The sequence below is a fragment of the Crocuta crocuta genome, unplaced genomic scaffold (assembly GCF_008692635.1).
Source record: "Crocuta crocuta isolate KB4526 unplaced genomic scaffold, BGI_CrCroc_1.0 scaffold84, whole genome shotgun sequence".
Classification (NCBI taxonomy): domain Eukaryota; kingdom Metazoa; phylum Chordata; class Mammalia; order Carnivora; family Hyaenidae; genus Crocuta; species Crocuta crocuta.
Window position 1 is genome coordinate 1214047 of NW_027530213.1, and position 72089 is coordinate 1286135.

The 72089-nt window shown below is 45.4% G+C and overlaps 1 protein-coding gene across 4 annotated transcripts; it reads right to left on the reverse strand.

Moving 5' to 3' along the window:
- Positions 1 to 3519: 3519 nt before the first annotated feature.
- Positions 3520 to 48543, reverse strand: IGSF5 (immunoglobulin superfamily member 5). Of its 4 annotated transcripts, XM_077765425.1 has the most exons (11): positions 48489 to 48543; positions 48075 to 48172; positions 44267 to 44344; positions 37747 to 38064; positions 32061 to 32360; positions 21476 to 21616; positions 18464 to 18488; positions 14542 to 14642; positions 13014 to 13087; positions 5637 to 5708; positions 3520 to 3784 (listed from the first exon to the last, which is right to left on the reverse strand). In XM_077765425.1, the coding sequence occupies exons 3-11, from the start codon at positions 44322 to 44324 to the stop codon at positions 3755 to 3757; spliced, it is 1119 nt and encodes a 372-aa protein (XP_077621551.1). In that variant the 5' UTR covers positions 44325 to 44344; positions 48075 to 48172; positions 48489 to 48543; the 3' UTR covers positions 3520 to 3754. The 4 variants fall into 4 exon arrangements, with proteins under 4 accessions (XP_077621551.1, XP_077621552.1, XP_077621554.1 ...); XM_077765426.1 differs by lacking the exons at positions 48075 to 48172; positions 48489 to 48543 and adding an exon at positions 44420 to 44574; XM_077765428.1 differs by lacking the exons at positions 21476 to 21616; positions 48489 to 48543 and having other exon boundaries at positions 48075 to 48197.
- Between the last annotated feature and the right edge of the window lie 23546 nt (positions 48544 to 72089).

Here is a 72089-nt window from a genome sequence, read left to right on the forward strand (position 1 = left end):
TAGACAGAGAACCAGCTTGGGAATCAGAAAGACCTAGGGTCAGAAGACAGGCATGTCATTCTGTGAGCCATACTGTGTGACCTCAGTTTGCTCGTCAGTACAATGGAGAGAAGAAGGACCAAGGCAGGATCCAGTAGGAGTCGAGTGAACTAACCCATGAAAGTGCCTGTGTGCATGAGACCACACTGTCTGCAGAGGGCCACATTACAGTCACTCCTGGCTTCACAGGCCACACGCTCTGTCGCCCTCAACTCTGCCTCCGTGGCCTGCACCCAGCCACAGACCATACATAAACATTGGTGCATTCCAATAAAACTGTCCTTGTGGATGCTGAAATTTATATTCCCTATAACTTGCACATGTAATGAAATAATATTCTTTTGATTTTTTCAAACACTTAAAAATGGAAAAAGCATTCTTAGTTTGTGGGCCATACAGACATAAGCAGCAAGTGAACTTGACACATGGGCTTCAGTCTGCTGATTCCTGTGCTTGGCACAAAACAAATGTTTCTCTCCTTTCCTTGCTCCTTACACACATACACATAGACCACACACACAGCACACAAGTGCATGCACACCTGTGCACATGTACACATGCACACACACATGCACACCACACAACTGGGAAGAGGCAGAAAGGACAGGCACATTCCTGTGTCACCTGCTACAAGCCTTCAGGCTAACTACATGTCACTTAATCCCATCTNCACACATGTACACACATACACATAGACCACACACACAGCACACAAATGCATGCACACCTGTGCACATGTACACATGCACACCACACAACTGGGAAGAGGCAGAAAGGACAGGCACATTCCTGTGTCACCTGCTACAAGCCTTCAGGCTAACTACATGTCACTTAATCCCATCTCATTTGCACTTTCTAAGGAAAAAATCTAGACCAACTATAATGTTTAAAATTAGTTTTTGATTTAGACAGTAATTTGCTATTATTATTTGAGCTACCTCAGAGGTTATTAGCCATGAATTTGAAGCATGAGATTATCAACTGCTCTCAAATTCAGTTACCCTATAAAATACCATACATTCGTAAGGTTACTGAGCAGAAATATAATCAAAACATTGTGCGCTGCATTTCCCCCCATAGACTTTACTGGAGTCGTTCATTTTCTGCTTTGTCAGCCCTGTGTGATTACACGCTGGTCATGATCCTCTCTATCTGAAGCCAGTGGCTGGATGGTAATCCTCAGGAACGTTCCCACTGGTCTGTGTGCTCCGGATCACATGGTATGCTTAGAAAGAATGTGTCTCATGCAACAAAGGAAAGGAGACAAATGTGGGACTGCTTTCAGCTCAGGCCCCCGCCTGCTGCCTGCAAGTCTGCATTTCATCCAGGTCCAGGGAGAGGCAGGGCGCCTGCTTCGGGAAGGTTGGAGTGAGACTCACCCGAGGCCACAGCTCGTGGCGTGATTTACAGGCTGAACGAGGTAAGAATTAAATATTTACCATCTCCCCCGGTACAGCTGGGACGGGGATGCCTGCATGTACTCAGATGGGACCAGCTCCAGTGTGACAGCTGGGCCGTGTCAGGTGAGGACGAGGCAGGTGTGCATGTGCGTGCATGTGTGTGTGTACATCTCTATAGAGATAAGTGTCAGAAACGACTTCAGGGGGCCACCATCCTGCCCCTTTGTTCTACTGACGTGTCACCGAAGCCATGATCTACTCAAGTTCAGTGCAGCCAAATTCCTTTTCCCCAAATGGTAAATGGATTCATCCTCAGGGAAAGGAAAAAGTGAAATGCTACCAGGCCAAACCCTTTCTCTGACTTTGCAAATATTGTTCATTCCTTGGTTTCTGCTTCCTCAATGTTGCCAGATCCTCTTGGCTGGGTATCTTCTGCCCGCCCTCCACATCCATTTTCTGCCTCTCTGTGTCCTGGCCCACATGGGTGGGCCCCACAAACCTCTGGGTCGGGTCGGGCTTGGTCAATGGGAGGCATGAGCAAGCAAGTGAGGGAACCTTGTCATCTCACTCCCCACTGCCTGGTTTCCAAGGGTTGACATCAACTGTCGGGGGCCCCCTCCATTCAAGTGTAGCCCTGTGGATGGTAACAGGTGCTCAGGCCCTGGGGTCCTGCCCCAGGGCTGCTAGAGCCCTGTCCGTCCCATTCTCCCCCACACCCCTTGCCCTTCCATACTGTCTTGCCTTTCCTCTACCTCCCTCATCTCTGCCTTAAGTTCTCAGGTGCTCGACAGGGAGGATCATGCACCCTCTTTACCCAGGATGGAGCACTCTTCCCCACAGCATCATGAGCACTTACATGGGAGGGATAAGTTGTTGACACAGCATCTCCTATATGATTGGCAACATCCATCCACCCTTTTGGGCATCAAACTCCCAGGGTCTGACAAGGCAACTTTAACATCTCTAGTAGTTTCCAAGGTCAGGGTCACACAAAGCAAAGGAAATGCTTCTATTCAAGGTCTCCAATTACCTTCAATGTGTTGACATTACCACTTACACCCTACTCTTAAGTAAACTGTGGGAAGGCCTTGAGTTCAGGGGGAAGGCTTGGAATCTGACAGAGGAACTAAGGTCAAAGACCCAGGGAAAGATGGACAGGTGTGGTCTCTCCAGCTACGATTTTATGACACATGCCTTTGACAGGTATTTGTTTAAGCAAATCTGTAGCCTCATGGCCATTCATTAGCAGTAGCCGTGTCTTTCTGAGGAACACCCTTGGCTATGACATTTCACCATGATTGACCCCTCTCACTGCATCCCCTTGAGTCTGCTTCAGCTCTCTGCATTGCAGAAGTAAGAGATGAATTTACCACATCAGCAAAATACCATTTTCAGTTGAAAGCTGCCTTGAGGTTTACAGGTTCCTAAATAGAAACTAGCAAGCACACAGACATAACACTGATAGAAAACACTGATTGAGTTTTTGTCTAAAAGAGTCCATTCTGGACACATCAAGGTCATTTCCAAATAGCGAGCTCTAGGTCAGAACTGTCCTAAAGAATTTTCTGCAGCAGTGAAAACTTCCATCTGCACTGTCCAGTACAGTAGCTACTAGCCACGTGTGGCTATTGAGCATGTGGCTAGTGGAACTTAGAAAATGGATCTTCTATTTTATTTAATTCCAAATAATCTAAATGTAAGTAGCCACTTGTGCTGTGGTATTGGACCATACAGCTATAGATAGTTCTGTTCAAATAACTATTCCCCTCCTGTGCTGTAAAAACTGGCTGGGGATCCCTTTGAGGAACTTCACTTCTCGAATAAGCTACAGTAAGAAAGTAGCTCGTTAGTGACACAGGGAGACTTCCCAAGGGTCTGATAAATATTTTGAGTCAACAGACACCAACGAAGTTGAAGACGTTTCCATGAAAATCGTTTGGTATTGTTCTCCAGAGTTCAAAACTTAAAGTTCAATTATATTCCGCATGCAACTCCCACTGATTCCTAAAACAACCACAGAAATACAATTCTTACAGCAGGCAGATGGCAAATATTCATTAGACTTCAATTTATTGTCTTTCTCAATATTGACCTGTTTGATCTCAGTCTTTGCTAATGCCTAAAGAACGCTAGCTCCTGTGGAGGTTACAAAAGGCGTAAAGGACAGGACATTTGAGACATTTGTCTCAGGATCTGGGTTCTGTGAAGGTTTCAGGAGAGCAGACCGCGAAGTGGGGAATGCAGAGTCCACTCTCTGAACAACTCTGTCCAAAGGGTCTGTGAACCTCTCGTCTTTCCCTTTGACTTGTACCCACTCAAGGACGATGATGGAAGATAGAAGCACCCTGGCAGAGAGTAAAGAAGTTATAATGAATAAGAGTCTCATTTTGAAACAAGTGAATTAGCAATTCTTTTCATAAAAAGTTATCTTAGCAAAGTGATCTAGCAATTGTCATGGGTTTTTGAAATTCTGCATTTTAGCTCTACTTTGAAGAAAAGAGGAAGCTGACCCCCTCACTCTAGGGACACAGTCCTAGAAGAGATGGCATTTTTTTCAGGACCCTCTAAGCAGTGGTGATACTCAAAGTATTGGACAACCAGTAAGGCATAAACACCAGCCAATCAGAGCAGATACTGTATGAGCACCAGTGAACCAGACATTTGTGCCAGCAGATAGCCCTGGAATTAGTTGTTGATTCACACAAAAGCCTTCAGGGAAGAGGCTGAGTGTGATTTTAGATCACAAAAATATTTTATAAATCAAGGTGGTATATAGGTTTGTCCACCATTGATTGGATTAGCAAGCAGCAGTGTTAAGTGATGAGAAAAGTCATCCCAATAAATTTACATTGTTTACTTAGTAACTCTAAGGAATCACTAAAATCTTAACCCATTTTAAAAGTCAAATTCCACTTTAGTAAGTTTATGGTTGGGCATGTCGTTAATTACTGAGCAGCTGCTAATTACTAACCATCACAGAAATTTGTGCCAATTGGTGGAGAATTCAGCCAAATAACCATCCTGCCTCCGTGGTAAATATGAAGAGACAGGCAGACAGTGAAATGTACTGACAATATCTACACAAAAAAGCAATATTTGGAAAAGGCAGAAATTTTATTCTTAATAACAACATTCATATTAACCTCTTTGTTTTAAGTGGACTTCATACCCAGTGCAGAGCCCAACATAGGGCTTGAACTCACGACCCTGAAATCAAGACCTGAGTTGAGATCAAGTCAGACACTTAACCAACTAGGCCACCTGGGAGCCCCTCGTATTAACTTTTATGAGGCAAATGTAAAGTAGTCAAAGACTAACATGAAAATGTGATTTGTTTTGTTTTGTTTTACAGACATCTCACGTTGCTTCTTAGAAATGTTTGATTCCTAAACATCATGGTTCCTTAAAGTACCACCTGAATAGTAAGCAATTAAGGAAGGCAGTACATGTGTTTTTGGGTTTTCCCTTTTATTTATTAAAGAACATATTACCCATTTCCAGTGTTTTCATGGCATTTGTGGTATATAAGGTACATCCCCTCACAGCAAAATCCACATCTAACTCATCGGAGTACATGAGAGTGGGCCTGATAAGGAGCAAATAAAAGTAAATGTCTTCATGGAAATATCCGATAATGGATATTTCACAATGTATACATCATCCTTGAATTCAATCTTATACTTAATCTGTGAGTTCTGATTTCCCAGGCAATTTTAGAATTCTGATTGATCCTAATGTGTATGCTCTTTTTTTCAAGGATAATATACAATAATGCCTCACATGTTAAACATACATAAATATTGTCTTCATATGATTACAATAACAAAAATATTTTAAAAGTCATGGTAGGATATAGGCTTATCTGCCATTTATTGGATTAGCAAGAGGAGTGTCGGTGACGAGTAAATCACTACGATGAATTCAAAGCTTTCAGTCAGTAACTTGGTGGAATTCACTAAAATTGTGAAATGTTTTGAAAACCAAATTCTGTGCTGGAAGGTGGAGAAACGGACCCCTTCTGTCACGATAAAGTATCCATTCCGATTACTCCAGCATCACTGCTTCCCGGTAACACTGGTGAAGAGGAATCCCAGCCTTGGGACAGAGAAGGACGACGTGGGTGTGATGTAGATCGTCAGCCACGTGCAGAATGGAGCTCAAGGGACGTCTTTGCTAGACCAAAGTTACGTTCCTCACCGTTCTAGGACTGGCCACGGAAAAAGAAACCTGCGGGCGACCTGCTGGGCCCCACCACCGGCGGTCAGGTCCCTGGTGACAAGGGAAGATGATGGATTTAATCAGTGGAGATCAACGGAAAAGGCACACTTAAGAAAGCTCCACTCATCAGATAAGAAGAAATGAAGACCCAGAGAGGAAGCAAAAATGTTAACGCACATCCTTCCTTTATGTCATTATTTCCACACACTTCCACAGTTTCCGAGCTCAGGGCTTCACGAGCTATACAGTTCAAAGATTCCAATCTTTGCTTCTGTGGAGGCAAATTACTGCAAAGACGTGCTGTTCTGGTTTGTTTTCTTTCTTTTCTTTTTTTTTCACTCTTCCTATGGAAATTCTCTCTTCCATATGAAAATCTAAAATATTGCTAACCCTTCTGGGGGACACCTGGGTGGCTCAGTCTGTTGAGCATTCGACTCTTGATTTCAGCGGAGGTCATGATCCCAGGGTTGTGGGTTCGAGCCCATGTCGGGCTCCACACTGACTGTGGAGCCTGCTTGGGATTCTATCTTTCTCTCTGCCCCTCCCCCACTCGTACTCTCTCTCAAAATAAACAGACATGAGATATATAACCTTCTTTAATAACACACACACACACATTCAGAATATATATGTATATATAAACACACATTCCGTCTACAGGAGAGGGGCACAGATTCCCCCCCTCTGTCTCCTTGGGCAGCTGGGCTGCTGCTTCCTCCCAGAAATGCCATCTTTGCTGTTCTGCTCTCCTTCAAAAATGTGATCCCCGGCAAGCCACACACTCCTCCAGAGGGGCCTGTGCCTGCCTGACTGTACTGCCCTATTAAAAAACACGCCGTATGTTTTCCTGCCAGTCCTGAGAGTGCCAGCTCAAGTTCCAGGGTACTGCAGCCACCCTGCACATCCTAAATAATGTAACTGGGCACCATGCATTATTGATGTTGCAATGGAACGTCAGTTAAGTCTGGAGGATAGAATCATTGGGCTCGCGGTCTTAACTCCATGACTCCCGGTCATGCAGGGAGAACAGGAGGCTGATGGAACCGCCTCAGCAATGTGCTCCAGGAAGTGGGTTTCTGTGGCGACTTGCCTATCATTTTTGCAGTTGTTGTTCGCCTTTTGTTTTCACGGCTGGGCTGCACAAATGCCTGGCTGTTTTCTAAATTTATCAAGAGTTTGTTTCTGCTGATCTCGGGAGGGTGGTGATTAGTGGGGAAGAGTCGATCCACATTTCAAATTGTTCATGCACTCACCCTTCAAAACTGACAGACTCAGGAGAGAAAGGAACAGAGTTGCCCAAAATAAACAGAAAAACTGACTGACAGTGAGTTGAGGCCCACAAAGAGGAGAGGAAATGGAGGGCTCTTGGTTTTAACTATTCATCAAGATGCAAAACATTTGCAAACCCCATGACTTCACATAAAAATAAAAGGTGCTTGCCCTTCCCAGTAGCTGTAATTTTTAATAAGAATTTCTCTTTTTTGGGGGGGGCGCCTGGGTGGCTCAGCCAGTTAAGCGTCGACTTCAGCTCAGGTCATGACTTCACAGTTCGTGGGTTCGAGCCCCGTGTCAGGCTCTGTGCTGACAGCTCAGAGCCTGGAGGCAGCTTTGGATTCTGTGTGTGTGTGTCTCTCTCTCTCTCTCTCCTAGAAATAAATAAAACATTAAAAAACAAAGAATTTCTCTTTTTTTTTAATTTTTGGGAGAGAAAGAGAAAGAGATGATGATCATGATCTCATGAGCGAGGGAGAGGCAGAGAGAGAGAGAGACACACACACACAGAATCCAAAGCTGGCTCCAGGCTCTGAGCTGTCAGCACAGAGCCTGACACGGGGCTCGAACCCACGAACTGTGAAGTCATGACCTGAGCTGAAGTCGACGCTTAACTGGCTGAGCCACCCAGGCGCCCCTCTAATTTTATTTATTAGTTTTGTCCTAATGTGTTTCATGGACAGTTATACCTGAGTTTATTGTACTTCACCAACATAAACTCCTTTCTAGAATATAAAGTCGGTATTATGTATCCTAAATGTGAATCCAGCCTGGATAAGAATCATCAGTGGAAAGAAGTATTACATTTTGGTGTATGTCACTTTTGAAACTCACTCTCTTGTTTTCCTTTCTGACCCTTTCTACAATTTAATACATGCTCTTGGGGTCTCTGCAGCCTCAAGTCCTGTTTTTCTTTCATCCAGAGTGAATGCAGTGTGCATTAGGACCCACTTAAAACACAAGAGGTTTAAAAAAAAGTTTTCCCCTGGGGTGTCTGGGTGGCTCAGTCAGTTAAGCGTCCCACTCAAGTCATGATCTCATGGTTTGTGAGATCGAGCCCCACATTGGAATCTGTATTCACAGCAAGGAGCCTGCTTGGGTTTTTCTCTCTCCATCTCTTTCTGCCCCTCCCCTGCTCTCTCTCTCTCTCTCTCAAAACAATAAACATTTTAAAAAAGTATACCCCAGCTACAGTGCAGCCTAGATTGCAAAGTACCTCAGTGTCCAGACCCTTCCAGCTAACACTCTCCACAGCACTGCACAGCACCCCAAATTCCTCTCTGTGCTTTGTGGCAAGTTTGTGGAGTAGAAGTCCTTCCCAGTGCACAGTTCTAAGAAAAACCCCAGCACTCAGTAGTGACTTGCCCTTAGAAACAGGCTGTTCATGTCTTACGTTTTCATGTTGGGCTACTAAAATACTGGCTTCAAAGCAGATCACCTGGAGAACATGGTAACAACACCCATTCTCTGGCCCCATCTCCCAGAGATTCTGATCCAGAAAGGCTGGAAGAAGCTCAAGACTTTGCATTTTAACAACTCCCTGAAGAGGATCTGGTATACCACTCCTCTGAGAGCTACTGCTGAACCAGCAAGGTACCAAGATACAGGAACTTACAGGTACTGGCTGCACCTCCATGCTCAGCAAGCATCCCTTGGGATCCTGGATACGGAAAACACATCTTCCCTTTCTGCCAGCTGGTGGTGGGAACAGGGACCACCCCCATCTCTCAGCCTCTGATCAAAAGTCCCGTGTTCAGAACAGACCTTATCAGGGGAGTGGGCTGAGAGGTGGGGGTGAGCCAGGGAGGGAGCTCTAGGGCAGCCAGCAGGCATCTTTTCCTGTGATTCCAGCGCAGCCTCACCAATGGACCCAACTCATGCCAACCTGTCCCTGAGCAGAGCCCTCACCCTTCCGAAGCTTTCTCAGGGCTGTCAGCCCTGAAAGCATCTGGACATAATGAGATACTGAAAACAGAGGTTCCCCGTGATATCTCAGGTTGATCTTCCCCAAGGCAGTGTGGGCCTCCTGCATTTTGGACCTCAATCAGGAGGATATCAATGGAGCAAGAGTTATCGGTGCTGAGGCAGCAGTAAACACAGTTTGCAGCCCCTCCTAAGTATTAAAACTTCTGTTTCCTGCTTTAGTAACTGTTGGGTGCAAGATGTAATTAAAATCATGGTTGGTGCTGCATGATGAAGACGCAGCACATGGAGGTTCACCACCATCTGGAGATCAGACACAGACGTGGACTCTGGGTGGGGCTGGAAGTTGTGTCCTTGAAGACAAGGATAAAAGTAGCCCAGAGACACTGCCTGCTCCTCAGGGCACTTCTCTGGTCCCTGAGCCAGGTGTGGGTGCACACATGGGGCTCAGGGGCTGGACCTTCCTCTACTTAAAGGAGATTCACATGACTCCAACAAGAGCACAAGCACCCTCCACCCCTGGGAAGGGTCCAGTGCAATGCACTATGTGGTGTATACAACACAGATATCGTGAATGTCCTGGGACGCTAGCAAACCATCATCACAAAGTAGGCAAGTTGGTCTTCAACAATGTTCCACTGTCCCTCCAACCAGCCCCTCATTTCCAGCTTGTTATAAGGTAGCCAATTACCCTTAGATCTCGCCACCTAGATAACTGCCCCGTCTTGTCCTAAAACTCAGACGCACTGAGGCTGCACCCCCAAGTCCCCTGAGCCAGGAGGTCCGCTGGTGGGACCAAGAATCTAGGCATCCTGAAGGCCACGTCCATGATTCCTACGTGCAGCCCCTGGCCTTATACTCTTCCCCCTCCTTGGATTGTGTTTGAACTGGATAATCTTGAAGGAAACCAAAGAGCCCAAGAGCAAAGTGGCGATCTGACATGGAATTATTTACCTTTCTTCAATGACCCAAAACACAGTATTTTTATGGTGCATCTTCATTTATACCAGTCTAACAACACATCTTGGGATGACCAGGTTGTGATTATCTGCAAAGGGACCAGGTCTACAAGCACACACATTCCTTGTATCACCCTGCTTGTGATAGCATAAGGCTAAGCACTGAAGACATTCTCCATGTCAACGCATGACTTTTTAATGAGCGCACAGTAACGCTGTGCTAGACTGTGCGTAGGCCAGAGACACCAGCTAAGATCTGAAAACGCTGAGCGAAAATAAGACCAGCAGGTTGAGCAGACGAGAAAGCCAGCACGAAGAGAGAACAAGGGCACGTACTCAACAGTTGCTGAGCTGTTGGCAAAACCAAGATCACCCCACCGTGAGATTTTATTAATACAAAACAGGAGCCTCAACTGCTGTTGCCCACGCTGTGCCTCCATGGATAGTATGTGCATCTGCCCCAACAAGCTCCATGGAGAGGAATACTGGGAAGAGCTTTTGTGCAGGCTGACTCCCAGCTGAAAATCTCTCAGCTGAAGCTATGGGCTTTTGAGAACCGAGGCTAGTGCAGATTTTCTGCATAATCTTGTAGTCTGTAGTCAACAACCCTAAACTCCAACAAGCCAGATTTACAGGCAGGAGTCCCAGCAGGGCCCCTGAGCATGGAAACACCCAACAGCAGCTCGGGCAGCTCTGTCACAGCCTGGAGTCACACTGAGGTCTCTGGAGAGGAGGCTGGGAGGAAAGACAAATAAAAGGGCTCTGAATAGCTCTCAGCTGCCTCTCCTGAGTCTTTAGGGGTCAAGGATCACTACAGAATGGAGAGAGCCTATGAGAAAAGAAAGTACAGACTGCACTGTCCTTGCAATGGGGCCTAATGAGCGCTGAGGAAAGTCCTCCTCAGCCTATACAGCAAGAACATGGCCGCACAGACAAGGCAGGGCTACAGGCCCGGCCTGGGGAAGTTCTAAAAGGAACGTCTGTGCTGCAGGTCACCTTGACCTGTTTCTAGAAGCAATGGCTTGGCCACATGGCAGCTCTCAAGTGGTCAGTTGACCACATGCAAGACTATGTCTTCTTTGGGCCGAGGGCTCCTAGGCTCAGCCACTTCTTCCACCATCCATCTTGTTCCCTCCCTTCCCAAAGTGCTCACGGAAAGTGTAGCCCACAGTACATCTCGTGTCTGGGTTTTCCAAATGGACAACCTGTAGACAGTGCCTGGGCCCGCACCTGCAGAGGCATCCTTTGGTTAATGATCAAAGATGGACTCCTCAAAACTGTAATTGCCGTGAAGTTCCCCAACTCAAAGTAGAAGAATCCACTATTTAAATAGCCCCTTGCCAGCTTCTAGCACAGGCAAAAACAGCTCATCTTTCTTGTGTTCTGTTGGTTTCTTAAGGACACTGATGCTCTGGGCCAAGATGCGCCTTCCCTTAGAAGCCTGACAGACACTTCAAGAAACACAAGTGTCTGTGACCATCCCCCAGGGCCCAGCACCTCCAGGCCACTGTTCTTTTTCCACCAATAGATTATTTAGCTGGTTACATGTTTAAGTAGCAGAAACTTCTCAAGTTTCTTTCCCTGCATATTTTCAAAACACTTCAAGCGCAAGAAGCATCCACTCTGAGCTCTAAAACATCACTCTCCATTCCTGTATCCAAATACATCTAGAGTTCTCCCTTGTCCTCATTTCTGCTTCAGGGGGAGGATCATCTGACATGACTTCTTCTGACTCCCCTCCCCACCTACCCCATCCCCCCCCAACCCCAGACGTAAGCACTTTGGCTTGTCCAGGGGAAAGACACCTGATGGTAAAAGGTAACCACAGAAAAGCTACAGAAATAAGGGCTGGAGTAAATGTGTTCTTGGGCGACCATTCTTGGTTCTGTGTGAAGAGAACCCCTCTTCACACCCCATGGCCCCCACTCAGATCCAGTCTTAGAAGGCTGACAGGCTCCTTCACAGCCTGGTGATTACTCTCTTGGGTCAGCCCCCCACTTAGTCAAGAGATGGCCTCTCAAAAGGGAACCTGTTACATCTCTACAAGTCACCTCTCCCAGGGCCAGATTAAATGCACCAGAAGATCTATGTGCCAAAGAGAGCAGCCTTGATGGGAAGAAATTTACATCTCCATTTTCCTGACACCCACCCTAAGGAAATAGCCTGAACTTGTACCAGGAACTCAACTATTTGTCATGTAAGCCCATGTTCTTTTGTGCCACAGACTCCATATGTCTTCCCACCTGGCTACCACTCTTTTGGCACTAATGGCATCATTTAGGTCTTCTGATACAAGACTGAGCATCAATCAAAGCTCACCTCCCCCTGCCCACCCCAAAGGCTGGGGAGAATCACATCACTGGTAAGATGTATGGACTGAGCTGAATCCCAGGCCTGGAGCTGCCCAGAAGCCCTCCAAGTCACTGTCTACACATACAATGAATGGTGGGACTAGGAAGGCACTCCCAGTAGACATCTCAGTTTCTGATAGAGACTCATAGTCAGAACACAGCCAAGACCTCAGATCCTGAGTGCTGTCAGTCTCAATCTGCCAGTGGGCCTTTTCCAAAAGCCAAAAGGGAGAACATTCATACATATCAGGGACAACCTTGCAGAATCACATCAAAGTGCTTCTGATTTGAAGGTGCCTTTGTGCAGGTCAATAAATGGTCAGAAAATACATATTTTACCTAATATGACTGTAGATATAAAAAAATGTATCTTTTGTGCATACACTCTAACTCACTCATCTATGACAACCAACACTGACTCTGTGTCAGAAAAGTAACATACTGGGTCATCACAGTTCCTGGGTGACTGTGTTCTTTATTGCTTTGGAAGGATGGAGCCCATTAGAGTTTGCCTACCAACCAACAAGATCTACCACTTGTGTTCCCCCTGGAGCTCCATACTTGTACATACACTTGCACTCTCATGTAAGAGATACTCCAAGATCTATAAGCCCCAACCTACACTTCTGATCTTTCCCCCCAAAACCCACTCCAAAGGCCAAGAGATACTACATGCCCTGGCCCATTCCTTCCGTGTTAACAGGTTGACCAGTGATCAAAGGCCATGTTCTTCTGCCATAAGCATAAAACAGGCACCATTTTATAATCAGCTACCACCAGGCAAGGGTTGTTAAATGGCAAAAAAAAAAAAAAAAAAAAAATCTCAAAATCGGGAAAATGGTCTGAATCACCTGATAAGGTTGTCTGTTGCTGTGTTGTTCCCGAACGCTGGATTCAGAGGACACTGGAGCAAAAGAAGCAAGATCTGTAACAGAGAATGATTTTTAGAGTGATAAACGACAAAACCCAAATAACATAGTCTAACAATTCTGATTTAGAAGGAAATACATTTGCTTTTATACAGCAACCCTGGCATAAAGTAATCCTTAACCATAAACATACTGTTTTTAGAATTAACCCTGAGGTTACATACTTTTCAAGTCTTATCTTTCTAATGAAATAAAAATATGGCAAACTCACAATCAAGTTCTTCCTTGACTCATTAGTCTTATCCAGAGACAAGGTGAATCCATAGCTGTAATGCTGATCAAGAAAAATAAACACAGGGCAAAAAAGGAAAAATAAAAAGATAGGTTTGGTTTGGACTCTGATTTTGGTCAAGCTACATGATTAATTACTCAAAACACTAAGAAATAAATATTCGCCCACAGGAAATTTTGTAAGCTGTGATCATATTATGAAATGAAACAGTCAAGGAGCGCCTGGGTGGCTCAGTCAGTTAAGTGACCAACTCTTGATTTCAGCTCAGGTTGTGATCTCATGGTTCATAAGATCAAGCCCTGAGTCAGGCTTCGCACTGACAGCATGGTATTCTCTCTCCCCTCTCTCTCTGAGCCTCCCCTGCTGGTGCTCTCTCTCTCTCAAAATAAACAACCTTAAAAAAAAAAAAAAAAGGAACCAGTCATGCTTCATACAATTTTTAAAAATCAGAAGTGAGCTGTTTGGAATGGATATGCGAGGCAGCCATGGCGAAGTGGGAGAGATGGGTGGTGAGCACAGCCCCAATTTTAGTGAAAACAATTTTGGGGGAGCCTCTTGCAAGAACTGATTAATGAAACATCCTTCCATGGAATTTGTTTTGCCAGGCAACTTGGAAGGGCCAGGTCTACCCCTCCAACCCATTTGTACTCCCTTCCCCTCTCATCCCCCTTCCAGAAGGATCCCTGCCACTAACCAGTGGACGAGCCTTCCAAGATGCCCTCACTAGGACTGTGTCCTGTAAAGGTAAGACATTCAGGTGCCACAAAGACTTTTCAAAATTGGGTTTCATTTTTAACATTCTCCCACACTCTCTAAAGCTCAGTAGGAATGGATTTCTTGCCGAGTCTCAGTCTTATCTGCAGTTTTGGAGAAGTGACCCTCAATGTCTTAAAATGCCTCCTCACACACTTTACTAAAGGCAAAAGGTACTCTTTTATCAAAAGAAAAAGGCTTTATAAAAAACATGAAAACACGAAGTTTATTTTAAAGCCCTTAAATTGTCATCCCACTTTGTTTTAAACTTTGGACAAATAGGTGGATTTTTACTCTTTACCTACTAGAATACTCCTAGTTCTGGAATTTCTTCTTCTGAAAAGTACCCAAAAAATAATGACCAGGAATGGCTAAGTCCACTGGCTTGCACAGCTGGTGCTGGGCTGGCCACCTCCTCCTCCACATGCCCCTCTGGGTCTTCCCGCTGCCCCACCGACCACTCACTTGCCGTCCTTGGCTCATCTGAACGGTAGCCCAAGTTTTCCCTTCCACTTTCTAAGTTTTTCTCAAAAGTTTCTTTGTTTGTCTTCACACTTGCAGATTTCCTGGAATTAGACCATTTTAAAAAGCAGAATGTTAATCTGTAGTGGGTGTTTGGTTCACACTGCCCCACCCAGAGCTCTCTTGCACACTAAACTTACCACAGCATCAGGACAGACACTCACTGCCGCCAGTACAACTATGTACGTGGTGTACATGCTCACACTCCCACTGTTGTAGGGAGAGATGCAACCTTATCATGACAGGCCCACGGGCACCATTCCCCATTGATAATCCATACCCAGAAACCAGAGACCAAATAAAGCAGGGTTAGCCAATGACGACCCACAGGGCAAACCCACCATCTCTTTTTATAAATAAAATTTTATCGAAACAGAGCCACACCTGTCCACTTCCATATTATTTATGGCTTTCTACATACTACAACAACAGAACTGAGTAAGCATGACAGAGAGCGTGTGGCTCACAAAACTAAAAATATTTACTATCTGGCCCTTTAAAGAAAAGGTATGTCAATCTCCAAAATAAAGTAAAAATTGGTGCAGCTTCCCAGGGGAGGAAAGTTTGGCAATGAGTATCCAAAGATTTAAAAATATTCATGCTTGACCACTAAGAATGTATTCTAGGGAAATGACCAAAGACATGTGCAAAGATCTACTTAAAAGAATGTTCATTCATGAACATTTTATAACAGCAAAAGCTGTCGACAGCCTGCGTGCCCAGCCATAAGGACTAGTAAAATAAATGGCAATCCATCTCTAAAATGAAATTCCAGGGGCGCCTGGGTGGCTTAGTCAGTTGAGCGTCCGACTTTCGCTTGGGTCATGATCTCGCGGTTCGTGGGTTCGGGCCCCGCGTCGGGCTCTGTGCTGACTGCCAGCTCAGAGCCTGGAGCCTGTTTCAGAGTCTGTGACTCCCTCTCTCTCTGACCCTCCCCTGCTCACACTGTCTCTCTCTCTCTCTCTCCTAGAAATAAATAAAACATTTAAAAAAATAAATAAATAAAATGAAATTCCACGCCACCTGTAAAAATTATTACAGGTGAGGATTCTCATGCACTGCTGGTAAAAGTATAAACAGGCACACCTACTTCAGAAACCCGGATGATGACGGTATTGTCTACCCTGCCTACCCTGCAGCCCAGCTTTCACAGGTAGACATATACCCAACTGAATACAAAACAGGAATGAGGACTTAGGAACATGTCACCAAAGATATATATTAAATTGCTTAGTGCCATGGTATTTATAATGACCCCAACCTGAAAACTATCCAAATGCACATTTAAAGGGAAAAGGGGGGAAATAAATGGCATATATACCCAGAGTATGGTATCATATAATAATAGACCATCTACATCTTCACTGAACAATATGGACCAATTTCACAGGATGAAAACCAAAATGAATTAGTGCTCATGATATGATTCCATTTACATAAAGTTCATATGAATCTAATCTCTGGGGATGTAGGGATAGAGGCCAGAAGACGTGACATTTGAGGAAGAGGCAGCGATTTGAGGGGGACAGGAAGGTTGGGGTGCCAGCAGTGTTCTAGTTCTGTATGGCCCACTCAAGGCCCATGTGCCTTGTGAAAAGTAATCAGGCAACACACCACGAGTTGTGTACTTTTCTGTACTTAAACTTCAATAAGATATTTTAATTAAGCAAATGAAACAAAAATGTGGTCGGCAAATATTTGTTGATGGAAATAATCTTCAGAAGAGTGCCAAGAGGGAAGAGCAAGCTATGAAATATGATTTATTATGATCCAATTATGAGCCAAATTTCACAAAATGCATACATGTGTGTATCAATGTGAACACTTGTGTGTGTGGTCATACACACATACTCAGATAACAGTATTTGCTTTAGAACAATAGAATTAAGAGTGATTTCCAACCATTTCTTAAAAGAATATGTTTGGGGGGCTTGGGTTGAGCGTTGTTCAAGTCAGTTGAGCATCCAGCTTCGGCGCAGGTTATGATCTCGTGGTTTGTAAGTTTGAGCCCCACATCGGGCTTGCTGCCATCAAGCCTATTAGTGCAAGCCCGCTTTGGAAACTGTCTCCCTCTCTCTGCCCCTCCCCAACTTGTGCTCTCCCAAAAATAAATATATTTTTTAAAAACTGTATTTTTAATTTTTCCTATCATAAACATGCATTGATTATAGAGAAAGAAGTATGTTATTTTACTGCATTAGACATCTGAGAGCAGCTGGAGCCAACACAGTGCAGGGAAAGCAGCTAGAATATGAGGGTCCCAGTGCGTATCCCCGTCTTTCCTCTCCAGTCCTAATGTACTCCGGTCTAAGTATGAGAGCTGCACACAGACAAGGTCCAGGCCCTTAGCAGGACGGCCTTGCTCACATCCTGACCATCCAATCCCCAGATGGGAGATCCTGGGGATACTACCTAACCTCTCTGTACCCCTCAGTTTCCTCCTCTACAAAACGGAGAAAGGGCCCGTAAAATCATCGTGAGTATTCAATGAGAAAACGAGCTACTATGTGTAGAGCAGCACCTGGCATGTACGTTTGGTACGCAGCATAAACCAGCTGTTGTCAGCACTACTGCCCCATTTTGTTGCTGCTGCCGTCATTATTCCTTATGCTTTCCCTCTGCCCCTGAACTGCTGTTGACCCCCGTACTGTGTTTTGAAATCAGCTAATATCCCAGGGAATACAAATGAAAGATGTTACAAAGTCAATAATGGTGAACAGAAGAATCCAGGCTGTCATCATGCTGAGAAATACCAGAATAATTATTAGAGTCAGTTTGCCTTCCTCTCCTCTTGCCCTAATCAGGCCCCAAAGGAGGTGTAGTTTCAGATTGCTGCTTTGTGGTGTCCTCAGAGAGACTGTAGCTGCCTCTCCCAACACCACATTATCACCGGGGAGTGACTGGGGTCAAAGGGAGAACAGCTAGTGTCTGTTATACAATGATTACACACATCTTCATTCACCACGGGTAGCCTAAAGGTATTTTAAAATCACAGTGTATCAGAAACTAAACTTCTCTAATAAAATACAGAAAATTAGACATGGTTTGCTGTAACACCCCCACCAAAATCACTGCTATCTAAAAATCCCTTCCCTCACTTGTTGGGATGAGCACTGGGTGTTATATGTAAGCCAACTTGACAATAAACTATTGAAGGAAAAAGAAATTAAAGAGATAAAAAAAAACAAAAAATAAAAAATAAAAATCCCTTCCCTTAGTGCATTTATAATTGTGTAAATATTGCAGACATTTAAACTGGTTATTGTATTACTGTAGGTCCTTGACATGGCTACCTTCAAAGTGCTTGCAGCTACTTCTGGATGGCCATGGGAATGTCAGGAATTTTTCTATCCCCTCCCCCATCAGTGGTACAAGCAGTAAAAGCTACCTAATTTGTCTGCCTGCTCAGTTTCATGTGCCTGAAGCCATCCAGCTGACCTCACTGTTCTCCACTGTCACAGAAATTCCAGGAGGAATTCTGCCTGATATCCTTGAAATGTTCCTCGACTTCCTTGCATTGACTCAAAACAGAAGGGACAACAGTCATGGTGCATAGTGTCCTCTTGTGGAAAGAGTTGCAAATGCCAGACACCAAGTAGGAAATTTCCATTTTCCTAAGTGAGCCAGGGCAAGTCAAACTTAGGCAGTAGCCACCCCTTATTTTATTCTACAATTAATTTTGCCATATGAGTTTGTGTTTGGCATATGTGTTTTTCAGAGTTGTCTACTTTCAGTACTTAATTTTGAATAACTTAATCCTGAAACACCACAGTTGTGTGTGTGTGAGTAGTGGTAGAGTTGGTGTTTAGTTGCTTTTCATTTGTTTATTTTTCTTTTCAGAAAAGTGATATGATTTCAAACTTACCTTATTTCTCTTTGATAACTAGATTCTGAAAAAAAAGGAACAAAATCACATTAGCAAAATCAAGATAGTTATTCCAAAAATAAGATATCATCAATTTTTATAGACCCCCCTGATTTTAAATGCATTGCTAAGTATTTGTGACCCATTAGGTATTATTAAGTTCCCCCACACTGAATTACCAAATAACTTTCAAGCATAATGGAAGTAGAATTCACTATTAACTATCATAAACATAGATAATGCCTAGGTACCTGTAGTATAGTAGGTACCTAATAAGTATATAGTGAATTTTGATTTTGACTAGCAAGATTACAAAGACTCCATTCACCAGGAAGAGGAATTCTGGATTCCCAGGCCCTACTGTCATTTATTCAGTACTTACTGTGTGTCAGCACTTACTTCATTTAATCATTACAACCCAATAGGTGGTATTAGAGTCATCATATTATTAACAAACTAGACACTATCATATTGTATAGCCATACTTTAACAAATGAGGAATTACATTGCTTAAGCACTGTATTTACTTAATTTTAAGATTCATTTTCAATCAATATGTACCAAAGGTATCAATGCATGGAGTTGGACTCCCCCCCCTCCCCGAGCTGTCATTAAATTGTTAATGTTTTTAACCAAAGGATTCTTGGACTGGAGGGAACATAGAACCTGAAAGTAGAGAGAAACATAGCCATACTCCAGTCCCCAATCATCTGTCTCAAAAGCCAGTGTTCTTTGCAACTCTGCTGTCCTGTCTAGGCCTTCTACTCATCACACTTTACTGAGATCTAAAAAATATTCATTTTCCTTATTTTTAGAGAATATTCTCACTTACTTCCAGTTGTAATAATATCTGCCAATTCACACCCTAAATTGGACATCAGAAGCAATCTTATTTGAATTGAAAGAGAGAGATACAATGTCACTACTGTTCCCATGGGGGATAGGCTCTTGGCTTCTTTGTTCTATTAGCAGAAAAAATCCAAAGGCCTTCAGGCCACACTTAGTGGGGTCTTCAGCTCTCTTCAGTCAGTCCCCATAACCAGTCAGATCACTGAGAATTCTCCAGGCATCAGCAAAGCAAGTGCCAGGAAAAACCTCTGAAGAAACTTGATGTTTACTATTTTTAAGCATGGAAATGTCATGGCCTTCACTGCATACTTTACATTTATGTCAAGGTGAAGTGTAGTGTCCATTGTGAGTCCCACCCAATGGGGTGGGCTCTGTAAGGTTGCCACAAGCCCTGCTCATAGCTCTTACCTGGACCTGTTATGAACCAGAGGAATAAAAACAGCTCACTCCTACATGAGATTTTCATCTCAAAGTTAGGTAAAAGATAAAATCTAGGGTGGAGGGGCACCTGGATGGCTCAGTCGGTTAAGCGTCCAACTTCCACCCAGGTCATGATCTCATGGTTTGTGGCTTCCATGTCAGGCTCTGTGCTGACAGCCAGAGCCTGGAGCCTGCTTTGGATTCTGTGTCTCCCTCTCTCTCTGCTCCTCCCCTGCTCGCACTCTGTCTCTCTTTCTCTCTCAAAATAAAATAAAACATTAAAAAAATTTTAATCTAGAGTGGAAAAAGTTTAATGTATCACTGCATTTTATCCTCATAACCAATCTATAAGATGGCACTTTTTCCCATCTTGTAAATGAGAATGCCAAGAATCAGACAGGCCCCTTGTTGCACATCTTACCTGGGCCACCAACCATCACAGCCTTCTTACTAGGCTATATGGAACAGGCAAAAAACAGCTTAGGAGAAGCAGGAATCCAAATAACCAGAATGTTCCTCCCACAACACCACAGTAGCTAATGTTGAAAATAGTAATCTGAAGACACTGAACAATCCTGGTCACTTCCAAATTAAATTTTAAGCTATCCAATCATTTTCATTTAAAAGCCGGTGTATTTTACTTGAGTAATCTGTTTGTGGCATGTAGGGTAACTCCCCAGTAAAAGCAAATTCCCATCAAATCTGGGCCAGCAGAGGCTTACTACTTTTCATGTTGTTTCCTAGAGAATAAAGTTGTATCACAGAATTAATTCCCAATCCTGAACCAAATCCATAAAGGGGCTAAGGCTAGACAATTAGCTTAGATAAGGCTTAACTATGCACTTTATATAGAATATCTAAGAGAGATAGTCCATATAAGATAATTAACACAGTGTCTAGCACACCCAGAAAAAGTGCTCATCGAATGGAAATTATTACTAATAACATTTTAAATACAATGAAACTGACGCACAGCTGAATATCAGAAGTCTGATTTTAAGAAAAATAGCTTAACTGTAGAGAATATTCAAATAAGTGTAGGTGAGGTTTTATGAGACAAAGAAAGGTGAGGCTGGACACGCACATTCAGCACTTAGAAAGTCCTGGGCCCCTCACATGACAAAGATCCTTTGATTTCTGCAGTCACAAATGGCTGAACCCCTTGACAAGCCCACCCTAATGTTGGTGAGCCCACTGCAATGTGAAGCCCGACCCCCAAACAAGGCCACTGCTCTCATGTATCTTGGAGTCCTCAAAAGACTTCATTCAGAAGAAATGTGTAATTATTTTTATTAAGTTTATTTGTATTATTTTTATTGACATACTTTCTTTTTCTTCCCACCACTGCATCAACACTCGCCTCACAATTCAGGATTGCACAAAATGGGAAATCATCTTTTCATGTGCTCCAATAGGTAGGCATTATTCTAGATAAAAGCACAGCATCTAAATGCCGGATTACAATGCCCTTCTATCCTTGCAAATAAGCATGGAACTCAAATACTGTCTCTTCACCCTCTCAAAAGTGTGAAGATCTCAGTCTTCCCGGGAGGGGTTATGGCTGGCCCCAAAGGAATGTATTCCTTCTTCATAAAATCCTTTGCTTCTCTGAAGCCCACTTCCAAATAAAGTGCACTCCAAAGGCCAAAGCACCTTATGAAAGAGCTAAGGAGCTAATGATCTACAAGTGTTTGTACCAAACGTTCAAAAAGATACACAAATCTATATGAACAAAAAAATTACCTTTTTTCTCTCTCCTGGAGACACAACAACAGCAGATTATTACAATCAGAACAATTATCAGGATCAAAAGCAATGACAATGATACTGCAGGCAGAATTATGGCCCAGGTAGGCAATGTTGTACCTGCTTTATCAATGCTGCCTATAAAGTCGAAAGGAGAAAAAAAATTATTTAGTGATGTTTGCTACTGTATAGGGTTTGTAATCGCTATTTCTGCCACCCTGTTTAGATTTTGTTTGTTTAGTTAGATTTTGTTTTCCGATAATATTATAACCATTTGGCCATTAAAGCTGGGTGTCAAAGGCCAACTTCTCTTCACTGTGCTCGGATAGTCAATACTCTACAGGATCTTCATTACAATACTTACTGCTGCCAATAAGTACTTGCTGAGTAACACAGCCCCAGTATTTGTCAGTTAGTGTCTCTACCATTCCTGGAAAGTAGAGCAGGCAGCGCAGGGAGACGGCTCCCAGGTTGGAGGAGTGATTTCCTCTCTCCAACACCCTTTATTTAGCCAAGGAATATTTACTGAGCAGCTACTGCTGGATAAAACTGCAAGACCAGCATTTGGTTCTCCCTTCCATGTTCCCACCCATCAAGGGTCCAGAGCCCAGAAAAAATGAGGACAAACTGAAGAAGAGTCATGTCTAAGGGATTGTACTGCAAGGGTCTTCAGCCCCAGCTCACCCACACCTCGCCCACAGAATTCATTCTTCATCTGTTCATTGCTGTTTTCCATGGCTCTTTGAGAGCCACCGTCCTTTTTTTCCCTTTTTTTTTTCTTTTTACAAATAGTTTATTGTCAAGTTGCTTTCCATATAACACCCAGTGCTCATCCCCACAAGTGCCCTCCTCCATGCCCGTCTCCCCCCTCACCCCCCCACCCATCAGTCCTCAGTTTGTTCTCAGCATTCAAGAGTCTCTCATGGTTTGCCTCCCTCCCTCTCCCCCACTATTTCCCCCCTTCTTCTCCCCCACGGTCCTCCTTTAAGTTCCTCCTAATCCTCCTATACGTGCAAACATATGGTATTTGTCCTTCTCTATGTGACTTGTTTCGCTCAGCATAACACCCGCAAGGTCCATCCATGTTGCTACACGTGGCCAGATGTCATTCTTTCTCACTCCCATGGAGTATTCCATCGTATAGATAAACCACATCTTCTTGATCCATTCGTCCGTTGATGGACACTTAGGCTCTTTCCATGTTTTGGCTACTGTGGAGAGTGCTGCTATGAACATTGGGGTCCATGTGCCCCTATGCATCAGCACTCCTGGATCCCTTGTACCCAAGGGATTCCTAGCAGCGCTATTGCTGGGTCATAGGGGAGTTCTATTGTTAACTTTTTGAGGAACCTCCACACTGTTTTCCGGAGGGGCTGCACCAGTTTACATTCCCACCAACAGTGTAGGAGGGCGCCTGTTTCTCCACATCCTCGCCAGCATCTAGAGTTCGTTGATTTGCTCATTTTAGCCACTCTAACTGAGAGCCACTGTCCTTAATGTCTGCTTTGCTCTCTCATTGCATCCAATAGTCATGGATTTGGGAAAGAGAATGGATAGGCAAGGCAGTGGCAGCAGAGAGTGAAAGGAAGTAGGAGAGAAGGGAAGAGAGAAGAGAAAGCCATTTTGATGTAGTCCAGCCCTGTCTTAGCCTAAGCTGTCCAACACACTTCATACAGTTATCTAAACTCAAATTAAATTAAGCAGAATTATATACAATTAAATACTCAGCACCTCAGTCACACTGGCCACATTTCAAGTGCTCCATTCTCACAGGTGCAGAACATGGCCCTCATCACAGGAAATCCCATTGGACTGCACCGAGCAGCCACGGGCTTTGAAGAACTGTACCCATGTTCTGAAGAGAGCTCTTACCCACATTGCATTTCCTTCTCCTGAATCACATTGAGGTCAAACCACATTTAAGTCAATCTGTTCAAATGTGAATTGCTCTTCAATAAAGTCTGTCACTCAACCCTGAGTGTTTGGTTGGATTCTCATTGTAAATGAATGCTATTTTATTAAATGCAAGTCATTAGGAAAATATTAAAACAATAACTTCCTATGAAGGAAGATAGGGTTTGTTTTTAAATCAACTGACTTTCCAGTACTTTGGAACCAGAGGTTATAGTGGGAAAACAGCTCTTGGGTGTTTTTATTTAGTGTTTTCCATGAAAGTTGACCTTGAAATCATAATTTGCTAATCCTGTGTCAAAGTTAAATGCTCAGAGTACCTTGCAGGAATGGTTAAGATGATCACTAATGCCCTAGTTTCTACAATCATCAACCATCTGGATTCTGACTCATGGACAAGTAAGGATTCCACTGCAAAATAATGCATGGACTGATCTCAAAGCACATGCTAAAATTCAGAGAACCCTGTGCTTTGAAGAATTACATAATACAAAAAGGCGCTTGTCTTCTGTTCTCTGTGCAAAGCCTCTCCGCATTACCTGTGATCAGTTTTGTAATTTCCTTTTTCTTATACATCTCCCATTCATTGCCACCATGAATGTTTGTGAAATTGACTGCTTTCACTTCCAGTTCTTCTTACACATCTACTACTATCTAAACTAAACTTAGTCCCCTCAAGGTCAAGGACTGTGTCTTATTTTTCTTATACCCCAAGCACCTGGTACATATTGGGCATATTGGATGGATGGATAGGTGGATGGATGGATGGATGGATGGATGGATGGATGGATGGATGGATGGATAGATAATGGATCCCCACATCATCCACCATTTTTCTGAAATGAACTGAGACAGATAGAGATAGAAAAGAGTTCCCCAGAAAAGGTAGAGTTGGTAGGGTCAGAATTCTACCCTTCCCATACCACCCCTCCTCAGCCCCAGAATTGGAGCTTTAAAATAAACAAGTCTCTTCCCATCCAAAGAGTAGCACAGGTTGTCCACTTGCTGCACAGAGAGCAGAATCCCAGGCATCACCTGGACCTCTTGCTGCACATGCAAATACAGAGCCCGCCTCCAGTGGTGCCAAGTCAGGGGGTCTGGAATGGCATCCCAGGTGACTCTGATACAGGTGGTTGTGACTCACACTTTTTGAAAATACCAAAATGGAAACACTTCCTAAGCAACTTGCCACACGACAGGATGCTCCAGCTAATGGATGTGATACAAGTAATAATAATAATAATAATAAGTCCAAAACCACATGTATGATAATCACAGTCTAGAGTTTAAACTCAGAACACCATAAGGAAGCTTTGCAATTGACAAAGAGCTTTGGGCTTCATGTCAGTGGATCCAGTGAAATCTCATGGCCACTATTTATTTGTATTCCTTCTGATGACTGGCTCACTCATCCACAATTCCTGCTCCCATCCTCCCAGACTGGTCAGAGACTCAGGATGCATGTCAAAGTGCTGAGAACACTGTAGGATGCAACACACACGTTCAAGATTGCTGATGTCATCCTAAATCGGTATGATGAACTTTTTACCAATTTAAGTTTGCAGATACGAGAAGCTTTCATAAGGGAGCCAGCTGAGGTTAAACATTTAAGACGTGGATCAAGATTCAAGAGGTGGGTGGGGCACCTGGGTGGCTCAGTCAGTTAAGCATCTGAGACTCTTGATCTCAACTCAGGTCTTGATCTCACGGTGGTTAGTGCAAGCCCTGTGTTCAAGCTCCGTGTCCAGCGTGGAGCCTCCTTAAAAGAATCAAGAGATAGGCTTGAAATTCACACTGGTAAAGTCGACACACATTTGTTGACTTCCTCAAACATTCCGTATCAGGGCGTTTTCCTCCCCTGATGGAGAAAATGATCAGTCTGCCAAGCCTCTGTTAACCAAGTCTTGACCTGAGAACCTTTCCTCTGATCTAGCACTGAAATAGCTGCTTATCCCCCAGGAAGGACTTATTTAAAGGAAGAGAAGGGCTACCCTTCTGGCTACTGTGATCTCACTCATTTTCTCTCATCTCTTACTTTAACCACTGTGCTCAGCCCCAAGCGCTCACCAAAACAGGAACTGCTATCAGGAGCTACATGGCTTGTTCTTTCACTCCCTATTTGCTGTGACCACACTCCACTGGGGTCAAATCTCCCCTGGGGTTCCACACTGAGCAAAGACTTACGTTCTCACTCTACTCCAGTAAAGCCCCCCAGACAGCATGGTATGTGCACCATGAGGAGGTGTAATTTGGTACTGCAACTACACAGAAGAACTTTTCTTATTTGAATAATAATTTTTGATTTATCATATATGACATACCTATGAATGCACACATGCATATATATATCATAGAGACCTTAGTGTAACGCTTTTTAAATGAATACATTTACAGTGGATTGAAAGAAAAATAGGGGCACCTGGGTGGCTCAGTGGGTTAAGCGTCAGACTTCGGCTCAGGTCATGATCTCACGTTTGTGAGTTCGAGCCCCACGTCGGGCTCTGTGCTGACAGCTCAGAGCCTGAAGCCTGCCTCGGATTCTGTGTCTCTTCTCTCTGCCCCTCCCCAGCTTTCTCTCTCCCTCTCTGTCTCTCAAAAATAACTAAACATTAAAAAAAATTTGTAAAGAAAGAAAAATACATGATAGTCACCTATTGATGAAAAGCATGACAGTGGACAGAAAGCACAGAATCTTGGAATGACCTTGTCCGTAATTCTTCACTGTACAGGTAAGGCGCTTAGAACAAAGAGGCTCAGCGAACTGGACAAGAGCTCAGACAGGAGAAAACCTGGTGCTGTGACTCTGGTCTTTCTATTCTTGTTGTGTGTCCAATCTGGAATATCTTCTGGGAAGATACAGCCCAGGTCTTCCAGGAAATGGGGAGTTCAGGTGGGCGCTGGTCCCTGACTTATGTCCTAGCATAGAATGTGGACATAATAGGCTCAAGGGGAACAGCAGAGCTGCTGGAAAGGATGCACATGTGTACCTAGCGACCAAGGAAGATGATGTCCAAGTTCAACACCGCTTGCCCTGCTCCCTGTGTTCCCTCACACAGCTGTGCACGTCACAGCCACAATCCTGAACTTACCATACACCTTATATCTCAGCTTCAAGACTGTGCTTTTCTGATCTGCGCAGGAAAGGAAAAGAGTTCTTCCCAGACGCTCTCACAGAAATGCTCAGAGTTTTAAAAGGGCACATAGAATTTCTCAAGAACAATTGGATCAATACAAAATGTCACTAGCGGCATGTGCCAAGCGTGCTCCTCTGCTGACTGGAAGGGACGCAGGAGATCTCTGAATCAATGAGACAAGTGATAAAAGCCCTCCCCTCTCCTGCCCTGTGGGCTCTGTGGCAGGGACTGTCCTGAGTGCTTGAGACATTTAAACCTGGTGACTTCTCACACCGAAAACAATCCCATGAGGTAAATATTATTATCATCTCTCTTTTATAGATGAGAACATTGAGGCACAGAGAGGCTAAGTAACTTACCTGAAGTCACACAGTAAGGAGGCAGGAAAGATGGGAATCTGAGCCCAGGCTCTCTGGTCTGTGTGGATAATAGCACCTGATGAAGCTGGCTCAGGAAGCAAGACTTCCAAGATTTCCCTGTTCAGTAGCTCCCAGTTCTGCCTGCCCAGTAAACTGGGAGCTTTCTTAAAAATGTCTGTTTCCAGGCTCCACACAAACCAATTACATCGGAACCTCTGGGATGGGCGCTACGCACCACCATGTGTATTAAAGCTCCTGGACACCAAGGGGCAGCCAGGAGGGGGAACTTCCGCCCTATGCTTCTGCCCCTCATTTCACAGGCAAGAAAACTGAGCTCCAGAAGTCAGTGATTTGCCCAGAGTCACACAGCCAGAGCCAGAGCTGTGACCCAGGACTGCCACTCCCCGGACTCGGTCGGCCAGCCGTCGAAACCGTCACTCCCCACAAAACTGAGGTTATAACCAGGAATCACTACACTCCACCAGGTGAGGCTCTGTCCCAACAATGTTTCTTTGTTGGAACGCTTCACAGTCTGAACACGAGCAAGAAAACAGAGCAAACCAGGCAGCTGGGCGCACAGAGGGCTGACTGATTATCAGAAGGGGGTACATGAGAGGGGCTCTCACTTTCCGCTGTCTGTAGGTCTGCAATGCCTGATGTTAGTGTTGCTTTTGGAATCAAGAAAATCGATATTTAAAAAAAAAACACTGGCAGTACCCTTTCCAGGATGCTTCTCTTTCAAAACTCAGTGAGTGTTTGGCTTGAACCAACTACAGGCTTCCTAAACTGCCATTGTTATTCTTGCCACGACTTACAGGGACTATTCCAGAAATGAAGACCCCTTGCACTTTTAGGAGGAAATGGGGGTGGGGGGCATGACTGATGCTTATCGATTCCTGGAGATGCCTGCCCAGCACAAGCTTGCGGGTTCTGGGCTCTCCGGACCGCTGGCTGTGTTCCTGGAAATCCCCCAGGCACCAGCAGCCGTGGCTGTAATGAGGTCTTCAGCTGCTAAAACTTGCATAAAATACACAACACACAGCCAGCCACCAGCTGCTCTGGATCTTGATGAATAATTTAGAAACAAATTACCCTTTTCCAAATGAGTCCAATAAAGTAAGACTCATTGCAAGGCACACGCTGTGCTTCCCTATGAGACGGTGGGGACTCCAGCTGCCTTCATTAAGGCTGCTAACTCCGCCGGTCCGAGCCTACGAGGCACTCAGCTGAATTAAACCTGATCAACGGAAATTAAGTGCCCCTTGCCCTTCCCTACAAAAGAAAAGCCTTGCAGGCAAGCGAATCTCTAAAAACCATTTCTATGGGGTATGATCAATCAGACCAGAGCTGTTACCTTGTTAAGATGTGCAGTTTCTACAGCCGATTCCATTCCATTTCGTGATAATGGAACTTTTTTTTTTAATCTTCCCTTCCAAAACCTGGACCCTACTTTATCATGTTTAAATAGCTTGAAAACAAGCTGGACTGGCTCCTTGGAGAAATGGCTGGTTCCAGGTAGAATGGGGGAAATGCAAAGGGACTTCGGAACATCATTCTATTGCGCCGACTGTTCAAAAACTAGGGCCATGTCAAAAAGGACACTGGAGCCTGCTGGTAAGGATTCCCACTAGCCAAATCCAGAGCAACCTGACCATGGCAATGAATTATGACAGGAGCAGACTTTAGTGTATCGGATAAAAAGGAGTATTGTGTCAGCATTACATTTCCTAATTGCCAGGGACATCACGTGTGGTTAAGTAGAATGCCTTTGTTCTTATGATACACACACCAAGGTATTTAGATATTTATGTAACATAAGCTCTCAAATGGTTCAGCAGAAAGAAAAAGCTGAGAAAGAGAGAGAGAAACAGGATAAAATATTAATATTTGTTTCTAGGTGAAGGCACGGGGTAGTCATTATACTGGTCTTGCAACTTTTTTAAAGGTTTTAGTTTTTAAAAATAATAAGCTGGAGACAGAAAAGCAAGCTGGGTTTGAATTCTAGCCTTATCTTCTTACATCGTCTTAGAAGAGAATAAGCCAAATTTCCTTGAATTTAATAAGCTAAAATAAATTAATCTTGACTTAAAATCAGAGAAATACAGATTTCAGTGTCCTTCGCCCTCAAAAGCATTGATATTCAGCAGATCCAGGTCAGAGATCTGCCGGCCCTGGATCCCCTTTCCCAGTGGCAACAACTGGCTGGCACTTGTAGAGCTGTTCCATGTGGACAGAGCATCATGTCTGGTTCCCAATGGGCCACTCCGCTCCATCTTCTACTTGACACATGTTTTCACTCATGCTTTCTTTCCTGTTGTCTGCCTGGTCTCTGAGAGCATCTGAATCAGAGACAAGAGGCAAATTCTTAGCAACGGGGGGACAAGCTTGTGCTCATTGCACCAAGGACCAATCCCAGCAGTGCAAAGCACAGAATTGTTGGTACTGACCACAGGTTAGGCTCTGACTGGCTTTTTATAGGTTCACAGAGACGTTGTCTGTGATGGGTTGACTGTGTCCCCCTAAAATTCATATGTTAAAGTACTAGACCCCAATATTCCCAGAATGTGACCTTACTTGAAAACAGAGTATTGCAGATGTAATTTAGTTAAGATGAGGTTATACTGGATAGGCTAGGCCCCATAGTCCAACATGAGTGGTGTCCTTATAAAAAAAGGGAAACTTAGGGGCATCTGGGTGACTCAGTTGGTTGAGCATCTGGCTCTTGGTTTTGGCTCAAGTCATGATCTCACAGTTCATGGATTCAAGCCCTGCATCAGGCTCTGTGCTGACAGTGTGGAGCCTGCTTGGAATTCTCTTTCTCTCTGTCTCCTTCTCTCTCTCTCTCTCAAAATAAATAAATTTTTTTAAAAATTTAAAAGGGAAATTTGGACACAGACAAGCACACACAGAGAGCGTCCTGTGAAGATGAAAACAGAGGTCGAGTTGATGACTCTACAAGCCAAGAAACACCAAAGACCACCAGCAAATACCAGAAGTTAAGAGAGAGGCCTAGAGATCATTCTCTGAAAGCCCTTGGGAAGAACCAGCTCTACCAACACCTTGATCTCAGACATACAGCCTCCAGAGCTGTGACATAACACATTTCTCTGGTATAAGCCACCCACTTTGTGGAACACCATTATGGAAGCCGTAGGACACTCCCCCAAGTGGCTGCCCATGTGCCCACACAAGTGAAATGCAGAGCTGACAGGTGAGCAGATTCTGGAGACAGACCAGCAAGGCCATCTCTGCCATTTCCTAGTTCTGAGGACACAGGCAAATTCCAAACCAGACTGTGTCCCTGTCACCTTGCCTCTGCACCAGAAGTAATAACAGAATCCACTCATAGGCCTGCTGTGCATGTTAATTTGGTTAACATCTGAGAAGCACTTAAAACAGAGCCTTTACTTGGCAAATGCTGTGTTTCTTCTTCTCCCTCTTCCCCTTCTTCCTCTTCCTCCTCTTCCTCCTTCTCTTCTTCCTCTTCTTCCTCATCTTCCTCTTCCTCCTCCTCTTCTTCTTCCTCTTCTTCCTCATCTTCTTCCTCCTTTTCCTCTCTTCTTCCTCTTCTTCCTCCTCTTCTTCATCCCCTTCTCTCCTTCCTTTTTCTCTTTTTCCTCTTCTGCCTCTTCTTCCTCCTCTTCCTCCTCCTCTTCCTCCTCTTCTTCATCCCCTTCCTCTCCTTTCTTTTTCTCTTTTTCCTCTTCTTCCTCCTCTTCTTCCTCCTCTTCCTCCTCTTCTCCCTCTTCTTCCTCCCCCTCTTCCTTTTCTTTTCTTCCTGCTCTTTCTCCGATTGCTCTTCCTCGTCTTCTCCTTCTTCCTCTTCTTCATCACCGATCTTGCTGTGGCTATAGCTCTGTTCTGAAGTTTGGAAGATCTTAAGTAAAGGTGTTTTTGTAATGGGAAACTCTGTGGACCAAGAGAGAACCCTTACCTGGCCTCTGGGCCCTGCTCCGCCCAGCCAGAACATAGCACCTCTCTAGGCCTCCCTTTCTGCCCTCTTTGGCAAAACAAAGGACTGAAAGTGGATCTCCAGTACCTGGTCCCATGTTTTCTTCTTGGCCCAGGCTGAGCCAGAGGTTAAGCAGGCTCTGGTATGCCAAGGACCCTACAGCAGGCTCTCTTGGGACGGGCATGGAGGAGGGCACATATGGGGATGAGCACTGGGTGTTGTATGGTAGCCAATCTGACAATAAACTATATTAAAACTCAATCAATAAAAAATCAATCAATAAATAAAAACTAAAAAAAATTTAAATTTATGTCATTTAGTTGAGTTTTAAAAAACATAAGATCTGGTGCCTTCAAATACACTGTGGATTTGCTGGGGGCGGGGAGGGAATGAAAGAAACCATATTCTACTAAGACTGGAAGGAATCCAAGTGGACCTAACACCCTCCTCAAATACTAGAAGAGTTTGCCTCATACTGGTCAAGAGGATGGGATCAAACTGGAACAGATAAAAGCTACAGAGAAACACTGACTTCAAGTATTTACCCCTGAACCTGACGTGTTTTGTGATAAATAATGGTTTCTATAAGTAAGTAGAAAATAAAGACACTTGGGGCACCTGGGTGGCTCAGTCAATTAAGTGTCTGAGATTCAGCCTAGGTCATGATCTCATGGTTGTGAGTTCAAGCCCCGCGTCGGGCTCTGTGCTGACAGCTCGGAGCCTGGAGCTGCTTTGGATCCTGTGTCTCCCTCTCTCTCTCTGCTCCTTCCCTGCTCGTGCTCTGTCTCTCTCTGTCTCTCAAAAATAAATAAATGTGGGGTGCCTCAGTGGCTCAGTCGGTTAAGCGTCCCACTTCAGCTCAAGTCATGATCTCGCAGTTTGTGGGTTTGAGCCCCGCATCAGGCTGTGTGCTGACAGCTCTGAGCCTGCTTCAGATTCTGTGTCTCCCCCTCTCTGTCTCTCCCCTGCTCAAGCTCTGTCTCCCTCTCAGAAATAAACATTTAAAAAAAGAAAGACAGAAAAGAAAGACACTTAAAGATGAAATTCAAAAGCAAGCAGAATTGCAGGGTCATTAAGCTGACACAAATTTGTCTCCATTACCATCCCTACCCAAAATCAAGGGTACACCATACAATTTTCCTAGGCATTGTTGATTAAGAGCACCACATATCAAATATAAGCATGCAACAATTTTTTTAAATATAAACCAAAAGGTCTTCACTTACCCAAAGGAGGCGGAATCACAGTAAGATTCACAATTACAGACTTGTGGGCATTCAGCCCCTTCATGGTGGCCACACAGGTCAAAGTCCCGTTGCCCTGTGGTGTGAGAGTTAGGATGCTCACTGCACTTTGGAGGTCGTCGGGCTCCAGAACGGAATAATAGCTTGAGTGGCTCACGGAAACACCGATCTCCCAGGAAATACCTGGGAGTGGGATCCAGCCCCGTGCGTGGCAAGTCACATTGCAAGGTTTATCCTCGATGGCTACAAGGTCATCTCCGGGAATGAGCAACTCCCCCATAACTAAAGAAGAAAAGAGAAATGCTCCAAAGGGGTGATTTGAAACTCTTTTGGTTTCAAGTTGTCTTTAATTTTCTCTTCAAATCACATTTTCATGAGAGATTATCTTCCCAAGGCCAAATTGGCTGTGTCTGTATCAAGAACATTAACTCAGGTTTGACCTATGTCTTTATTTACACCTGCCAGGTTCATGGAAGAAGGGGGAGACTGTTCGCCAGAGAACATATAATTCCAGAGAAAATGAATAAATAAAAATCAGGATCCAGGAGAATATAAATTCTGTGGGAAGGAGAGGGCAAATGTGCCTTCCAGGGTAGGCTACACAATCACTTAAGTAGAGTTACAAAGTTGTCCTGGGCTCTCCTGGGAGTGAAAGCAAAAAGGGACAAACTTTTACATTCTTTCCATTGTCAGGAGAACGCCTCTCGGAGTCATGGGAGGCAAGTCTCTCCTGGCCTTTGGCCAGTCAGATTCATTTCATTTATTTTGGGGGGGGTCACAGATTTTTAAACATAACTTCCTATGGTATTTCCTTAAAATGTTTTTCCAATTGCAAATGAATTCAAAATCAAATAGAAGATAATTATAAAAATAATTATCCAAAATTATGTACCAGAATATAATACTCAGATAAATTAAAAACCTAATGGTTTTTATGAAGGACCGACCTGCATATGTCAGTGTTCACACTATAAACAACCTATATGAAAATAGGACTCGTGTGTGCTAATATTAATAAAATAACCTGAGGACTGGCTCCAGTAAAGACACGGCCTTGGTGAAACACCCAAACATCCAAATTAAAATATCCTTCCTGATGTATAATATAATGGGAAGAACACTAGACTAAGAATCAAAAATGCAGTTCTCAGGGCGCCTGGGTGGCTCAGTCAGTTAAGCAGACAACTTTGGCCAGGTCATGATCTCAAGGTTCATGAGCTTGAGCCCTGCCTTGGACTCCATGCTGCCAGCCCAGAGCCTGAAACCTGCTTTAGATTCTGTGTCTCCGTCTCCCTCTCTCTGCCCCTCCCCTGCTTGCACTCTCTCTCTCAAAATAAATAAACAAATATTGTTTTTTAAAACCCTCAGTTCTCAGTCCTGGATTTCTTATAAAATTGCCATCACCTGGGACAGGTCACTCTCTGTTTTTTGTTTTTTGTTTTTTTAATATTTTTTAAAATTTATTTCTAGGAGAGAGAGAGAGAGAGATAGCGTGAGCAGGGGAGGGTCAGAGAGAGAGGGAGTCACAGACTGAAACAGGCTCCAGGCTCTGAGCTGGCCGTCAGCACAGAGCCCGACGCAGGGCTCGAACCCACGAACCGCGAGATCATGACCTAAGCGAAAGTCGGACGCCTAACCGACTAAGCCACCCAGGCGCCCCTGTTTTTTAAAGGTCAAATGAAACAATTTGACTAGATCAATGGTTTTCAAATGTTTTTGCTTCAGTCCCTTTAACACTCTTAAAAATCTCTGAGGACTCCAAAGACCTTTACTTATGTTCTGTCAATATTTACTACACTTGAGGGGCACCTGGGTGGCTCAGTTGGTTAAGCATCTGACTCTTGATTTTGGCTCAGGTCGTGATCTCATGGTTCCTAAGTTTGAGGCCAGCATCAGGCTGTACACTGACAGCATGGGGCCTGCTTGGGATTCTCTTTCTCTCCCTCTCTCTCTGCCCCTCCCCTGCTAGCACACTGACTCTCTCTCTCTCTCTCTCAAAATAAATAAATAAACTCTAAAAAATATTTACCATATTTAAAATTAGAATTAAATATTTATTTTAAAATAACAGTGAGAAGTCACTACATGTTACCACAGATTATACCATATTGTTATGAAAAATACCTATATTTTTAACCCAACATAAATTATTGAGAAGAACATCATTGTTTTAGATTTATGCAAATCTCATTTACCTCTGACTGGATTCTCATATCTGCTTCTGCATTCAAGCTGTTGGTATATATTCAATAAATTGCTTTACTGGAGTATATTTTTAAATCTGACCTCACATAGGGGCGCCTGGGTGGCTCAGTCGGTTAAGCATCCAACCTTGGCTCAGGTCATGATCTCACAGTTTGTGAGTCCAAACCCTGCGTCAGGCTCTGTGCTGAGAGCTCGGAGCTCAGAGCCTGCTTTCAATTCTGTGTCTCCCTCTTTCTGCCCCTCCCCCATTCACTCTGTCTCTCAAAAATGAATAACATTTTTTTAAATTTTTAATAAATAAATAAATCTGACATCCTATGGGTATATAGGTGAAACAATGAGAAGTCTTTTCGTATATTCCTTGATGCTGTAACCAACACTTGGCAAGCAGCAGTTTCTTACAGGGTAGCTGCGCTGTGAAAACTGAAACTATATTAAAAGAACTTTCATTCTCTTTGACATTAAAACCCATTTCTCTCTCTGGCACTTTAATTGACCTTTCACTTTTGCATGACTTTGTATCATTATACATCAGTTATTTGGGAAATGCCGGTCAGCTGAATTATGCAGACCTTCCAAAGGATCGTGGAAGGCATCCTGGGCGCAAGTGAAATGAGCGTAGGAAAGGCAACTCACATCTTAGTATTATTACGGAAGCAGTCATGACCTCACAGACCCTGAAAGTTCTAGGGGATGCCCAACGGTTCCCAAACTAGATGAAACTGGATCAGCTCTGAAAGCCCTTTTTACTCTAAAACATTTAATTTCCAGTCATTCCTTTCCTCAATAGTCTCTTGGGAGTGAGTAAAGCATGTTTGCTAACGCAGGGATTTCCCTAAATGCAACAACGAGAGGGAAATGGGTTTGTTCCTTAAGTCTAAAGGGCTTTGTGCTTATTCCTTTTTCTCCGCTCATTGTTTCATTTGGTGGAGAGGTTTAAGACAGAAACTGGAAGGAGCAGTACTGCCTCAATTAATAACGGATGATCTTGAACTCAGGTTTACTGGCCCTCAAAACACAAGAGGTGTAGAATTTGGTGTGTGATTCAATGGGTAGACTAGACAATGGATGGACAAATGAAGCAAGCTGAAGCATTGCCTTTTTCTATACATATTTGTGATTCAACTTTTCCCATTGGCTTTCACAAAACTTACCTAGTAGCACCATGAACACTCTATATACAAAGGTAATGACTGTAACACTCACATAGATCAGGGATGACTCAGGATGGAGTGATGTAAGCTCTCTTTTTCTTGCTATACATGAGGTGGAATAAAATAAATCTTTGAACAATCCACTTTAAATTAAAACGGATATTTCTTCTTTTTTCAGGATTCTTTCCCCTTGAAAGAGATCCTGTTGCTTAGGATCCTGTTGCTTAAGATTTTTTTCTCTAGGAACAAAGTGCCATTCAAACTACTGGAACCCAGGTAATGTGACCAAGTTCAGTCCCCGGTCTATGGGTTCTTTCTGTACAACCTTGGGAAAGAATTTATCATCCCTGATGCTTATTCTTCCGTCTGGTTTAAGTTATTTAATGGGGTCATTAAGTAACAGCCAAGGTCACACAGTTTGCAAGCCTAGCATGCGGGCTCCCACACTTGCATTATGAACCACTAGACCACACTGGCTCCCAACTCCATGTGCAATAAATTAAATCAGACAGGACTTTGGAGTCTTCAAGCCATCCCAGTCACTGTTTCATCTGATCCTCACAGTAAATCTGTGAGATGGGGCAGGGGAGCCTTATCTTCCTTTTAAAGATGAAGAGGTTGGGGGTGCCTGGGTGGCTCAGTCGGTTAAGCATCCGACTTCAGCTCAGTTCATGATCTCGCAGTTTGTGGGTTTGGCCCCGCGTCGGGTTCTGTGCTGACAGCTCAGAGCCTGGAGCCTGCTTTGGATTCTGTGTCTCCTTCTCTGCCTGTCCCCCACTCATGCTCTGTCTCTCTGTCTCAAAAAATAAATAAACTATTAAAAATTAAAAAAAAAAAACACAAAGATGAAGAGGTCGAGCCACCTCAGGAGTCACCAAGTTGGTAACGGGTGAAAGCAAAATCAGAACTCATATCTTTGATTCCATTTTTCCTGTGTTCTTTCCCTTATGCCACAAATTATCATGGTAAGAATCCGGTCATGCAAACTAAACCAATAATCCAAGTAGTCTCATAAAAATCACGATTTTGAAAATATCATTAAACCTTATAAAATTAAAGACACATAAAAGTACAGAGACAACATTTTGGCTAAGTAAAAAAAATAAAAATAAAAAGCCAGTAGAAATAGGTAGACGTGTATTCCTTTCAAATGTTATCAAACTGGATTTGATGTTGGGGCGCCTGGGTGGCTTAGTCGGTTAAGCATCCGACTTTCGCTTAGGTCATGATCTCTCGGTTCGTGGGTTCGAGCCCCGCATCGGGCTCTGTGCTGACTGCCAGTTCAGAGCCTAGAGCCTGTTTCAGTCTGTGACTCCCTCTCTCTCTGGCCCTCCCCTGCTCACGCTGTCTCTCTCTCTCTCCTAGAAATAAATAAACATTAAAAAAAAATTAAAAAAAAAACTGGATTTGATGCAACATTTACACAAATGAAATGTTTGGAAATTTCTCCTAGACAAGCAAATAAAGAGACATAAGAAAAGATTTCAAAATATGATGCGGTTTTCTTAAGAAACGCTGCCACAAAAATGAGGAGCTCAACTAGTTTCAATGCATCTATAAATACCGTATAGCCACATTTTAAGAATTGCAACATGATTAAACTGATAAAGATGTTCTGAATTCTTGCAAAGAATTTCTTTTATTTATTTATTTTTTACTACATAGCATGATTTGGAGCACCTCAAAATTACTTCTAAAAATGAAAAATAAGTTATCCATTCTGATAAATTTTGCATACTCTTTTCTCTAAAACATTTGGTATTTAGTGAACACACACCTTTGACTCCAAAAACCGCTGGGGGCAGGAAAGAGTGAAAAATTGGGAGAATTCAGCCAGAAAGAGGAAAAGAGTAAAGCATGATTCAAAGTGCATACATGACATAAGGCAAAGAAACAGCAGCAAGCATATAAAACACTAGAAAAAAGGCAAAGATCGTCAACTATTCCTAAATCAAAGAGCAGTAGCCACAACTGGCCGCAGGAGACTTTGGGTCTATGTCCACAAAAGCTATCAGTACTGAAATGGATCCAACAGCAAAGTGATAAGACCCGTCTTTAAGAGTCTTCATGAGAGAAAGGGGAAAGGAGAGGAGAGACGGAGGGAAACAGAAAAAAGGGAAGAAAGAGATTCAGTGAGCAAGGGAAGTAAGAGACAATAAATAGCAAAACAATAGGTATTTGTTGGCTCAGAGTACTTCTATGCGTAGCACTCTGACAGCAGACCCGTGATGCAGGGAAGGTCCCCCCAAGCCCCTGGTGTCTGGCCAGCAGACCCCACCTGCTCCCCTCGGAGCCACCTGCACACCCACCTTGCACCGAAAGGAAAGCAGATGCATCACGGTCACTGTTCTGGAGGCTGCACTTGATGTGCCCTGCATCACGGAGCTGCACGTCATGGATTATCATCTCAGAGATGAAGTTGCCGCCCTCTTCGTAGCTCGCAGAGGTAAAGCGGTCGTTGGTGATGATGGGCTCCGAGGGCGTGACGCTCAGAACGACTGTGCCATTCAGAGCCCACATGATGAGCTTCCAGCCCTGCGAGACGGAGCAGTTAAAGCGAGCCTCTGAGCCCTCCAGCACTGTTGCATTCTTGGGACCTTCTAGGATTTGATAGCTGGATCCAGAAGCTGGAAAGCAACCAGTTTTTCAAGGCGGTAAGTGAACAAATCTATGTAAGTCAAAGGTAGAGTTTAACCCTTCTGTATTTCCCAGCCGAGACCTTGGGATGGCCAGTGGCTGGGACTCCGTGTCTTCCTGATCCTAACACCATGTGTCCCCAGTGGACAGGAAGCCACCCAGCCCTCCTTTCCATCCTTTCCCTCCACAGCTCAGAGCACTCCCAGCAAAACTGACCCTCTCCCTCCAGAGAGATGTTACCTTGCATACCTGATTCTTGGCCTGCCCCCAAGAGCTCCCGGCTCTATTATTTAAGACATGTTTTTCACCTTCCCCATGAAATGAGAGTTATCCTCCAAGTAAATTAGGAAGGATCTTTGATTTCCACCTCTGTGTAAATCCCAGGGCTCAGAGGGGAAGGTGGAAAGCAGTTTGTCTTCACAAAGAAAATGGGGACCCCCGCATACTGGGATCACAGCCCAGCACACGCCCCTGCACCCTCAGAGCCCCCAAATGGGGCTATTAGGACAGTGTCTGGGGCTGGAGGATAAACAAGGTTGAGAGAGAAGGAATACAGCTGGAGAGAGACAAAAGTTGCCTCCTGAGTACACAGTCATGGAGTGATAGGTAAGTCAGCTGCCAAGTATCAAAAGAACTGTACTCTTAAGGACCAGAAGAGATATGGGTGGGGAGACAGGTAGACGGATAGGGGAGTGGGCTCCCATAATAATGAAAACAATCAAGAATGCATCTGTCAGCCTGGTAAAAATCTCACCATATCTAGTGTTGGGTTTAACACTCCACCAGGTAGGCAGGTGGCTCAAAAGCACAAGACCACGGACTGTCAGGTGGGGCTCCTGGCTCATGAGGCAAATTATCTCAACCTCTCCATGCCCCACCCCCCTCAGCTGCAAAACAAGGACACTAGTGCCACAGCAGCTTGTTTCAAAAACCAAATATGACAATCTATGTAAAGCCTTTAACGTGACCCTCAAGCACTCGGTAAACATTCATGAGCACATGACCTGCAAGAAGGAATGTGTTGATTTTGTAAGACAAGCCAAAGTGGTGTAGATTTAAGTAGAATCTTTCTTTCACATTTTCTACAACATTCAACCCTTACTTAGCTCCACAGACACACCATGACACCAGTTTTAACTGGAGCAACAACTTCTTTTTCTTTTTTAAATTTATGTATTTATTTTGAGAGAGGGAGAGAGAGTGAAAGCGAGTGGGGGAGGGACAGAGAGAGAAGGAGAGAGAGGATCCCAAGCAGGCTCCGTGCTATCAGTGCAGAGCCCGATGTGGGGCTCGATCTCATGAACCTTGAGATCATGACCTAAACCAAAATCAAGAGTCGGATGCTTAACCGAGCCACCCCAGCGCCCATGTGGAGACAACTTCTAACTGGGTTTCCACGTGGTGGACAGCGAGGGCTCTCCCAGTCACATGAACAGAAGGTCATGATCACTGGAGATGGAGCATGCTTGGCGCTGGAAGAACTCAAGAAAAATCCTGTGTCCATTTAGGACTGATGTTCTAATCATCTTAGAGGAGCTGATTGGCAGCGAGAGTTTTTAAGAGCTTCCCACGTCTGTAATAGTAGTTCAATATAGAATTTGCAAGGCAGAGGGTCGTCTTCCAAATCTCTCATGCCCCTCTTTTCAATACTGGTTGTTTGTTTGTTTGTTTGTTTGTTTTTAATGAAGAAATGAAGAGCAGCGATACCCCAGGACTTGCCATCACGGTGATGAGCTGGGACCCACACTCCCACCTTCCCACTTTTGCCCACTCTTTCCCCTCTGATCTCAGAGTTTACAGCAAAGAGCAGATCACCCCCTGTGCTTTCTCCTCAGTCCTGCCTGTCACATCAGTAAGACTGCAGTGGGTTCCTCTTACCTTCTGCAGCTTTAGGATTCCTGTGGGTCCGCCAGGCAGCCTGCCATATTCACTGAGTGTCCCCAAACCATTGCAGCCACCTCCCCTTCCAACCTCATATGGTCAGGTTGTGAGACGGGACACGGCGGACACGCATTAATACATCAACACGTCGCCTGAGTACCCAGAACGCACGGTCTGCCGCAGGGACGGGTTAATGAGAGAGCAAGAGCTATTGCACAGGTAGTGCCCCAGAGGCAAGCAGCCAGGGTCAAGGTCAAGAAAGGGGTCCTGCAAAGAGACCTGCAGGCTCCAAAGGGGCAGAACTGAGGGAAGGTCAGAATTAACTAAGACTATTCCTGTGTTCGGATAAACATGACTGTTATCCTTTCTTTTGTCACTGGGCATGGTGGGAAAAGAGAGAAAGTGGGACTTTCAAAAACAACTCCTATCGGGTACCCTCCCTTATCCCTGGGCAGGCCTCTCGAATCCAAGGATCCCTTTCATCTGGGATTTTAGAAAAAGAAAAAAGCCTGAGGAAGAAAAGTCAAAAATGATTCCTCAGGGAAAGCCACAGCCTCCGTGCTGACTCGGCTCTTTCCACGAGCCCTGAACTGCATCTTCAGAAGAAGGACAAAAGAAAGGAAATAGCCAAATCTACACCTGAAGAAAGAGACGAGCTGTCCACACTCCACAGCGAGGTAACAGCACTCTCCTCCCACTCCTGACGCAGATTGGTGGGAGTTACGTGGACGGAGCCCAGTGGCTCCGGTGTGGGGAGCGCCAGGGTGGCTGAGACCCAGGCCTGCCCTGCCAGGAGCTGCATCTAAGTGACTCCCACAGAGCACGTAGCCTGTCTGGAACCATGGCTCCCTCACTACCTGGCGCGAGGTAGAGAGATTATTTCCCTCTGGAACACTCTTTGCTCCGAGCCAGCAGACGGCACCTATGACCAAGAATACGTGCGCGCCACACACCTTACTTTGCAGGCGGGAAGTGAGAGGGAGGAAGGCCAAATGGAAACTCTCTGGGTTTGAACCTGACCTCTATCTAAATTAAACAGGAGGCACCAAATCGTCAGCACTCCATTCCCCGGACAGCGCCGTCCCCCGCCGTCTTGGCTACCACCATAGGTAAACTCGCCTTCAGCCTTCCCTCCTGACGCAGAAGCTGGACCCCGATAATGGGAGGTCTCCTTCCCCTCCCTGACGCCTATGAGTCATGGGGTGTGTACCCCTGCCCCGCACAGAACAAATACCAGACAATTGTCAATAAGGCTTTTCACCAAACATGAAACCCCACCTTCCTTCTGCTCCCCTTTCACCCTGTAGAGAGAACAGGCAAATCTGGGGCAGAGCCACAGAAAGATCCGTGTCCGCCCCACCTCCCAGACACTCCCCATGGGCCACCAGCTGTGGGAGTTTATCCATTTGCCAGTTTCTTACTCACACTCACGGTCTCCAATCCTCACGTCCACACCTGCGGCCCCCACCCCGCTTCCTCTCCTGGCCAGGATCCTGCTCCACGAGGTACCTCCACGAACGACTGACTGGCTCTCGGCCAGGACTGAACAACATCTCTTCCACTCACTGCATCTTCCTGGCTGCAAAATGGAAATCTCTCCGACAGTAGCACTTCTGTGCCTCCTATCGGCCATCCGTAAACGGACCCCAAACATGGATCCCACCAGCCTCCTGCGAAGGTTTTTCCTCCGCTCCCTGAGCAGCAGCTGGTTGTCTCCCTGGCAGGGGGTCAGACCCTTCTCTTCTTCCACTGGCCTCCGGCCTCCCTCCCTGCACCTGCAGACCCCTCGCCTTCCTCTCTTACTTCACACTGGAAGGGAACAGTGAGGTAGACGATTGAAATCATGAGGAAGAAAGGTAAATGCAGGGGACAAATGCTTTGGTGAAGCAGCTCTGAGAAAATGGGAGTCAGATCACATCAGGAGTCAGGACAGGCAGAAGGGACTTGAGAAGTGAGGGAAGGGTCCTGATGATGGCAGGGAGCTCGAGTGTCACCGCTGTGTGACCACCACCCAGAACTGCTGTCCACACGGCAGCCAGCAGGATCTTCTCCACACACCAGTGTGATCAGACATCCCTAGCGCCCACCTCCACACTCAGACTTTGTTTATTTTATACATTTGCATTTTGGATAAAGACCAGAGAACTCTTAACATTATCCCATCTTAAGACTCTACTTAGTCTCCCATCAACTTCCTCTTGCCCCAAACTCTACCTTCCAGCCGCCAGACTATACTAATTTATCACCCTCACCAACTCTTTCTGGCCCCAGGGCCTTTGCACTGGCAGCGATTGGCCTGGCATGCCAGTCTTGGCTTTCAAATCGTTGAAGCAATTGTCACAATGGCGATTTTATGTTGATTTTTCTGCCAGTAAGTGCCTAATTCCCCTGCTAGTCTCTAAGCGCTTTGTTAGCAGGGCCTAGGCTTGGTTTTGCTCATCACCACATCCCCGTGCCTGTGACTAAATGGCACGTAACAGGTCCTCAGTGAATATTCACTGAGCAAATTAAATAAGGGTGTGAGTTCTAAATAATCCATTACTCTGGGGCAAGGTGGAGAGGAGAGTGCGCATGGAGATTGTTGTCAGCAAGACTTTCCAAAACGAAGTATCCAAGGTACTCAGTCTTTAGCGATGGACCCCAGCTCCCAGGGGGTACTCGAGTGAGCCCATAACACTCTCCCGCCCAGAACAGCCATCTCCAGGCCTCCACCAAAGCCTCCCCTTCATTCCAAACACAACTTTAGGGAAAATGTCCCAGAAAAACCACAGACCCCACAGCACATCAGTTTCCTGCTAAACTTTTGGAAGAGATTTTTGCAACCATGGCTGAAATAGCCACGTTGGAGCCTTATCCTTACAATGTGTGCTGGGCGTGGTTTGCCAGCCCCTTGACGAGCCCTCAAGCTCCATACAACAGGGGTGGTGATTTTGCTCTCCACTCCACAAACCCGGGCTTATCAAGCACCTACATAACACCTCGCACAGCACACTGTAAGCAAGGGTTTCGGAACACCTTTGCCCTCAAACACCTGTTGACACACCGCCTGGTCCCCTGGGCTGACTGTCTCAACATACCTCAAACCAAAACTTACAAAACCATCCTTGTTGCCTGTACCACCTTTGAGAGTTCCTATACTATTTTACCTCTTTTTAGTTTTTCAATAAATATTGAATATTGGGGGAGGGGTATCAGAGTGATCAAAAGGGGGAATTCATGGAAGGTGCTTGGTCTCACTGTTAAAATACACGAAGGTGTTCAGTTTGTGAAAATTCATCAAGCTGTACCTTTATGACTTGTGCGCTTTTCTACACATTCATTATTGTTTGGTACAATGCCTTAAAACCACTGCATAAGAAATACAGGATGGATACCCTCTGGAGTTTAAAACCTAGTCAGGAAAACAACACAAACACACCTGAAGCAAAGAAATGTAGGCAAGACACAATCAAGAGAAAGCTGGGGTACCAACTCCAGTCACCCAAAGCACCCTGACATCTGCAAACTCCATCTCTTGCGAAGCAGAATGTGATAGGGAACCCCTGGCCTGAGACCCCCTGGAGTCCCTCCCGACTGACACCCTGGGGGTGATCCAGGACCAGGAGAAGCTGATGAGAGAAATGGCAAACTTCACATACAGTGGGCCCTTCCCCTGTCAGTAAATGGGAGCTGGGATTATCACCCTGAAAATGGCAAGGTCAGGAGGGCTTCATGGAGGAGGTGATGTCTGAATTGGGCCTTTCTTGAAGGCCAGATAGAAATGGAAGAAGATAGGGGTGCCTGGGTGGCTCAGTCGGTTGAGTGACTGACTTTGGCTCACGTCACGGTCTCACGGTTCGTGGGTTCCGGCCCCGTGTTGGGCTCTGTGCTGACAGCTCAGAGCCTGGAGCTTGCTTTGGATTCTGTGCCTCCTCCTCTCTCTGCCCCTCTCCCATTGGTGCTCTGTCTCTCTCTGTCTCTTAATAATAAATAAATGTTAAAAAAAAGTTCTTTTTAAAGAAAGGAATAGAAGAAGAGAAAACCAGGCAGAGAATGGGACATTTCAACAGGAGCAGTGACTTATGGGGAAGCATGGAAGGCAAACGCCCACAGCAGAGATGACCCCACGAAAGGACCGGTAAGTCAGAGCACTAGCTCAGTCAAGTGAGCAGGAAGCGCACCCAGGGAAGGAGACCCCGCTGCGGAAAGAGGAGGCAGCGAGAAGGGCCCAAGGAAGAAGTTGTGGCAGCCACGTATCCAGGCAACTCCCTCTGGGTTCCCTTCCTCCAGCGGATGCCCAGGAATGTTCCACCAGGCTCAGGAGACCCCTACCTGCCAGCCCAGCCAGGATGACCAGCACGGTCGAGATGCCCGTCCACCTGCCCTCCATCGCCACGCGTCTTCTTCACCCTGGGAAAACAGAGCAGCCACGTAACCTTCTACCACAGATGAGCGTTTGCCGTCCGGAGTACGTGGGGCCCCTACCAGCTTGTGGGCGTCTGCGGATGGGTGGTCGGCGGCACCAGCCTCACCCAAACCTGCTGGATCAGAAACTCCAGGGACGAGCCCACAAATCTGTCTAAATGATTAAACAGTGAACCAATCCTGGCCTGTGCTCAAGTCGGAGAATCACTGCATTCAACGACCTTACTCCACAGCCCAGGGCTAAATTATGGAAGCCGGTATAGCATTACTGCTGAATGACTCACCAGGATGTAGGGGCGAGGGCTTACTGCGTTTCATTTCAATCATGATGTTTTAATCACTGAAGGGGAAAAAAATCCTCCCCGCAACAACTTCACGTTATCAAAAGGGAAAACAGGTGAAATAGAACATAATCTTATTAGAAGCTGCCAAAAGGTATGGAGAGAGAACAGGGAGATGTATGCAAGGGGTTGCATGCGTGCGTGGGGTGGCTGGCTATAATTACAAAAAGAGAAGTCACAGAAAGTATCCCGAAAAAGTGCTCTGCGAACAGTGAAGGAGGTGAGGTGACAGCCACGTGGATATCTGCAGAGGGGCTTTTCAGGCACAGGGGCAGCAGGTGCAGAGGTCCTGGGGTAGAACTGTGCCTGGCATGTTTGAGCGGGCTCTGGGGATGGGGCAGAATCAGGGGTGAGGGAGGAGGGAGAGGTCAGAGCTAGGGAAGGTCAGGGAAGATTGAGCCCAAGGCAGCTCACAGGGAACCTGTCATGTACTCTCCTTATCCCTTCCTAACCCTTTGTTCTTGGTTAAACCTCTTGCTCATCCTCCATCCCTGCATGTTCTCTTTTTATTTTTATTTTTTCCTTCTCCCCTGCGGTAGGCCCATGCAACGCAGTCACCAGCACCGTGTGGCCCCACTGGGACATATAAGGTAAATCACCCACTGAACGTTATCAGGAACTGTCCGCAAAAACAATGGCCCCTGGTCTCAGCAAAGGGTCTCTTTCTTTCAGTCTTCAACACCACCACCGTGTGGAGCAAAGCCCCTTAACCAAAGGATGGTTTTCACTTTGGCTTTGGGGCCCACACAGATGTCACAGCCCCATCAACTGGGGGGACAGGGGAGACCCACCCCATCCCTCTAAAAGATGAGGCACCGAGTTTCATCAGAGAACCCTCCCCCCACGACTGTGGGATTCTATAATGAACTGACACCTGTCCAGGGCTCCCGTCCCCTTTCTTCTCGTGAACCCCAAAGAGGCCAGCCCCACGGCAACACACAAGCACACACAAGAGACCCCCACACCTCAAGTCTCCAGAACCCAGATCATACAGGTGCTGGACAAAACTGAGCACTGGTGTGGAGCACTGTCAAGAGACTCAAGCCTGTGGACCCATGATCCTGGGTATTTAGGGCTCACGGAGAAGGAACAGGAAACATTGTTTCTCTGACATGTTGGGAGAGCAAAACTCAGCCTGTGTGCACTTGCATGCACGGCGCAAGGTTCAAAGTCTCTGCTGCAGCCCCGCGCGGTTGTGGGACCCCCGGCTCCTCCGTGGGGTCTAAAACACCCCGCAGAGCCCCACAAATACACGTGGGCAGCAAGCTGTGCAGCAGCCACACCCAAGCTGGACTGAAACCACAGCCTTCCCAAACTGTTTCCAGATCCTGAGTTATGAAGGGCCAAACAAATCATTTACTAACTTGCTAGGTTCGATGCACAGCCCAGTCTGTCGCTGGGCCAGCCGTCTAGAAGGCTACAGCCCAGCTGAGGATGAAGGAGACGCTGAGCCGCCGCCTCGGGAAGATTACGCATTTCCCCGAAGGCCGTAAATGCCAGGTGTGGACCCAGCACTCACTGAAACTAAAGCTGAAGTTTAAGGTCCATTGGGAAATCCTGACAGCCCGGCTGAGTCAGGCCACAGACCCGGCCCAGAGAGCTGTGTTGTCTGAAGTCTCCCTTCCGCTTCCGTTCCTCACACGTCATTCTGGCTTACTCTCCGTAGGAGAGGTGGCTGATTCCCCAGAGCCCCGCAGAACCCCCGGAGCGGGCAGGGCAGAGCACCCAGGGAGCTCCAGGGAGCCCCGGGGCAGGGTCACTGCAGATGTGGATTTGTGCGGGGCTGGTATTTGAAGAGTGTGTGCAGACGGAGCTGTCACTTTGCTTTAATTAAATGAAGACCTATTGCCAGGTAATTTGCAAGTTAATATCTCTGTGGGATAGTTTGATCCCAGAGATTTCACTTCCCATTCATTTCGTTATGGGAGACTTGAAGTAGCCACTTCTAGTTGAAAACCTGCAAAGTCTTCTTAAAATTTTAAGCCTTATCAAATTGTACTAAACACAGGATGCCTGGCTGGCTGAGTCAGTTGAGCAACTGACTTCGGCTCAGGCCACGATCTCACAGGCTCATGGGTTCCAGCCCCCGTTACACTCTGTGCTGACAGAGCAGAGCCTGCTTGGGATTCTCTCTGTCTCTCTCTCTGCCCCTCCCCCACTTGGGCCTCCTCTCTCTCTCAAACTAAATAAACTTAAAATAATTGTACTGGGGCGCCGGGGTGGCTGCCTCGGTTAAGCGTCTGACTTCGGCTCAGGTCATGATTTCACAGTTCGTGGGTTCAAGTCCCGCGTCGGGCTCTGTGCTGACAGCTTGGAACCTGGAGCCTGTTTCAGATTCTGTGTCTCCCTCTCTCTCTGACACTCCCCTGCTCGTGCTCTGTCTCTCTCTGTCTCTCTGTCTCTCATAGAAATAAGTAACACATTAAAAAAAAAAAGAGTCCGGCTTCAGCTCAGGTCATGCTCTCACCGTTCGTGAGTTCAAGCCCCACATTGGGTTCTGTGCTGACAGCTCAGAGCCTGGAGCTGCTTTGGATTCTGTGTCTCCCTCTCTCTCTCTGCCCCTCCCCTACTTGCACTCTGTCTCTCTCTCAAAAATAAATAAACATTAAAAACAATTTTATTTGTACTAAACAGGTGGGAGTTAACCACCAGCCAGTTCCTTACTGCCGGGACAAGGCAAACACACCGGAAAGATCTGTGTGGGGCCACCATGCAGTTAATCTCGAGAAAGGAAATTGCTGAATTTCATCATCTCACTTAGTTACCCCCCCCCACACACACACACACATACACACAAGCCCTTGTCCCTGGAAAGGAAGAGCCTGATATCATAAAATCCCCAGGTGCCTGCCAACATCTTGCTATGGGCAGCCGCATGAAGCCCAAACCCAAGAAGAAAGCTGAGTTGTTCATCAGGGTGAGCGAGAATTTGTCGCAGCAAAATCCACCCAAGGGGCTCGCTGCAAACGTCTGTGGGTTATAAACAAAGGCTGCACTCAGACCTGCCCACCCTACACCCTTAAGTCTGGAGGGCTTCCGGAGACTTCCGAGAGCCTCTCCTTCCCACGGGTGTGGGGACTTCCCAGCCCTGGACCCCTGACCTCCCAGATTCCAGGTGGCTCTCGGCTTTCACAGCACCCAGACAGCAGCGCGCCCTGAAAGGGGCTCCTGCTCCCTTAGAAATCATCTTGAATTCCACAACCCCCAGAACAGCCCGCTTCCTTAATGTTTAACTTTGTGGCAGCTGGGAGACAAAGAGTGTGCGTTTGGTCGTTGGGACACTTTCCCTGGGAGAGCGACCCGCCCGCAGTCCCCGGAGGCAGGTGCCCGTGGACCGCAGGACGGACGCCCACCCCTGGCGGGAGCTGGCTCACCTGGGGCCGGAAGGTCTCCTGTGGGCGTCAGAGAAGGTGCTCGGATCCCAGAGGCATGTGAGCCTCCGTCCGCCCTGCACGCAAACGCAGGAACAAACCTGTGTGGAAGCCGGACAATGTCGACCCGGGTCACCAGTGAGCAAGAAATGCCTCTTGAAATGGCTGTCACGTCACAGGCCGGACTGTAAACACAGAGGTGGCTCTGCCTGCCACCGGCCCCTGGCTCCCGGAAGGTGTGCCTGCCCCAGAGGGACATTCCTGCTAATCATTAGCCAGCCCCACACAGCAACCAGGCAGTCCGGGGGACCCGAGAAGGTCAGGCCTTCCCTCCCTCTCTCTCTCTCTCTCTCTCTCTCTCTCTCTGTGCCGCAGAGCCAGGCCCTTGGGGACCCCGCTGGCCGGTGGTGTTCCTACCCAGGCTGGGGGCCCTTCCTGCCCGCGGAGGCCGGCCTGGACAACCTTGTTGATCTCTGGTGTCAGCTCAGGCCTGGGGCTGTTCCTTGTTCGGCCCAGGAACCTCCACACCCACAAGAAGACTCTTGGGTGAAAGAAAAGTAGACCTGAGGGTGAAGCCCTCTGGAATGTGGCTGCGCTTCCCAGCGGAGCATTGGTAGGAGAACTCCTCAGCCCTCCCAACCCACACCCAGCCAGCCCCTCAGCCTGAACAAAGGAACATGGCTTCTCAGTGCCCGTGGCACATTCTGGAAGAGACCACCACCCAAGGATCTGGATCCCAGCAGCAGGAACTGTTCCCTCTCAGGCCGTTCTCTCTTGGCATCTGCCCCTCTGCATTTTAATCTTGTCAGGGGCCTCAGGGTCAAGGGCATCTGAACACAATAGACACCAAGAGAGGGCGTGATCACATACTTGGCGTGAGACCCTGACACAAATAGATAGGGGGAAATGTTTCCCCCCAGAGGAACAGGATCAGAATAGCCACCCCAAAAGATGCACCCCAGTTTGGCATACTGAACATATTTGAGATTTAATACATTTTTTAAAAAGCAAAACAAAAAGCCTTCTTAGAACTTCCCTTTTCTGACTAAAAGCATTAACTACTGGGGAATCCGGCTGCCATAAATTCCTTTATAGGGTGGATCTACCCCCAGAAGAGAGAACACAAATAAAGGAGTTTCCGACTCTAAGGATAAGATCAAAAGACCATTCACCTGTGCCTGTAGAGGTAAACATCATCACAAACTTTCTCTTCTCCCATCTCTTCTACTGAAAATCTATTTGTCCTTCCAAGAAAACCTATTTGTTTTTCCCAGAGGAAGCCTTCTCCCCCTTCACTATCCCCTTCTAAATTAGGTTATATGTAAGTCATTCATTCCAACCCCTTAGTGAGCCAGATACTTCTTTGCTGGTTCCTGGATGGACCCAGCCTACACCTTTATCCTGCTAACCTGGCTTCACAGGTCCCAGACGCTGCACCTAAGAGGGTCAAGAAAAAGATTTGCTTTCCTCCTCCCCTACAAGGCGCTAGGAGCTGGTCAGAAAAAAACGGTGAGCAAAACAGACTCCAGGAGTCAGCACGCGAGTCAAATAATCTCCCAAATACACACGGGTTGTGGCATCTTATTTATGAGCTATGTCCCTGAAGGCCAAGCATAATCCAAAACTGGAATAACCAAAACAATGAGCCCCTAAAAGGAACACCCAAGGTCAGTGTAGCTGATTTTTATCCCTGATACACTTCTAATTTTCTTGGCATCAGCACGAATGATTTCGAATATCAGTCACCACCAGGAATCCCAAGCACTGGTCTTCAAAGCACAGCTCAGCCTCTGCACAACTCCTGGAGACTGTTGTGAGAGTTTCTGGAAAGTTTCAGTTATGCTAACAATGAGAGTGTAGGGGAGGGGGGATATTTGTTCCTATACCCTCCTTGGTTTTGTGGCTAGCGCCTAAAAATTAAACTGAGTCTTTTTTTTTTTTGCTACTTTTTATTCTTTATTTTAGACATAATAGTATCACATTCTCAACTCAAACTTACATTTTGTGTTTGTTTACCTTAACAAATACAATTCTTATTTGGGTTAAGGTCCTAAATAAACATTTCAAGGTCTAAAGTCTTCTTATATTTTATTTAAACCCTTACAGTTATTCTTTTTTTTTTCTTAGTTTATTGTCAAGTTGGTTTCCATGTAACACCCAGTGCTCATCCCCACAAGTGCCCTCCTCCCTGCCCATCACCCCCCACCCCCCCCATCAGCCCTCAGTGTGTTCTCAGCATTCAAGAGTCTCTCATGGTTTGCCTCTCTCCCTCTCCCCGACTATTTCCCCCCTTCTTCTCCCCCACGGTCCTCCGTTAAGTTCCTCCTAATCCTCCTATACGTGCAAACATATGGTATCTGTCCTTCTCTGCCTGACTTATTTCGCTCAGCATAACACCCTCAAGGTCCATCCATATTGCTACACAGGCCAGATTTCATTCTTTCTCATTGCCATGTGGTATTCCATCGTATAGATAAACCACATCTTCTTGATCCATTCGTCCATTGATGGACACTTAGGCTCTTTCCTTGTTTTGGCTATTGTTGAAAGTGCTGCTATGAACATTGGGGTACATGTGCCCCTATGCATCAGCACTCCTGTGTCCCTTGGGTGAATTCCTAGCAAAGGAGTCTTAACAGGACTTACCGCACGATAAATTTGAAGAGAAGTGACAGAGTGAAGGAAAAGAAATCCAGGCTTTTAAGTGTGGCAAACCGTGGGAAGGTGAAGACTTGGGGAGACTAAAAGGAAGGTAAGGGTTGTAGAGGTCAGGTTTGCTGTATAGATTCGGAGAAGAGCCTCCAGTGGTTAAGATCATTGTTTGCCCTTCCTGATACGGGAGAGGGGAAGGCAAAGTGTGGTGTCCGCTGTTTCTCATTTATCTTCACCTTACAGTGATCCTCATGACAACCTGGCCCATTCGGGGGTGCTGTATTCTGATCCCCTCCAAGTGCTGTATGACATGCATACCTAACAACTGTAAGGTGTCGGAGGTGCCTCCGCAAATGCAGGGGCCGGCTCCGCAGACCCTGGACCGGGACACGTCTGTCTAACAGCTACCCAGCCTGGAAACCCTGTTTACAAGTCACTGGAAATGCAACCCTGAACTGCGCTCTCAAGAGACCTCTTGGACTTCGGGAGGTTTGCATTATTTCAAAGTTTAAGCATAAAGACAGATGTACTAATATTTTTAGCCTATGCTATTTTTAATTTTTTTTAATGTTTATTTATTTTTGGGAGACAGAGAGACAGAGTACAAGCAGGGAAGGGGCAGAGAGAAAGAGAGGGAGACACAGAATCCGAAGCAGCTCCAGGCTCCGAGCTGTCAGCACAGAACCCGACGCGGGGCTCAAACCCACAAAGCTCGGGATCATGACCTGGGCTGAAGTCGCATGCCCAACCGGCTGAGCCACCCAGGCGCCCCCAGCCTATGCTATTTTGAAATCACAAAGTTCATATCTACCTAAAACATTCTCACACTAAAATTCGAATTGTGGTAAAGACATCCAAAAAAGCTTTGATGAAGGGGGGTGGGGGGCGGTGTTCCCTGAGGAAATGAGTTTCAGCTCAGATGGGGGTGGGCACATCAGGACCACACTGGGTAGGAAGGCAGAGGTTGGGGAGGGCCATCTGCTGGGCCGAAAGGAAGGGTGTGCCTTGAGTCTGGGTGGGTGGTGGGAGGCCCCGGAAGCCTGAGGAAGTTGGAGAGCCTGACCAGGCTTGAATACAAAGGGGTGGGAGATGGGGCCAGTCTGGGCGGGGGGGGGGTGTCTTCCATCAACCCAGATAAGAAACAAGGTCCAGACTAAAGGGTACAGTCAAGATTTGGGTTCTTGTCCTTACATATAAAAAGAAATATCAGAGGGCACCTGAGTGGCTCAGTCGGTTAAGCATCAGATTCTTGCTTTCAGCTCAGGTCATGATCTCACAGTTTGTGGGATTGAGCCCTGTGCATGGAGCCTGCTTAGGATTCTCTGTCTCTCTCTCCCTCTGCCCCTCCCACGCTCACATGGGCTCGCACAAACTCTCTCTCTAAAATAAATAAATAAACTTTAAAAAATATTAAAGGAATGTCAGGAAAAGTGGTGAAAACCTTTTAAATAGCGGAGAAGTTTATGCGGGGTCACGAGCCCATCATGAAGGCACACGAGGTGTGTCTTTCCCAACCCTGGCTTCATTTAGTCATAAAGCAAGTTTAACATAGTTATGAAGCAGGTTCAGGATTCCAAACTCAGTGACATTGCACTACACATTTAAAAAAATTTATGTTTATTTATTATTTTTGAGAGAGAAGTCACAGCATGAGTAGGGTAGGGTCAGAGAGAGGGAGACACAGAATCCAAAGCAGGCTCCAGGCTCTGAGCTGTCAGCACAGAGCCTGACACACAGGCTTAAACTCATGAACCGTGAGATCATGACCTGAGCCAAAGTCGGACGCTTAACCGACTGAGCCACCCAGGCGCCCCCATGAGTTCCTTTTAGACTTGTAGGAGAGCCACAATCTTAAATCCCATAATAGGAAGGAGCTCTTTGACCAGTTTAAACAGACAAGTGTCATGATCTGTGTAGAACTTTTTTAAAACATTAAAAGCAGTAGGTTGGACCACATAAAAGAGCCCATATTTACCTGTACTTTTTTCTTTCCTACAGAAACAGCTATTTCATATTGGGCTCAACCTAATATAAAGAAGAAAATAAAAACCATCTGTACTCTCAATGTCACCCATGGATAAGCATTATAAATTTTTAATGAGTGACTTCTATTATTTTCCCTCACTTAAAAAGTGATACACATTCACTATGAAAAAAGAAATAGACAAGGCAGGTAATCCAAAAGGAGAAAAATTTTAAATAGATCGCTTTTTAGCACACCACGCAGACTAGCTTTGTTAACAGCATGGTGTGTATCTGCTCAAAAATGTTCATATGGCAACCTACTGCTTAGTAGTCAGATTTTATTTACTTACTATATTGAAAACTTCTGCCCCCAGCCAGTAAATACATTACTTTTAATGGCTAGGCATGATTCCATCAACGGATGGTAGCATCACTTAACTAAGTCGATTCCCACCATCCATCTGGCTTCACACTGCGTGTGGTGGTCAACACCATGTCAGCTGATCAGAGAGTCTGTCCCTTGACGATTCCTTAGGATCCATTCTGAAAAATGCAGTTGCTATTATGGAAGCAGTAAGAAGATGAGTAATGGTGGGGAGGTGGGGGAATGAATAGGCAGGGAAGAGAGGATTTTTACGACAGTGAGAATACTCTGCACGATCCTCAAGTGGTGGGCGCAGGTCACCATACATCTGGCAATACCCATATCATGTAGACGCCAAGCTTTACCTGCAAGGTCAACCGTGCACTCTGTTTGATTATAATGCATCGATGTAGATCCATCAATTGCAACAAATGTACCACTCTGGTCAGGGGGTGCCGCAATGGGAACTCTGTACCTTCTGCTCAGTTTTGCTGAGATCCCAAAACTGCGCTAAAAAAATAAACGTTTATTTTTTTAATGTACTTGCTGGGTCAAAAGACACACACATTGCAAGATGTCTGAAAATATCTTGGATTAGGAAAATCTCTCCAAAATACTTAGAGTGCCCCTAGTAGCTAATGGCCAATGCAATCCATGCCATCAGCGATTTTAATGCTTGACAATTTGGCAAAACGGTTTTTTAATTCAATATTGTTTTCATTACAAAAGGAATGTGTTGTCAGTGTAGAAACTGTGGGAAATTCAGGGGGTGGGGGGGAAATAACAGATTAAAGCAGAACCCCAAACTTTACCATCCAGAGAGACTCGCTCTAGTGACTATTATGAAGCCTTCTGATCTTCAATATGTGTATATGTGCAGTTGTATGTCTGTGAGTGTGTGTGTTAAGTTTAATTTTTAACTTTTTAGTGAAGTATTCAATGTAATTTTATATGCGAAATCTGTGTTTTTCACCTAAAATCCACTAACCTGGACTGAATAGTGTGTTCACTGTTCAAAATGTGTATCTACCCAGAACCTCAGAATGTGACCTTATTTGGAAACAGGGCTTTGGTAGATGTAATTAAATTAGGTAAGGTCATATTGGATTATTGAGAGCTCTAATTCAGTATGAGTCTTGTCTTTATAAGAATAAAAGAATATGTGAGGCACCTGGGGGGCTCAGTAGGTTGAGCCTCCAACTTCGGCTCAGGTCATGATCTCACAGTTTGTGAGTTCAAGGCCTGTGTCAGGCTCTGTTCTGACAGCTCAGAGCCTGGAACCTGCTTCAGATTCTGTGTCTCCCTCTCTCTCTGCCTCTCCCTCACTTGCACTCTCTCTGTGTCTGTCTCAAAAAATAAATAAACTCAGACAAAAAAAAAAGAAGAGAGAAATGTGGACACAGAGATACACACAGAAGAAAGACTGCAGAAGGCACGCCAGAGCGTCCCATGTCAGAACAGAGGGGACGATTGGAGTGATGTGCCTACAGCAAATACCAAGAAGGGCTAGCAAGCCCCAGAAGCTATAGGAGGCAAAGAAGGAGGTCCCCCGCCGCCCCCCCACCCCCCAGGTTTCAGAGGGAGCGAGGTCATGCCAACACTTCGATTTCAGACTTCCAGCTTCCGGAACTGAGAGAGAATAGATGTGTGTTACTTTAAGGTGCCTACGGGCAGTACTTTGTAACAGCAATCCTAGGGAGCAGATACAACCACTTAACCAAATGGCCAAGTGTCTTTCCATAAATGTGTGGATTCCTACGAAATATTTTAAGTGGCCAAAAGAGTACTGCTTTATGGACGTACCATCAGTTATTTAACAATTCTTTATTATTAAACATTAAGTTGCATCTAATATGAGCTCCTAGACATCTTCTCCTTGAAGAGCCAGGTATACTTCCATGTATTATATAGTAGAATATGCTTTTATATCCTTCTTAATTTAACACTATATCATGAGCATTGTTCCCTACCATTAAAAGCCATGCATGAACACTGTCTTAATGGCATCATAATAATATGCTGTATTATGATTCATAATATAACACCATCATTATAAGTGTAGCATCATGACAGTAAGAATACCATGTGGTTAAACACTGTGTTGCTTCCACGTTTTTAGTATCGCAAGTAATACTGAAATGAATGTATTTATGTACAGAGAGTGTTGGGCTGGGGGTGTATTTTGCATTGGGTACTGTATCTGCATTAGGCTCTTTTCATCAGGATCATGTAAAAGCATTAGTCACTTTAAAATTATTGATGAAGGGGCACCTGGGTGGCAGTCAGTTAAGCGTCTGACTTCTACTTAGGTCATGATCTCAAGGTTCATGAGTTTGAGCCCTACATTGAGCTCTGTGCTGACAGCTTAGAGCCTGGAGCCTGCTTTGGATTCTGTCTCTCTCTGTCTCTCACTCTCTGCCCCTCTCTGCTCATGCTCTGTCTCTGTCTCTCTATCTCTCAAAAGTAAAAATAAAATAAAAACACTCAAAAATTTGAAAAAATTATTGATGAAATTGTGGGACCTAGGTAGCTCAGATGGTTAAGTGTCTGACTCTTGATTTTGGTTAAGGTCATGATCTCAAGCCCTGCGTCAGGCTCTACGCCGACAGCACAGAGCCTGCTTGCGATTCTCTCTCTCTCTCTCTCTCTTTCTCTCTCTCTCTCTTTCTACCTCTCTCTCTCTGTCTCTCCCCTTCTTTCTGCCCCTCGTCTGCTCTCACACATGCAAACAAATTCCCCCTCTAAAATAAACAAATAAACTAGAGATGCCTGGGTGGCTAAGTAGGTAAAGTGTCCGACTTCAGCTCAGGTCATGATCTCACGTTTGTGCGTTCAAGCCCTGCATCAAGCTTTGTGCTGACAGCTCAAAGCCTGGAGCTGCTTCAGATTCTGTGTCTCCATCTCTNATGCAATGTCAAAGGAAGCATATTTCACCACACCCTCAACAGCATGGGATGTTGTCATATTTGTGTGTGGTTAACTGGAATGCAAAGCTAATAGACCCCTCTTGTGACTAGGAATTTGGAAAATGCTCTCTGTCCGTTGTGCTCCTTGAGTCACAAAATCTTAGGTCCACAAGAATAATCTGCCCTTGAAGTTGCAAGGGCTGCTTTTTCTCCTAAAGAAATGTCTTTAGGGGCACTGGGGTGGCTCAGTCGGTTAAGCATCCGGCTTGATTTTGACTCAGGTCATGATCTCACAGTTTGATGGGGTTCAAGCCCTGCACTGGGCTCTATGCTGACAGTGCACATCCTGCTTGGGATTCTCTCTCTCTCTCTCTCTTTCTCTGCCCCTCCCATACTCACACTGTTTCTCAAAAATAAATAAACATTTAAAAAGTTTAAAAAAAATAAATGCCTTTAAAGGCTTTACATTCCCTTTAATATCCCTCACATCATGGGTGAAATCATAATCAATTTTGGCCCAGGGCAAACCCAGAAAATTCACCCCGCCTTCACAGCACCCCAAAACACAGTGGCTGAAAATAAGGACAATCATTCATTTTGTAATCCGGGCAGGACTTGAGGGAAGTGGCCTGTCCGCTTCCCACAGTGTCATCCTTGGCCTGGGTTCCTAACGAGGAAAATCCTGGGAAGCCACGGACCGGTGAGCAGGTGGCTGATTTGTGAGGTGATAGCAGGAAAACCGAAGAGGGGAAACAGGGTGAGGGCATTCATCACCAGGATGGCGTAACCACAGACCGGGGGGTAAAGCTGGCGTCTTCTCTCCCACAGCTCCAGAAGTCAGAAACAAGGACGTGGTCGTCGATCTGTGGCATGCCCGGCCAGTGGCTTTAGCCCCTGCCTCAGTGGTCTCACGGCTTTCTCTCCACGTGTCTTCACGACATCAGTTTACAAAGACAGTAGTCACGTTGCCTTAGGACCTGCCCCACCCCAGTATGGCCTCACCTTAATGAGATTGCATCTGCAAAGACCCTATTTCCAAATAAGGTCGAGTTCACAGGTGCCAGAGATTGAGACTTGAACTTCGCTTTTTGCAGGACGCAACTCAATGCCCAGCAGTGAGAGGGGAGGGGAAAGAAGAGACTGTCCTGTCAAGGAAACTTCCCCGTGCTGCTCAGCCCCCGAGACGTGTGCAGACTGGCCCCAGGCTGTTGGTCTGAAGGAAGGAAGAGTGTGCACCTCGTCAGTATCCTCGGCCACACGGGTCCAGGATGTTGTCAAGGTCACAAACTCCTCCTGTCGAACGTCCCCTGTTCACAGCATCACAGGACACAGCAAGCCCAGCAGCACATGTGGGGAGTCAGCTCTCATCAGCATGAAGCCAACAAGGAGCACCCGCGCAGCCCCAGCCCTCACCCCCAGGTCTGGGGTCAGGCCAAGAGGATGGGAGTCTGAGAACCTCACATGTGAGCTGCAGGACAACCCTCACACCACTCAGATGGCGCTCACTCTACTCCAGTCCCTCTCTGTCCCCTGCTCTGTAAGACCGTGGCCAGCCCCAGTGCACAAAGGGCTCCATGGAGGAGGTGTGGGTGCCCAGCACCCTGCTGCTAACCAGGGACCATGGCTGGAATGCATCGCCTGCCTCCTCCACCACTGCTCCGAGGTGACCCCCACGCTCCACCCACATGTCCGCTGGTCCAGGTGCCTTGGCTGAGGGTTGTCGACCATTGTTATCACCAGGCTGGGTGGCACCTGGTGAAGCCCCAGACAATCGCCAAGCCCCAGCCGTGCTGTTTGTGACACAACCCCAGTTATATGGACCAAGGGCTCTGCGGGAAGAATAATTGCTTCTTTTGCCTCCTAAGCCACCAACAGGGGAGGCCCAAATATTCAAGTTCAACAGAACCCTTTCAGTGTGACCCTGGGTGGAAGCCACCTCTCCCCACCAGTAACTCCGATCTCTGGTCCTCCAGAACATGAGGTTTCTAGAAAAATTCCTCCAGTGACCGCTGGGCGGTGAGAGCAGCCGGTCCCACTCCTGCACATCGTCTGACCCCAGGCTCCCGGGGCTGTGCCTTCATGACACCTCCATCCACTGCCACCTTCCCAGTCCACGCTCTGAAACCGCAGCTGTCCCCACAGCTGCTGTGCACATCACGGTTCTCTTTCCTTTGATTTCTGGCTTAAAACACAGTTAGCTACACTCGGCCCATCCTAAACAGTAGTGCCTGTGGAATGACGAACATGGCGTGTCTGTAATGGTCTATCCTAGTTCACACCGAAATGAAGCCGCCATTCCTGAGCTGAACGTTGTGTCTGTGCTTCTCACCGTGCAAACCAGCTGGAGAGAAACGGTCACTGGGCCCAAGTCAGGTTTTACAGACTCAGCCCCGTGGGGTGTCAGGAGGAGGAAACTTCCTCTTCTTTTTGGGTCCACCAAGGGTCTAAAACTTGGACTTTTTGGTTCACATGTTGAGATAGATGGTCAAAGCTCTTTTATTTCAACCACAGGAGAAAAGAGATTCTGCTGTTCTCAGTTGCTGAAAATCACTGATGGGTCTCTAGGTTAGGGGAAAAAATGGCCTTGATTTTTAACAACAAAGTGGAAGATACCCTGGCTCCTTTCTAAGTAGGTCTAAGAGTGCTTCACACCGGGGCCCTGGGTGGCTCACTTAAGCATCCAACTCTCGACTTCAGCTCAGGTCCTGATCTCGTGGTTTGTGAATTTGAGACCCACATTGGACTCTGCACTGACAGCATGGAGACTGCTTGGGATTCTCTCTCTTACTCTCTCTCTCTTCCCCTCCCCATTCTCTTTCTCTCTCAATTAAAAAAAAAAGTGCTTAACACTGAATACCATTTATGAACTGTTACCATTTCCTACATTAGCTGTGTTTTGTGGCTTTCCAAAAACTACCTAAACCATGTCTAAATGTCATGAAGCCCATACAAAAGTAACATTTCTCATTGCAGAGATTCACATTCCAGGTGAGGAAAGCCAGCTCTGTAATTATGCCACAGGGAAAGTGAACCCTGATCTCTTTATTTGGAAGAGCAGGAAATCACAATGCTCAAATTATGCACAATTAGCAGAGAACAAATTACAGTCCAGTTCAGTCTTATAGAACACCTTGCCTTATCTGCTAACCAGATGAGACAGTGAATAGATTCTTCAGCACAGCCCTCCAGGGTGGAAATGCTCCTCATTGTTCCATGCAGCCTCATACGATCAAATACACAGAATAGAAACCTCCAATTGCACACAAAGCATTATTCTTGTAGAAAGAAGTTTATAGGCAGCAACATGTAGAAGAATGAACCTGGACCACTTTCTTACACCATACACAAAAATAAATTCAAAGTGGAAGAAAGAACTCAGTGTGAGGCAGGAAACCATCAAAATCCTAGAGGAGAAAACAGGCAGCAACCTCTTTGACCTTGGCTGCAGCAATTTCTTACCTAGACAAGTCTCTGGAGGCAAGGGAAATAAAACCAAAAATGAACTATTCGGACCTCCTCAAAATAAAAGTTCCTGCACAGCAAAGGAAACAATCAACAAAACTAAAAGGCATCTGACAGTATGAGAGAAGATATTTGCAAATGACATATCAGACAAAGGGTTAGTATCCAAAATCTATAGAGAACTTACAAACTCAACACCTGAAAAACAAATAATCCAGTGAAGAAATGGGCAGAAGACATGAATAGACACTTTTCCAAAGGAGGCATCCAGATGGCCAACTGGCACATGAAAAGATGCTCAACATCACCCATCATCAGGGAAATACAAATCAAAACCACAATGACATCTGTCAGAATGGCTAAAATTAAGAAAGCAGGAAACAACAGATGTTGGCAAAGATGCAGAGAAAGGGGAAGCCCTTTGCACTGTTGGTGGGAATACAAACCGGTGCAGCCAACTCTGGAAAACAGTATGGAGGTTCCCCAAGAAATTAAAAATAGAACTACCCTGTGACCCAGCAATTGCATTGCTAGGTATTTATCCAAGGGATACAAGTGTGCTGTTTCAAAGGGGTACATGCACCCCAATGTTTATAGCAGCGCTATCAACAATAGCCAAAGTATGGAAAGAGCCCAAATGTCCATCGATGGATGAATGGATAAAGATGATATGGTGTGTGTGTGTGTGTGTGTGTGTGTGTGTGTGTGTGTGTGTATGAACTACTACTTGGCAATCAAAGAGAATGAAATCTTTCCATTTGCAACAACATGGATGGAACTAGAGTGTATTATGCTAAGTGAAATAAGTCAGTCAGAGAAAGAGAAATATCATATGATTTCACTCAAAGATGGAATTTAAGAAGCACAGCAGATGGACTATAAGGGAAGACAAGGAAAAATAACATAAAAACAGAGAAGGAGGCAAACCACAAGAGACTTAAATACAGAGAACAAAATGGGGTTCTGGGGTTGCTAGAGGGGAGGTAGATGGATGTGCTAAGTGGGTGATGGGCATTAAGAAGGACATTTGTTGGGATGAGCACTGGGTGTTGTATGTAAGTGATGAAGCCCTGGGCTCTATTCCTGAAACCAATACTACACTGTATGTTAACTAAGTTGATAATTAAATTAATAATTAAATTAAATAAATAATAGGAAGGAAGGAAGGAAGTCCAGAAGTAAGCAGTCCTGAGCCAGCTCACAAAGCTCTTTCTTCCCTCCACCCCCAGCGTGAAGCTTTCATTCCCAACATCCTCTCCCTTCCCAGCTGGTGGCTGGAGCAGGAGACAAGAAAGCTGGACAGGATGGGGGCGGACTGAGCCACCCGGCTGGAAGCCACCTTCCTGGGAGCCCCTCGCAACACAGTGGCCAGACTTCAGTCAGACGTCCACACCCCTGCAGAGGATGAGAACTGTATTCTTTTAGCTGGGCATGTTGCTGGCCCAAAGGAAAGATAAAGAGTGAACAGAAATAGTTCCACTGGCTTTGGTTGTCAGTGCAGAGATACGAATTTATTACCTTACCTGAAGACACAAAGTACTTTTAGGTTCATGAAATTCGTTCGGGGCACCTGGGGGGCTCAGTCAGTTAAGCGTCTCTCAGTTTGGGCTCAGGTCAGGTCATGATCTCATAGTTTCATGAGTTCAAGCCCCGTGTGGGCTCTGCACTCACAGTGTGGATCCTGTTTGTGATTGTCTCTCTCTCTACCTCTCTCACTGCCCCTCCCCCACTCATGCTGTCTCCGTTTCTCTCAAAATAAGTAAAACGTTTTTAAAAACTAAAAAAGAAAGAAATTTGTTTCATAATCTTAGGCCATTATAAAAGCTGATTTCTTTCTTAAAGTAAGCCTAAATTTTCTATTTCATATTTAAATAGATTATATTTCATATTTAAAGTAAATGTTTTCATATTTAAATAGAATAGACAGGGCACCTGGGTGGCTCAGTTGGTTAAGCATCAGACTTTGGCTTAGGTTTTCTGTCGGGCTCTGTGCTGACAGCTCAAAGCCTGGAGCCTGGTTTGGATTCTGTGTCTTCCTCTCTCTCTGCCCCTCTCTGCCCCTCTCTGCTCTTCACTCTATCTCTTTCTCAAAAAATAAATAAACATTAAAAAAATTAAACAGAATAGAAGGATGTGTCAGAGCCTTGGTTCTGACCCTAATAGGAATAAAGTTAATATCTATATCAGTCTTCAGGGAATACAAACTACTCTTTGATCCATAATCACCAATAGTCTAATACCATCTCAGTGAGGTAAGTTCGGGAGAGCATGGTATTTCCCAACTTACCTGCTGTGTGGCCTTGGGCAGGTGACCTCACCTCTCTAAGCTCCCAGATGGCCTCAATGACCCCTGCCTCCTGTGATTCATGCCTTTGTGTGATTTCCTCCCTCGGAGCACAGGTGGGATTTCTGAGTGGCTTTTCACAACAGAGCACAGCAAAAGTGATGAGTCGTCCCTTCTGTAATTTCATAAGACAAGAACTCCAGCCCTGTTAGCAGGACCTCTGTTGCCTGCTTGGCTGGTGCCCTGATGGAGCAGTGATCCTGGGGAGATCCAAGCGGCAGAGAGCAAGGCTGAGGGCAGACCCCTCTCAGCAGCCAGCTGGGAACCAAGGCCCTCAGCTCAACAGCCTCCAAGGAACTATCCTGCTGGCAACCCTGTGAGCTGGGGGCGGTTTTATGCAACTGAGCCCTTCACCTGTGGAATCGGATGCTACCCAGCCAGACAGGGTCAGAATTGAGTCAAGTTGTAGAACACCCAGTTGGTGTCACAGACTTGCTTGTAGGGGAAAAGCACCTCCCATACCTGGCCACAGTGGTGTGCGATGTGAAGACTGAGTAGAGAAGAAGCACAGGAGCGTTTTTCATAGATAGATAGATGAGAGAGAGAGAGAGAATGGAAGCAAACTAACAAAGAATTACTTAAATATAGTTGGTGATCATTTAACTAAATAAAGGATGGGAAATTCTTTAATGGAACTCCATAAAGTTGATAAGAACCAAGTTGCTGAATAATGTCATATTGTAATATAGATTCTACATTATTAAGATAGAAAAGAACTTTGAAACATTGCAATTTTTAAAAAAGGGTATGTATATAAGTGTTTATGGGTGTGTGTGTACGTGCTTGTGTGTGAGAGAGAGAGAGAGAGTCTTGGTCTGCTCAAGCCCCATAAAACAGAACAGCAAAGACTGGTGGCCTGAACAATACACATCTACTTCTCACAATTCTGGAGGCTGAGTCCCAGAGCCTGGGGAACTGGCTGGGAAGTTTGGGGTCTGACGAGAGCCCTCCCCTCGTCTCCCTGATCTGCAGTTGGCCACCTTCTGGCTGTATCCTCACATGACAGTGGAAAGAGGAAGGTGTCTCTTCCTCTTCTAAGGACATTGACACCATCATGGGGCTCCACCCAATGACCTCATCTTACCCGATGTACCTCCTAAAGGTTCCATCTCCTAATAGCATCACAGGGTTAGGGCTTCAACATGTGCCTTGTATGCAGGACCCAAACATGAGGTCCATAACAGAAAATAAAAAACATACACCGCAGTATTGACAGTGGTTATCTCTGGGTGTAAAACTGGATTTTTTTTAATGTTGCTCTTCATTCTTACTTGCCTATTCCAAGGTTGCTTCAACAAACACAGTACATTTGCAATCTGAGAAAGCAGGGCTGGAAACCTTGCATTCTGAAATTATTCCGAAAGCCCTGGAGCTCCATATGGCTCTGCCCAGCTCTTTCCAGGTGTTTCCTCAGAGCAGGATCTACTCAGCCCCCTAGAGACCATCTCAACACACATCTGAATACCTGAAACATAATCTTTCTCAGCCCAAACCCTAACAATGGAAGTTCTTTTTAAACCACAGTGGCTGGGGGAGACTGGGTGGCTCAGTTGGTTAAGCATCTGACTTCAGCTCAGGTCATGATCTCATGGTTCAGTCTGTGGGTTCGAGCCCCGCCTCTGGCTCTGCAGAGAGCTCAGAGCCTGGGGCCTGCTTCAGATTCTGTGTCTCCCCCTGTCCCTGCCATCTGTCTCTCTCTCTCTTGAAAATAAATAGACATTTAAAAAAATTAAGCCATGCTAGCTGGCTTGCTGTTTGTTTGTTTGTTTTACTATTGGAAAATAGTAAATTTCACTCCAATTCCCTTTTTGTCTTTAGGACACTTTCCACCATGTTCTGAAAGTAAATGTCCCCACTCCCCCTGGTGAGTATGTCATCTGGTTTGGCAGTATGAGTGAATCACATTATTTATACTTAATGCTTCCTCATTAGATCCAGGACCTGACACTTGTCAGGAGAGGAATGTGGTCCATATGAAGAAAGACATCACATTTCTTCAAGCACCTGGTTATTTTAACTGTAAATTAAAACTTCATGGATTAAGGTTTCTCATCTGGAATTTATGATAATATCAATTTTGAAATGATTTGAAACTCTTCTGAATCAAATGAACAATGCAGATAAGGTCCTGGGGTTTACTTCTAGAGAGTATAATTTTCAGAGGATTTAATCAGTTATTAGCATGCAAATCCCAATTACCTACAACAGGCAGTGAAATTTCAAATTGGTGTTTCTTCTCTAGATACTATATGCGCTTGAATTAAAACCACCTTTCTGCATTAAATGCATTCTACAAAGTTTCTGCTTTGAAATAAGGCTTCCCTATGATTCATATCCATTTTCCGGCTCAGCCTCGGTGCAAGGTGGAAGGACTTGTTTCTCTGTGCCAAGCACTGTGTAAAGGGTTGTCTCTATGGTCTCGTTAATCAGCTCAACACTCATGAGAGGTGGGCATTATTATACCCATTTTACAGACACTAAAACTGAGGCTCTAAACATTTTATCATATTGTCAAGAATCATGCCATCTGTAAGCCAGCTTTGCCTCTGACTCTGACCCCAAAGAGTCGGGCCTTCCTATCCTGTCTTTGCATTAGAATATTTACAATAAATGTATAAGATACTTCGCTAACCTAACCTCCCCTTTGGAAAACTGTCCTTACAATGAAAGTGATTTCAAAAGTCTGTTCCTACAGGTGAAGTTACAGGCACCTGCAGTTCAACTCATCAGCCCCTTTACATTAGGATTCTCTCAGTGAGGGTGATTGTTACTTGCTTTGTTTTGCTTTATAAAGCATTGGGATTTTTTTTTAACAGAAATATAACTGACATAAAACATTATTCTAGTCCTGTGTGTACAGCATATTTGTATAAACTGCTAAATGATCCCAGTTAACATCCCTCACCTCACACAGTTACAGAACTTGTTTCTTGTGATGAGAACTTTTAAGATCTACTTCCTTAGCAACTTTCAAATATAAGGAACACCTCTGTTAACTACAGTCACCATGTTCTGGATTCTAGAAGTTTGTATCTTTTGACCCCCTTCATCTACCTCCCACCTATGCCAAATACCAATCTCTTGTCTTATATATGAGCTTAAGAGTTGTGTCTTTGTATTTGTTAGATTTCACCTGGATTGTGTGTGTGTGTGTGTGTGTGTGTGTGTATGTGTGTGTAAAGTAAGCGTTTTAGTTTAGGGCAGTTTTAGATTTAAGAAAAAATACAATGATATTTTGTAATAGGGTTTTTGGTGTCCCCTATTATTAATCTTACACAACCATGGTACATCTGTCACAATTAATGACTACTATTGATACCTTCTTGTGAGCCCAAGTCCATAATTTACTCAGATGTCCTGTTTTCCCCTAACGTCCCTTTTCCTATCCTGAATTCTGTCCAGGAAACCACGTTTGTGATGTTTAGTCACCTGACCCCCTTAGGCTTCTCAGATTTTCTTTGTTTTTGACTTTGCAGTTTGAGGACTAGGCAGGTAGTTTGTGGAATCCCTCAACTCGGATTTCTGTGATGTGTTTTGCACGGCATACAGGAGACTATAGAAACCCACTGTCCTATACTCACAATTTTACTGTAAATCGAAACCATGCCAAAATAAAAAGTTTATTTCAAAAAGCCTAAGGCAAAAAAATGTTAAGTTGAAAGGTAAATCCTCAAGAAATTCACTTGCACAAGCCACAATGTGAGAGATTGCTTTGCGATTGTTAGCGCCCGCTCCACGTTGGGTATTACCCGTGGCCTTTGAGGTGATGCTTCAGATGGCCTCATCAGCTCTCACTGGTGTCCACGCAAAAGGAGCAACTCTTTTAGAATCTCTGAAAGAAAGAGTTTCCTTTGAGCCCAAGAGAGCTTCCCACCATCTTCGCAGTGAAGAAAGTGCTCCAGAGAATGAACAGTTTTTACATCTTGTGAGAGCTCAAAAGATCATAGGTTAACACACAGGTAGGAATCATGAGTTTAACGTCAAGGAACGCACGGAGCAGGAGGGGCAGTGATCAATATCTTAAAGACAAGATGATTTTCCTTCAGGCAACATAAGATGTATGCTCAGCAGACCCTACATCAGCCTTTTGAATAGAGACAAAGATTACATGCAGTCATGCCGACCTAGAAAGAAATCTAAAATGGCGTCCCTTTGGGGCGCCTGGGTGGCTCAGTTGGTTGAGTGTCCGACTTCAGCTCACGGACTTTGGCTCAGGTCATGATCTCCCTATTCATGATTCCAGCCCCGCATCAGGCTCACTGCTGTCAATCTGTCAGCACAGAGCCCGCTTCGGATCCTCTGTTCCCCTCTCCCTGCCCCTCCCCAGCATGAGCTCTCCCCCAAATAAATAAAATATTTTTATAATAATAATGATATAATAACATAATAATATAATATAAAATAACAATAATAATAAAATGGCATCCGAAGGCACCTGGGTAGCTCAGTCAGTTAAGGGCCCAACTTCGACTCAGGTCATGATCTCGTAGTTGGTGAATTCAAGTCCTGTGTCAAGCTCTGTGCTAACAGCTCAGAGCCTGGAGCCTGCTTCAGATTCTGTGTCTCCCTCTCTCTCTGCCCCTCCCCCACTTGCGCTCTGTCTCCCTCTGTCCCTCAAAAATAAATAAACATTAAAAAAAATTTTTAATAGTGTCCCTTTGTAGATCAGGCCTTCAGAAGGTTTTCTCTCATCTCTGGCCACTGCACGCTATGGCAGAAATACACATTAATACCAAACCAAATGGATTGTTTTATATATTCTACACATAATATTTGCAGGAAAAGATTTTAGGGACAAATGACATTAAGCGGTAGTCTCTGGGGCAGTGTGAAGCAAACTTGGTGCATATTATATTCGCAAGAAATCCATGAATTATATTTCCTGTCTGTTTCCTTGTCTCCTCCCCAATAAATTAATGCTCATTGGTTGTCATCCTGACCGTGACCTAGAAGAGAATAGATCAGGCTGGCCCTCAGCCAAGCCCACACGGTGGCAGAGAGGGCCTGGGATTCAGTCTGTGCCAGAAGTGACCCAGGTGAAGCCTCGAAAAGGTGAAGTCAGCTCCTGAATTTTGTCACTTACAATACAAGGTGTCCCGATGCCTGTTGTTTTCTCAGCACGTGTGTCAGGAACCAGATCTTCTACTGCGGGTACGTAAAACAGACCTGGTCTCTGCCCTCAAGGAGCAAATAGTCCCGTGGAAGGGAAAGGCGTGCGAGAAAATAAATCCCACAAGCAAGTCTGTGGTCTAAACCACGGTAAGGGGCGGAAGTTTACAGTGTTAAGAAACAAAACTTGACGGAGTAAATTTGAAGAGCTAATTGACTTTATTAGGCGATTCATGAATTGGGTAGCATCCCATCGACTAGAGAGGCTCTGAGTTAACAAAATGGTCATACAGGAAGGAGGGTAGGGCAAGGGAATTATTAGCAAAAGAAAAGAAAGGATTGTTTCAAGCAAGGTCCATTTGCCCTAGGGAAAAGGGCCAGGGGTCCTTTGTGGGTTCCCTTCTCTTCCTCTGGGGGATAGAGAGGACCCCAGGACAGACCACTTATGGGTGTTTCATAGAAAATTCGTGACTGACTTGTCAAGACTTAACATTTGTGGGGGAGGTTGAAACTGCAGTTAGGTTAAGAATGAAGCCCCATTTTGGTGACTTGGCCCAGAGTAAGTGACTCCATCCTGATCCACTCCATCTGCCCGAGAAAATGCCACCTCTGTTCTGGGCAGCACTTCTCTTCTGGCCACACCTGGCCACCAGGTGGCCACAGACCTCACTTAGCAGGCACGTTACCTGGGACACCAAACCCCAAGTCCTTCAGAAGGGATACCTGGCGCCTTCCCAGGACAGGGATGTAACACATTTCACGGCTGCAGGGAAGGGCTCATGAAGGGAGAAGACAGGGAAAACCTGAGGTCAGAGCAAACCTCTACCACCCAGCCAGGAGGGGTTCCTCCTGGCACACAGGGAGGTTGACTTAGCACGGTTTGGAGGCCAAGATCCAGTGTTTCACTTACAGGGGGGACATCCTGGGGAAAGAGTCTCCAAAGAAACCTGTTTCTGGTAAATCGGTGACGATGCACGTTTCTCCATACTGAGTATGCGAAGGGGGGACCCAGTGCGTGGGGCTGTGGTTCTCGGACCACATGCTCCATGTCTTTGAGGGTGAAAGTGCTGATAGCGACGTGTCATGTAGACAGGAAGGCTGAGGGGCTGCTCGGGCACGCGGAGGCTCTTAGGAGCTTCCGGAACAGGAATATGATGTTCATTTGAACAGCAGTGATCCAGAATTGGGAGCTGGGAAGTCACCAGCAAGCCAGGCCTGGGCTCCCAGGTGCAGCCGAGACCACAGGGTTCCTGCTTCTCTTCATGGTTCTCTTTCCTTTTCCTTCCTCCCCTCCCCTTCCTCCTCCTCCCCCCCTCCTCTTCCTCAATCCCCTCCCCTTCCCTTCCACCTCCTCCTTCTTTCCTTCCCTCCTGTCGGGACCCTCCAAGCTCTCAGGTTTTCATCTCCTCATCACCCAAGACTGACTCGTGTCTTGGGCCCCAATTCTTAGTTCCCAGGGAATAGACTCTGATCATCCACCTTGGTCTCATGTCCTCGCTGCCACATGCCCGGGTGGGCAGAGAGACAGCCAGGGACCCTGTCTGGGAGTTGGAGGGTACGTTTCATAAGAGGGGTTTGTGAACCAAAAGATTCCTCAAAACACATATTCTAGAAGTTGGTGGCTCAGGCTCAGGCCCAGCGCTCACAACTACATCCTGGTCTCCAGTGGAAGTTGGCCACCCAAGGATGTTGATCGGAAGATCCATCCATCCTGGAGGGCAGGGGGCTTAGTGTAGACCCCTCCTCTGTGACACCTTACTGGGAAGTGAGCAGGAAAATGCCTCTTAGGGGGCCCCAGGGTGGCTCAGTCCGTTAAGTGTCTGACTCTTGATTTCGGCTCAGGTCACGATTGATGAGGTTTTGGGTGGTGGTGGGGTCCAGAGCCCCCAGCTAAGAAAGAATTCTTGAGGCGTCTTTGGTTAAAGCACAGGGACAGGACTTGTGGGCAGAAAGAGCTGCCCTGGGGATTATGAGCAGAGATGGATTATATACTTGGGAGTTTGGGGAGGTAAAGACAAGGGAAAGTTTCCAAAAGGATTTTCATATGCAAACAAAGTTTCACAGGATCCTGGGGGCCTAGCTATTGTCAAGCTCAGGTTGTTTTTCCCTCTAGCAAAGTGTTAACATTAAGACAGTAGGGAGTCCCTGGAGAAATGTTATCCTCTGTCTGCCTCAAGCATTTGTCAATGGGCTGCAGGTTATAAGGAAATGTAATTTTATCTACCATTTCCTTTTGCTTTGCTCCCACATCATCTTGCTGTTGGTGAGTTTGGGCTTCGCACTGGGCATGGAGCCTGCTTAAGATTCTCTCTCTCTACATGCATGCTCTCTCTCTCTCTCTCTCTCGTTAATTAGTTAATTAATTAATTATGAAAATGCCTCTCAAGAATCCCCAGGTTCCCTCCACGATCACGCCGCTGAGCTCTGCCTTTGCCCTTCCAGACTTCATTTCCACTGCCCTGAGCCCAAAGTTCCAAGCTGGCACTTCTGTTTCACTCTGTGCAGATCTTCTCCAATCTTCCAGCGTCTTTGGGTGCCTGAGTCTAGTTTCTTCCTATGGCCCTACTGCACACTCTGCACTGAAATTTTGTGGGTTTTACCAAATTCAAACAAACTGTGCTGTTAATGATTTTGGGCCAAGCCTTCATTACTACTCCATCCATACATGCCTACGTATGGCGGTGGAGGTCCAAGTGTGACTAAATAGCTCAGGCTTCTGCCTCCCCACCCAGATCTCTGCTCCTTGGTCAGGAGTAGATTGTGGTCATCCAGGTAAGAGCCTGAGCTTCATTCTGAGCAAGAGCTGGTCTCAAAAACCAGCTCTGTGCCAGCTACGATACCCTCTGAAGCAAGTTACTTAACCTCTACAGGCCAGCTTTGCCAGATTTAGGGAAACAGTAGGCTGTCCAGTTATATTTGAATTTCAGAGAAGCAACAAATAATTTTTAGTATAAATATGTCTCAGATAGATTGCATGAGATATACTAAAAAGTGATCCATTGCTTCTCTGAATATGTGAGGCATACTTATGCAAAAAAAACCTATTTGCTGATTGTCTGAAGTTAACTGGACATTCTATATTTTATATGCAAAACCTGAAAGCCCTCTGTCTTCATCAGTAAAACGAAGATGATAATTGAACTTACCCTTCATGGGGTTACTGTGTGGAATGTTATGAAATAATGCCTGTAGAGAAAGGGCGCGCTGTAAATGCTTGATATATTATAACTACTATCTTTCTTGCATCTAGTGCAGGTCAGCCTTTGGCAATCATATTTTATGCATGGTGTCCCTGGGAAATGATGAGTACTTTCCCTTTTTACATTCAAAACTACCCCCATTTTGATAGTAAATTACCTGTTCCTCACAGGCAGGGGACCAAATGTTTACACAATTGTCTGTATAGGATGAAATGTTTTCCTTCATTTCAACCACCAGATGGCATTGCAGGGCGACGAGCAGAGTAAGTAAGATGTGCATTAAATTCTACCTTAATTATATCTGGGTTGGTTCCCTCCCCACCCCTTCACACACACACACACACACACACACGCGCACGCGCGTGCATACTTACTTCACTTTGTTCAGTGAGATTGGGTGACTCAGTAATTCTGTGAATGCTCACCCTTAAATTAGAACACACAAAAAGATGACTGTAAATTATATTAATTATAAAAAATCCATGAATGATTATTCTCCAGCCATATTTTTTTCTGGAATAAAATGAAATTGTATTTCTACTTTCATAATTCAGGCTAAAATTAATCAGAACATTCTTTGTATGCTGCAAAAGCAGAGATCTATTTTCTTATTTACTTACAGTGTATCTTTATTATCTAGAACAGCATCAGGGATAGATAAGTTCTCAATGGAGACTGAATGAATGTGCCAAGGTGCCAAGGGTTATTATACAGAAAATGAGCCTATAAACCTCGGTAGCTTGGGCTGAATCTTCCTGGAAGTTGAAATGATGTGGCCTGATTGAAAGCAAAGCACATATTTATTTACATTTAGAAAAGGTCTTTACAGCAACACAGATTATCAACTGTGTGTCTTAAAAAAAGGAATCAAATGCCCTTCTTGAGAAGAAAAGAAGGTCAACTAGAATAAAGAGCTCAAATTTTCACCAGCTCCATTTTTGCTTATTCAACTCTCAATATGAAGATAAAGGTTTTAATTTCCCTTCTAGTGGAGTGAAAAGCACATTCAAGGGGGACTTTAAGACTGAGTGCTCAGGAGGCAGCACACACCAAGCAACAAACTGGCCAAAGATAAAAATATTTTCCAGGCCAGTGCATCAAGGAAAATATTAAATAATTTATTTTTGGTTCTATTAATAAATAAGGCAAACACAAAAAAATCCATCATCAAAACAGAAGAGGAAAATAAGCATTTCAAACACTGAGTCCTATTTCTAACACAAAGAAAACTTCATATGATAACCCAGTATGTGTATTGTTTCAGTACAAAAGAAACTCATGATGATAATCAATCACACCAACATTACAAGGATATACACAATAACTCCCCATGGTGGCTGAGATAGAAGCTGCCTCTTAAACACCCATGGTCGGCACTGGTGCTCTCTGGTATTGATTATTGAAGCGCAGTGTCTACAGTGAAACTGAATATCTAGATTTATCATGAAAACAGTTCCTCATGAGAAAGGATTGTTTCATTATAATGACATCTCCCCTGTCCAAATCTGTCTCTTTTTAAGAAAACTGGCCTCATCCCATCTTCCCACCTTTCAGAAGTTAAGTTTTCTCCAACCGTCTGGAATCGGCAGAAGTCCACACAGCAAACCTGCAGAGGAACTGGGTGGATTTCTCAGCCAACACGCCAGGAGCCAGAAGTCAGGAGCACATCCTGGGAGCCAGGCCACTGGGCAGCCTCCTACGTACCAACTCAGGTTCTCTGGCTGCAAACAGCATCTAACTCTGGGTCACAAGCAAGATGTGAGGGGACAGCAGTCAGCTCAAGGAACAGGCACATCTGAGAACTGGGTCTGGTGTCGACACAGCAGGGCATCTCAATGCTCTAATTTGACCCCGTCGGTGGAGTGGACGTGCCTCACCACCCTTCTCCATTCATGGATGGGAAATTGAATTCCTAATCCATGAAAATAAAATGAATGCTGGCTTTACACGTGGTCAACTTTGTAGGAAGAGGGTAGGAAATGTCTCCTCCTGGGCCTTTACATAAGCATCCTTGTT

Coding starts and splice junctions, on each gene's coding strand:
- IGSF5 (XM_077765425.1), bottom strand. CDS start 44,324: ATGGAGGGCAGGTGGACGGGCATCTCGACCGTGCTGGTCATCCTGGCT. Junction 18,489..21,475: donor CTCCAGGAGAGAGAAAAAAG/GTAATTTTTTTG, acceptor CTTTTTTTTCAG/AATCTAGTTATCAAAGAGAA. Junction 14,643..18,463: donor AGTTATCAAAGAGAAATAAG/GTAAGTTTGAAA, acceptor GTCTAATTCCAG/GAAATCTGCAAGTGTGAAGA.